Source organism: Nicotiana sylvestris, chromosome 2 (assembly GCF_000393655.2).
Source record: "Nicotiana sylvestris chromosome 2, ASM39365v2, whole genome shotgun sequence".
Classification (NCBI taxonomy): Eukaryota; Viridiplantae; Streptophyta; class Magnoliopsida; order Solanales; family Solanaceae; genus Nicotiana; species Nicotiana sylvestris.
Window position 1 is genome coordinate 29,672,153 of NC_091058.1, and position 72,089 is coordinate 29,744,241.

At 38.5% G+C, this 72,089-nt stretch overlaps 2 protein-coding genes and 1 long non-coding RNA gene across 10 annotated transcripts; 2 read left to right on the plus strand and 1 right to left on the minus strand.

Annotated features, from left to right (window-relative positions):
• Positions 1 to 588: 588 nt before the first annotated feature.
• Positions 589 to 4,298, minus strand: LOC104215635 (uncharacterized). 8 transcript variants are annotated; one of them, XR_708248.2, is made up of 5 exons: positions 4,235 to 4,275; positions 3,708 to 3,775; positions 2,724 to 2,965; positions 1,579 to 1,633; positions 589 to 895 (listed from the first exon to the last, which is right to left on the minus strand). It is a non-coding gene; the product is annotated as an uncharacterized lncRNA (long non-coding RNA). The 8 variants fall into 8 exon arrangements; XR_708249.2 differs by lacking the exon at positions 4,235 to 4,275 and adding an exon at positions 4,060 to 4,228; XR_708251.2 differs by lacking the exon at positions 3,708 to 3,775 and having other exon boundaries at positions 4,235 to 4,298.
• A 1,102-nt stretch (positions 4,299 to 5,400) lies between these two features.
• On the plus strand, positions 5,401 to 10,805 carry LOC104215639 (uncharacterized protein At4g04980-like). Its single transcript, XM_009765484.2, has 9 exons — positions 5,401 to 6,013; positions 6,936 to 7,160; positions 7,399 to 7,494; positions 7,592 to 7,712; positions 7,802 to 9,320; positions 9,412 to 9,577; positions 9,657 to 9,821; positions 9,903 to 10,055; positions 10,163 to 10,805. The coding sequence occupies exons 1-9, from the start codon at positions 5,732 to 5,734 to the stop codon at positions 10,367 to 10,369; spliced, it is 2,934 nt and encodes a 977-aa protein (XP_009763786.1). The 5' UTR covers positions 5,401 to 5,731; the 3' UTR covers positions 10,370 to 10,805.
• Positions 10,806 to 20,476: 9,671 nt separating this feature from the next.
• On the plus strand, positions 20,477 to 30,916 carry LOC138884107 (uncharacterized). The gene is made up of 5 exons (XM_070164898.1): positions 20,477 to 21,641; positions 21,986 to 23,024; positions 25,152 to 25,299; positions 25,643 to 25,710; positions 30,839 to 30,916. Exons 2-5 carry the CDS (start codon positions 23,010 to 23,012, stop codon positions 30,914 to 30,916), a joined length of 309 nt encoding a protein of 102 aa, XP_070020999.1. The 5' UTR covers positions 20,477 to 21,641; positions 21,986 to 23,009.
• Positions 30,917 to 72,089: the final 41,173 nt, after the last annotated feature.

Here is a 72,089-nt window from a genome sequence, read left to right on the forward strand (position 1 = left end):
AAGCTCTGTCGAAAAAAAGAGCCGAGAAGCATAGTCAAAATTAATTACTGAATTGTACTCAAGTTTTTGTAAGGTCGTACTTGAGCTATTATGTTCTGAACCCTGAAGCGACACTATAATGGAGCTGTGGAGGTACAATAACAAATTCAGTTGTAGTTTGAATCTCAGTGACGTTCTAACCGGTGTCGGGTCACACTATTTTATTACATTTTCATACAAAACTTCGATTCATAACACTTATTTATATAGTCAAGATAAAAGACAAATGCGTTTAAATTAGTTAAGCAAATTGAATCCTCAAACAATATGTGGAAACCCTCTCCCCCCACTCTCACCCTCGAAAACAAAGAGAGCAAAAGAAACACACCCAAGGCATTGTTTAGGCTTTAGAATTTAAGTTATACACGCTGAAAGTATAAAGAGTTTCAATATTATTACCAATACTAGATGCAGAGAACGACTTTTTTGGTGAAATAGTCTTATCTTATTCACATTCTAAAATGGTATTTGTATGTTTCATAGAGGCATAAATTTGACTATAAGTAATAGTAATGTAGAAACAGAACAAAAATGGGCTAATTAAGAAACTGGATAGAAATGCAGAATATATACTTAACGATATACAGTACATAAAAGAATGTTTGGCATGATCGTTTAACCTGTTTCTTACATTTATAACTTCAGCAGCTAAAAAGCTAATATATTAAAAAAGCATGACATGAGACATCACACCAAGTTCATCATCCACCAATATATAGCTAGCACCAGATTGTTGTTGCTTGCCAATTCTCTTCATCATCAACCTTACATTAGAGACACTACTTAGTCTTCTGCCATTTTTTACGGTTGTTATCAGCCTTAACACCAAACCAACTTCTTGCTCTCCTTCTGTATCCTGCATAGCCACACAGTTAATTCTATCATCACTGAAATCTAGAAAAGTTCTATCAAAGATGAGATAACAGAAAACTTTAATGAGGCAGTTTACTATATTGCTATATTGCCCAATATAAATTTTAAATGCCTCCAAGCAGGCATCACCGTAGCGCTTAATGTGCTAATGGATCGAGGGACTTGCACTACTTGTCCTTCTGGGTAAGCTAGGTATCAACCATATATTGTTCATTGCTTGGACAATCTAGCAATGCACCAAATTCACCATTATTGATGAAATTTTTATACCACTATTATTTGCTTAGGTTAATTAGTGTGACTAATCAATTCCCTATCTGGTTTTTGAAACCTTCCCATCTTCCAAACTTGTTTTACATGAATACATCTGTTAGTTTAGAGTTGTAGTACAAATATATAGTTACCTCTAGCTTTCACATCTTATTATAGTAATACTTTTCACAAGAAAGACAACCATTATCTTAGTGATATATAAGGAGGCCTTGAACTGATACTCATTGAGAAGTGACTCTACTTATCCTCAAAATAAAAAATTACTAGTCACACACAAATCTTCATAGATAAGAACACAAAGGCATCAACCCAGTACAGAAAGTTTATGGCAAAAAATTTAAAAGAAAGTGAATTGAAATCCAAACGAAGAAAAATAAACTTACATGATATTACCTGCAAATTCTAATAGTCAAATTTTAAACGTACTGAGCCCGGCAATTTGAAGTATCTGTTACAAATGTAAAGTAACTTTAGAGACAGAACAGGATAACAGAAAACAATAGGACACTCATCAAATTTTCTTCATACAGTCACTTCCTAGAAATCTTGCATATTACAACAACAAAAAAAGGAACATTCAGCTTCGAACCCGATGGCGCAGACTTACCTAGCATTCATTTAGCAGTATCAACATTTAAAGGGCTCAGTAGTTTCAGAACTTCACCACAATTTTTCAATACACACAGATCACTACATTTCCTCTTAAACAACTTTATATTTACTGACCTTACCATAAATGTTATGGTTAGAACTTAAATTTACATTTAGATAAAATAGAATTGGAACAAATGAAATTAAGAAATATATTCACAACTTAGTTCTCAACATCTATAAGTGAGACATTAGTTTGGTAACATAAATGTTTATATCACTTTTTCCTCTTGTAATGCTGAAATAGACAAACTTTCTTCTCCTTTTATTTACACAGCAAGGCTTTAGCAGCTTGTTTCTCAGGTCAATTAAAGCCCTCAACTGAAAGTAATACATATAAAAGAGGAGTAGCATTTCAACAATCGAAATGAGAGGTCAATTAAAATTTTCTTGAAGACAATTTGCAAATCACTTCTTGTGTGGGAAATTTTTGCACCATTTTTTGAAAACATTATATATCTTTAAAATTCAAAAGTCAAGAATAAACTTGTTTACATTATGCGGGATAACTATCTGACTGAACAATTTTTAACTATATACATCAATGACTTCTATGTATTTGTTTGCCTGCACTTTGCAAAGAGGAGCAGGGCACTACAATAATAAGTTGCATAAACAATCACCTCGTGTTGAGTTTCTATAGCCTGGAATTGTTTCCGCTCCTTCCCCCTCAAACATATCGATCTATTAGTTAAAATTCCATTTTGACCAGCCAAATAAATTTAAAGCAGTATAACTCTTAATCAACACATATTTATACATACTGCAAGGTACATATTAGCAAAAGGAACTATTAAGTAAGTTGTAAATATAAATCTGATATTTAGGAACAGCCAAAAGAAGGAAATATTTAACATCAGAATGACATAAAAAAACATAGTTGTTACCTGAGCATACAAAATAATAGCCACATAGTTGCTCCTGTAGGTGTTGCACTATGTAGCAAAAATAAGGCATGAGGGACTCAAGTCTAAGATCCACGCTTATGATATAAAAATACCACATAAATGCTAAAGTTTGATGCATTTGCAACTATCTGACTGACCAATATGCATATTTGCAAGACTGATCGACCTTCTTTCTTTCTTTCTTTCTTCTAAAATCCCCAATTAGCATCCCAAGATGTCGACTGAAAGGAAAAGCAGTTGGCTAATTACACTCTTTTTGTAAGAGATAATGCACAAATAGCCATTGGGATACATAACAATCACCAAGCAGAATAATGTTTTAAGCAAATAAGATGCCATCAATTACAAAGTAAAATAATCAAGTACAAAGTCATAATTTAGCAGATATGTGTCACTTAAAGATTAGAATTCTTAAACATATCAGGGAATGATTATATTCTCTATTTCTTATTCCCAATTTAGATAAAAGCTTCTCCCTAGTAACGACTTAATTTTCTTAATGTTTTCCTTCCAAAATTTACCTAAACCTACATAAAGTGGATAGAAGGCCCCACCACAGTAAATAATATAAAATGGTGTCTTTTGTGGTAAATTCTTATGGCTAGGATATAGGTAATGATCCCAGTAAGCAGGAGGTTTGCCATAATTGAGGATTTTTTTAAAATCGTGGGCATAATTGAGAAAATTATTGTTTGCAAATGCAAAGCTATAACATTATTTTGAGTAATAAGCATGAACCATGTTCTAACTTCATAAAGACATACAAAGAACCAAACTCAACGGAGTTGCTGTCATCCTTGGCGAAGGAGCAGTTTGAAGGTTATCTTCTCTTCTTCAGTAAATAAATTGCTATTATTTTTCTCTTCTGCGATCCTCTTAATAATAGGATAACAAATATATACCCAGTATATCTTCATTACTAAAAAAAGAGTGCAAAAATAAGAACGAAGAAACGAAACTCACCTGAAGTGAGAACTACAATTGAGGGTTACAGACAAATTGCCCTAAAGAGGAGAAATTTGAAATTACACCTAAAATCACACCAAACAAACATCGAAATCCCCAAATTACCATACTCGTCTTTCTCCAAGTCCCATTTTTTCTCAAACAAATATCAAAATTCGTAAACTACCAAAGAAGGCCAAAAAAACAAAAAAACTCAAAATTGGAAGTAATTTAGGATTTGCTAAGAGAAAACTGAAGAATCCAGATATATATATATATATATATATATATATATATATATATATATATATATATATATATATATATATATATATATATGAAAAAGAAAGAAAATCGAAAGATATAACACCGGCGATTATGTCGGAATCTGATCTCTTCTAGCGAAAAGGTTTCGGACTCAATCGTTGAACTTCCACACTCAATTGTTTGGTACATCTATGAAATCAGAATTCTTAGAATCCAATTTCAAAAATAAGGTTAAAATCCCAAAAGTATTAATGATAATTTAAAGTGAAAAAAGTTACCTACGTGCAACACTTCATGGATAATAACAAAAGGAGCAGCGAATATGTTGCACGTAGGTAACTTTTTTCACTTTAAATTATCATTAATAATTTAAAAGCGAATATGCAGGGTGCCACAAAACACCTAACCGCACATATTATTCCCGTTGAATAATAAATATTTTAAAAACTGGTCAAATATCGATAAGAATCATATTATCCATTTAGAAAATGGACAACAAACGAGTAATCAATGGATAACTAATGGGTCTGACTTATATATTTATAAAGGGGTTGCTCAAGTTAGAAAGCTAAGAATTCTCCAAAGTGATCCTATACAAGAAGTCATGGATCATATGAGTAATCCGTATTATCCGCCGATTAATTCGTTTTTTATCCGTATTAAATATGGATCGAATCGAATAATTAATTCATTTTTTTATTATCCATTTTTAACTCGAACTATATCCGACCCGACCCGCACATTTGCCACTCCTAATGCTGTGTTACAATACACCTTGAGGGATATTGAATGAACACGTGTTCATAAGTAAGCTACGCTAAAAACACGTAAGTAGTATTGGTTGAAAGTCTAAATTACCCTCAGTTTTTTCAGAAAAGACATTAAGCAGCCATGTCGAAAAACTTGTTATAGAAATATTATAGAAATAATAAACTAATTATATAAAATATTATATCAAATACTCCCTCCAGTCCACAATAAGTGACCAATTTATCTTGGACACACTCGTTAAGAAAATACTAAATTCTAGACAAATATAATTAGTGTGACTAAACTATCCTTAATTAAATATTGCAGCATAATTTAATATGAGAAGTAAAAGACTTTTTAGGGATACATACATAAGGGTAATTTTGGAAAAAACAAATTGAATTTTTTCTTGATTATATTAATGAACACTTATGTTGAGCCAAAATAAAAAGGCAAATTGGTCACTCATGGACCTGAGAAAGTATATCTTTACTCACTTTATAAGTGATCCATTATGTAAATATCTCCATATTGGCCTAAATTTTCTAAGGAAGAAAAGTATTTGAGTGGTAGACATGTTTTAATCACTACAAGGCTCCTGATTTTCAGGAGCTTGGATTAGTTGATTCTGCAAATATTCGTTATAAACTTTTATCTGAAAGTATTCATCAGAAACAGCTCAAAGACTTGAAAAGAAGATAAAAGAACACAATAACAAACCCAAAAAATCAGGATTCATACGCGTTTTTTCCTCAAAAAACCAAGAAATATAATTTCAGTAATTGACCTCCAATTTTTCTCTCTCTCTCACTCTCTCTATTTTGGAAACAAAAGAGAGAAGAAGTGTTTGTCTATGAGAGAAGTTGGATTAACCAATTTCCCCAGTTGACTCTTAAGAGCCTTCCTATCATCTCTCATTTGCTCTGCACGTTATACAAGTTTTCTTTATCGATTTTCCTACCTTTTAAAAAAATCAAAATAAACAAAATTTCATTTTAATATTAATCTTGATTCGGAAATCTTGAATGCTCTTGTTCTTCTTCCTCCTTCTGCAATATTTTAATCAAATCTATTATTATATTATTGTCATTCAACAATTTCTTGCGTCATCAAATATTAATTTTGGTTTTTCAATTGTCAAAACCAAGAAAGTTGACCTGGTACAATCATTATTTTATTTCTTATTGTTGTCTTTTTCTTCAATCTTGTATAAAACTTGTCATTACTCGACATTAGAAATGGCAATTGGGGCATGTTTTGGCGTGGCTCCTTTCTTTTCTCGCAGGAAGCATAGTACAATATTTGAGGTATTTTTTCTTTTTCTTTCTTTCTTTTCTTCTTCCATTTTCTCTTAAAACTTCTTCTTGTCTGGATTTATTCTGATAATGATGAAGAATGTAAATTCTCGTACTTGTACACAAGTATCTAATATCATAAAATCCAAATTTGACATTCTAAATTTTGGTAATATTACCATGCAAAACCTCAAAGGTGGCGGCGATGTTGGACTCCTTTTTTTTCTTTCCTGGAAATCTAAGTACTTAAATCAATTGTATCATATGATCGAACAAATTAAGCAAATAAAACTACGTATAGCCATAAGGTGACATAAAACATGTTTGATTTGAGAACTGAGCTTTATAGCCCCAAATATATAGTAATATCTGATAAATCCTTAAAACACAACGTACTCAAGATGGCTCATCACAACTGAGTCTCTTCTTTTTTCTTTTTCTTTTTTTCGCTGAAGACTTTCGTCTTTTTTCCTTATAATATCTGATGTTCTCCGAACATGTTATAACCATATTGAAAAATAAACATGTTCTGTATTAATTTGTGCATGAAAATCCTATCTCAGAATGCTAAATCCTACATTTTCATGCAAAACCTGAAAGGTGGCCATGTTGAAATTGGAAGACGATTTATGAATTGTGTCATATGAGGAAACAGATTAAGGAGAGAAACCGACAACCATTATATAATTTTTGTTAAAGGAACACGAAAGCCCAAGGATAATGATATCCGAGGAAAACTCGAGAAGACAAGCCACCTAAAAGTTTTTCATCAATGGAAAAGAAAAAAGAAAAATGATCCTTCACCTTGATTTGGACATATTTACCATGTTTATGTCATAGAAGTGAATAATGATATGAGGGCAAAGAAACATGGAAAATTGTATTTTGGATATTAATTAGTATATCATTAACAGTAGCTAACAAACATTTGCAGGAAGAAGACATGAAAGAGACAAAGAAAAGACCTGTTCTTGAAAAAAATAAAACACCTGCTATCGCAATATCAAAAAGTTTTAAATCAAGCAAAGGTTCGACGGTGCGCAATTCATGTAGAGTAGCAGGAAACTTCATAATAATGACTGAGCTTAGGAACAAGATCCTCACCTTGAGAGACTTGCTTGACTTGTCTCCTTGCATTGGCTCTGCATCAGTAAATGAGGTATTCTTCTGTTACTTATCTTCAGAACTCAATCATAATAACATTCTTTGAAAGGTTTCAAACTTATATACACCGATAGAATTATGAACTTTTACATCATCACTATACTTTAACTGGTTATAGCATGTTAATGTGATGATGTAAAATTTTTACATTGTCAGTGTATAGAAGTTAAAACTCTGAAAGAAAAAGAGCAAAGCAGAATTTGGTAACTTCTGTCGTGAATTTTTTTCCGCAGCTGCTGATTTTGACGCTGAAAGATCTGCAACAATTGTATCCTTCAATCAATCCATCTATTTCTTTGTCAAAAATTGATGAAGCATCGATGCATCAGGTTATTATTTACTCAACTGTAATGAGCATTACAAATTCAACGTTTGCTATAGCGCATTCACAGTTCACTGTGCTGACCTAATTCATACATTTCTCAGGCACTGCAATGCTTTTTTGATACTATCATATCAATTGGGGAAATGTGGACAGGCAATGATGAGTGGATGGTAAAATGCAAGGAGGATTCAGTCAGTAAACTAGACAATTTAGAATACTATGGTATGTCATATGTTTATTGCAACACCAAATATCTATTTGGCACTCTTGAAAAAGACCCTAATATTTTCTCTCAATTACAACCAATTCAGGAGTTTTATTGCTCGAAGATATGATTAAGCTAGCGAGTGAAAGGATGTTCGATATGATGGATGAGGATGATGAGGATGACGATGACCAGATAAGAGATGAACGTCCATCATTCAACACATTTGGAAGGGTTCTTTCTGAATCTTACTCGAGCGCCAAATCCTCCCTCTCGAGCACTCCAGTCACCCCAACTTCAGTTCTCCCTGGGTTAATGAGCAATGCTTCAAAGAAGAATACAAAGGCATCATACTCTCCACCTCTTCTTCTGCCACTCAGGGTTCAAGCAGTTGGCAAGCTGAATCCTATTGATGTAAAGCGCCTCTCTTTCCACATGTTCCCTCATGTAGCAGCTCAAGATTCAAATTTTGTGGTTCAGCTAACAAGCGCAGAAGCAAAGAAAGATTCTGAAGTGAAAGCCAAAGATGATCGTGAATTTGGGCAAGATAGTGAAATGACAGACATGCCGGATATTCTACTGACTAGTATGGATGATGAATCAGAAAATAAAGGAACATATAAAACTGGTGCTAAAAATACTCCAGTGTCAGGACATGTTACCTTGGATGTGCTTTTACCTCCTTCTTCGCTTCCTGAAACGCGAAGAGAACAAGGAGCAGAGCAACAATCACCGCTCACTTTATCGTTGAAGGTCATAGACTCAGAAAAAACAGCATCTCCTCTGCAGATTTCTTTGCACTCATCAGATGGGGATATATCAAGACCATCATCACCAATGGCCCAGTCACAACCCCCACCATTATCAACGAATCAGCCATCTACTTTTGCACCAGCAGCGCCACAACCACCACCTCCACCTCCACCGCCACCAGTACCCACTTCATCAGGGAATGCAGAAGGGTCACAGCCTGCACCACTGTTAAGACAGCTAAGTGGTGCTCCACTGCCTCCTCCTCCTCCTACCATGACATCAGCTAATGTAGCAATGCCACAACCGCCTATCAAAACGTTATCTGCAACCCCACCACCACCACCACCACCACCTCCCATGACAAGAAAAGAAATAACACATCCACCACCACCACCACCACCTACATTAGGAAATGGAGCGGCACCTCCCCCGCCCCCACCACCTCCCATGAAATTAGGAAATGTAGTATCAATTCCACCTCCACCCCCACCTCCCATAGGATCAAAGGTTATAGCACCTCCACCACCCCCACCTCCCATGGGATCAAAGGTCACGGCACCTGCACCCCCACCTCCACCAATGACTTCAAATGGAAGAATGCCAGCACCACCTCCACCCATGCCAATGGGAAAAGGAGCTGCACCTCCACCACCACCAGGGTTTGCAGGTGCCAGGAACCTAGGACCTAGGAAAGCAGCCACTAAATTGAAGAGATCATCCCAAATGGGAAATCTTTATCGGCTTCTCAAGGGTAAAGTTGAAGGATCTAGTTTAGATGGTAAAGCAAAGGGGAGAAAGGGAAAAGTTGGTGGTGCTGCACCCGCCGGAGGCAAACAGGGAATGGCTGATGCATTAGCAGAGATGACAAAGAGGTAATTAATCCCCCAACCGATCATTTTGGTAGAGGTGATACTTTCATAGATGTTAGATTTATGTATAAAAATTATATCATATATGTCTCAGGTCAGCATACCACCAACAAATTGAAGAGGATGTTAGAGTACATGCAAAAACAATCAAGGAGATGAAAACAGCCATTGCCTCTTTCCAAACATCAGATATGTCTGAGCTTATTAAGTTCCACAAAACTGTAGAATCCCACCTAGAGAAACTAACGGATGAATCTCAGGTTTCACATATAACTGTTGTATACATAATTCTCCATGATTCCCGCTTCAGGGTGTTGGCTTAAAGTAATCTTGATACAGGTGCTAGCAAGGTTTGAAGATTTTCCTACCAAGAAGTTGGAAGCATTAAGGATGGCAGCAGCACTTCATACCAAGTTAGATTCAATAGCCAAAACTCTACAGAATTGGCCAATAGTCCCACCTGTTGGTCAACTTCTTGAAAAAGCTGAGAGTTACTTCAACAAGGTAGAAACTAAGTTCGCAGTTGATAACTTGTCGATTTTTATATTTCCATTAGTAGCTCTAACAAATGGTTCTATCATCTAGATCAAAGGAGAAATGGACACACTGGAACGAACAAAAGATGAAGAATCCAAGAAATTTATAAGCCATAAAATCCACTTTGATTTTGGCATCCTTGTGCGTATCAAAGAATTGATGGTGGATGTTTCCTCAAACTGTATGGAACTGACTTTGAAGGTTAGCACAATGTAAAGCATGTAGCAAATGTAGTATAATTCTCATGAAATCACTCACTTTAGTATTTTAGTGAACATCTTTTGAAGTAACACTTAATGTTGAATCAGGAGAGAAGAGAAATAAAGCAAAAGGAAAATGAAGGAGCCGGACCGAAAATTGATGGTCATAAAAAAGGATCAGCTAAACTTCTTTGGAAGGCCTTCCAATTTGCATTCAGAGTCTATACTTTTGCTGGTGGCCAAGATGATCGTGCTGACATGTTGACAAGGGAATTGGCTCAAGAAATCGAGACAGATCCTAATCCAGAGGCATAAAGTATTAGCTCATTTCTTCAAAACAAAAAAAAAACCCAAAAAAAAAAGATCACTATAGGTGAAAATATAAAATGCATTGGTGCTCATATATAGACACTTTTGAGAGGTTTGAGCATTTAGCATAATGAAGCTTTCCCTGGCAGGTGTTTTGTAGATGCTTCTTGATCTGTGACTACATGCATATTCTAGGAGAGAATTGCTAGACATTATATCCTTCTTCGTTTAGAAGACGGAGAGAAGTGAGCTAAAATCTAGCTTTGCTCTACTACCTGCAATACATACAATATCTATTACACCTTTGTGACTGGTTTTGTAGCTTGTACATAACCCCGGATTTTCTTTACTTTCAGAATTAAAAGAGTATACATGTGAATGATTTCCTTGTTTATGCATTTTGTATGTTATTTTGTGTAGTCACACAGTTTGCCTTGTTTTTGCTTTTTGTATGTTTTTTGTACAGCCACACTATTTTCCAGGAGTTTTGTCATTTTGAGTCTTAGTATTTCTTTTCTTTTGGTCAAATAAAGTTAATTAACCACTGTTATCATACCATATAATCTGACTTGATCGCTAGGAAGAATTAGATAATGCATGGTAATAAGAAGCTTGCTTCATACTAACGTGTTTTTCATCTAACACACAATTTTCTGAAACACTGAAACAACGATGAGATCTTAAAATATTGCATTGCTTACTTTTAACATCCATATATACTGATATACATGGCGATATTACAATAAACAGTTGAATTAATTTTTGAAACAATACTATTTTGTAACAGTAGGTGTAGAGTAACTACCCTAAATCCCCCTCGTCCGTATATAGTACATACACAAGCAGATCAGTTGACTATTTTGCTAACATCAAATATATGAGATTAAAATAAGTTAGTATGTATGCTAATTAGAAATCGGAATTCAAGAATAACTACAGGAAAAAAAATCAAATAAGCTCTTTAAAGCAGAAAAACAAACACCTGGTGGGCTTCATTTTGAAAATCACTCTCTTACGGCCACAGTAAAAATAGCAAGGACCTCCTATTTAACCTATACCCATATTTTTAAAATTATTTAATTTATAACTTAATTTTGATAACTTCAGACGCCTCCTCTTATTCCTGTAACCTATGCGCTCCTTTCCTCCTCTTCTTTTATGATGTTTTCAAAGAGGTTGTGCTTTTGAGATAAATAGCCCAAAAGATTTTGAGCCGACCGTTTTCGCTTGCATTCTATTTTTGTTGCTTCCATTGCCTAGTTTTTCTAGCCGTGCAAGGGGAGTTATCTAGAAATTCCCTTCAAATTTCCAGGTTATGTTATATATTGCTGGGCAAAAAGTTAAAATCTCAAAATATCATTGATGTGGAAATTTGTACTAAAAATTATCTGAAGTTTTGTACTATCTATCTGAAGTTCAAATATAACAAGCTGATTTTATCCTGAAGTTTGCACTACAAATTGAAGAACTTCATATTAATTTGTCTGAAATTTGCACTAAGAAGTGAAGTTTTCTCGATTATCTTTGTAAGTTAGGCCAAACTTTCGGTGAAAATATTTTGAAGTTTTGTTTTAATAAGGCCACACTCCACGAAAAAAATTCTCAAGTTCAAACTTCAAGCATACACAATTGAATTGAAGTTAGCCCTTGCTATAAACTGAAGTTTGTCTGATTACCTTTGCAAGTCAGGCCAAACTTAAGGCAAAAAAGTTTGAAATTCAAACTTTAGACATACATAATTGAGCTGAAATTTGCCAATGCATTATGAACTGAAGTTTGCGTGATTGCCTTTGCAAGTCAGGCTAAACTTCATGCAAAAATATCTGAAGTTTTGCTTTGATAAGGCTACATTTTAGGCAAAAAATTATGAAGTTCAAACTTGCATAAGTTTTTGCTACTTCAGACGTAAAATTTTGCTATTTCATGCCTGTATGTCTGAAGTTACCCGAAAAGTGAGTGCGCTTGCAATTTTTTTATGCAAAGTAGATATAAGTTAAATGGTGATCCAAAAACTGGGTAGAGATAGAAAATGCCCCACAGCTACCTCCTTATTCCAGTTAACCAACTTTAGTCCATTGGACAAAATATGAAGGCTTAACCCAGCGTGATTCTCAAAGACTCAAGGCCCACGGCCTTCATTGTATTCATTTGTCGAGAGAAGTGCACAAATAGCCGTTTTTAGGATCCTTATTTAAATAATAGTAGTCAAAATTTATAAAGTTTTACAAGTTTAGCAGTCCCGGAATCAACTCTCGACATATGGGTCTAAAGTTGAAATCGTGGATCTGAAGTTTCCAAATTAGACCTCTGGTTCTAAAGTTGGACTCGGTCAAATCCTAACTGCATTCTCACGCATGAAGTCTAAGTGGACGTTTGGACATAAAAATTTAAAATTTTTTAAAAAGGTAAAAAGGAAATTTCAAGCGAAAATAGTATTTGAAAATTAGAGTTATATTTAGACATGAATATAATTTTGGGTTGTTTTTGAATTTTTGTGAGTTATCTGAGTGAAAATTTTGAAAAATTCCAAAATTCATATTCAAGTAAAAATTGAAAATTTTATGGCCAAACACTGATTTAGAACAAAAGTGATTTTTTTTTTGAAAAAAGTAAAAAACTTCTTATGTCCAAACGGGCTCTAAATGAAGTTCAAGTTCAGACTTGAGGCTTGAAGTTAGGTTTAGTAGAGTTGTAACAAATTGGATATTACACCCGAACCAACTGATTATATTAACTCACTAAATAGAATTACAATAACCAAATATCGATAGAATAGTAGAAAACAACACTAAAGAAAATAGAGAGAAGATGAGAAGAGAATTGCAACCTAAAGCTAAGAGAAAGGGGATGAGAGACAGATTCAACAAAGGAGATGAGAAGAACAGACTGAGCCGAAGCTTCAAAATAATTCGGATAATCCTTCTTTCTAACCTCGTAATACTTTTTATCTACTTGCTAACTAGGCCTGAATTCTAAATAATATAATCTCCAACGGTTTACGCGGCCCAATAATCTCAATTGACCTAGTCTCATTTATCTCTTCTAGTCTATAGGCTCTTATGGAGTCAACTTGGTTCACAACAATACTATTACCCTCAAAAAGAACCATGTCCTCAATGTTCAAGCAGTAAAATCTTGTTGGGCAATCTAGAGTATCATAAACACAGGGGCTACGATAGGCAAAAACGTTTAGGAACAATATCATAATTGGGTTGGTAACTTGGAGTTTAGACTTGGGTTCATCTTTATCGCTTAGCTTCATAAGAACAATAAATGTATTCCAGATAAAATGGCAAAGAAGTGTAATAATTTGAGATGTGTCCAAAAGAGCAAAGCACCTAATGGTGTCATCCAATGTAACAACTTGGCCGGTCATTTTGAATATTATAGCCCTCTTTTCCCATTTACTGCTTATTTTGTGTTCGATTATGATTATGTAACTTGTCGGAGAGGTCTTAGAATAAATTGGAACACTTAGTTCCAAGATTTAAAGCTTAATTTGAAATAATTGACCGGATGATGAAATGTATGAAACGACCTCGGAATAAAATTTTGATGGTTCCAATAGCTCCGTATGGTAATTTTGGACTTAGAAGTGTGATCAAAAAATTATTTGGAAGTCCGTAGTTAAATTAGGCTCTAAATGGCAAAAGTAAGAAATGGAAAGCTGGAAGTTTGACCGGGGAGTTGACCTTTTGATATATGGGCCGAAATTCGATGCTGGAAATTTGAATAGGTCCTTTATGTCATTTATGACTTGTGTGAAAAATTTGAGGTTAATCGGACTTGATTTGATAGGTTTCGGCATCGAATGTAGAGGTTGGAATTCGTTAGTTTTCGTTAAGCTTGAATTGGGATATGATTTGTGTTTTTAGCATTGTTTGATATGATTTGAAGTTTCGACTAAGTTCGTATGATATTTTGGGACTCGTTGGTATGTTTAGTTGAGGTCCCGAGGGCCTCGGGTCGATTTCGAGGGTTTCCGGATTTTCCTCATTTTGGACATTTTGAGCTCGAGTTTTGGCGATTCTTGAGAAGTGTTTTGATGATAGGCTATAATAACGTATTTTAGTTTCTTATTACCTTCTAATTTACTGCACTTTAATTGAGTTTGAACTTTAATCGCTAGTGTCTTGCACTAATTGTGTGTTTTATGCTTTGTAGGAGTGATTCCAAGCTATGTAGATGTTATGGAATAAATTCAAGTGATTTAGAGCTTTGAAGTCTGATTAAAAGCTCAAGGAATTAAGCCAGGATCGTGTTCGGGGGTCAATGGATGATAGTTAGAACAATCGAAGAATCGAGTAGGCATATTGCGCACTATCTAGCAAAATACACATAACTTTTTTCTCAGAATTCCATTTAGTCTCCACAATATATGGTTGGAAATATAACTCAAAGGGCTACAACTTTTATGTTTTACATTTTACCAAATTCCAAACAAAACAGGGTGAAAAGTGCACGTCAAGAGTGCAGCCGCGCTTGTCATGCAGAATCAAAGTGGATATGCGCGGTCTGAGCGCGGCCGCGCACGTCCTGTCTGGAAAATGTGTCCTTTTTCGCATAAGAAAAGGTGTAATTATTTGGGCCCAATCCTACTTGGTATATATATATGGAAAAACGGTAGTTTGAGCAGGTTGGACAGATTTGAGACACAGATTCGACCTAAGGAGACATACACAATAGGAGTAAGGCGAGGAATTCTTCTACGAGTTTTTCCTTCCTCTTCCTATTTTTCATTGTTGGTTATGACTTTTAGTATTGTAATTTTACATACTATTATGAATAGCTAATTTGTTATCTAGGGTTTTGATGGAACCTTTTGTAGGATAAATTCTTGTTATGTTTTTATATAATTGAGTCGTAGTATTTTCTCTATTTGTTCAACTATATTATTCTTGTGGTTGATTGAAGAGCCCTGAATTAGCTGTGCCTGTTTAGTATGTATTACTCGGGAGAGAGTACATATTTAGGTAGTTGTTGAACGACATCATTTCCGACGTATGTGAGGAATCAATAACCAAGGGTTTAAAGGTGGGATTAGGAATAGCGAAACCTTGGGTGCGATCTAAGTGTGCTGTAATTAAAGCCAGCTAGCGTAACTCGGGAGAGTATGTCTAGTAAATTGTCGTAATTACTCGGGAGAGAATTATAATACGCAGAGCGCTCATGATTGGTAGAGAATACTTAGGCAAAATTATAGAAGACTTAGCGGGAAAGATTCCGACAATTGGGGAAATTATAACTCTAGACCTCCTTAATCTTTTCTCCAACCCGTAGTATCTTTAGTTGTTAATTTACTATTTTAATTTGTTAGTTAATTAGTTAAACACAAGAATCTTAATATCTATAAGTTAGGAATTGTTCAAGCTTGTCTTCTTAGCGATATTGAACAACTATAATTAAGCCTTAGTTCTCTGTGGGATTCGACTCCGGACTTGTAAACCGGATTATATTTGCAACGACCGCTTAGTCCTTTTTATAAGGCATAGTTGGGTGTGATCACCTTTCGAAGGGATTATTGAGATAAGTCACTTGTAATCATTGTTAGTCAATAATATTGAATTATCATCTAATATTCCGACTAAATTACGTGTTTTTGAGGTGCAAATTGGGAATTTAGGCATAGGGATTTGAAACTAAGATTTGAGGATTTGGAGGCCGAGTTGATTTTGGATTTTGGTAACATTTATATGGTTGGACCCGTGGTTGAATGAGCGTTCATATTTTGTAACTTTTGTCAGGTTTCGAGACGTGGGGCCTGCTGACGATTTTTGAGTTGAATTTTGGATTTTTGTTGGAAAATTTAGTATTTTCATATAGAATTAATTCCTATAATTTTGTTGACTGTATCGAATTAATTATGACTAGATTCGAGGTGCTCGGAGGCCGATTCACGAGGCAAGGGCATTTTAGAATAAATAATTACACGGTTTGAGGTAAGTAACACTTCTAAACTTGGTTTTGAGGGTATAGATCCCTGAATTACGTGTTATCTGAATTGCATGGAGGTGACACACATGCTAAGTGACGGGCATGTAAGCGTGCACCATAGAAATTGTGACTTAAATAAATTCTATGGAGTTGTATAATTAAAGAATTATGTCATTATCCGCATACCCTCGACATGTTAGAGGAAATTGAACTGAGACTCATGTTAGTGATCATGTTTAGGCTACGTGCTGATATTTTGGGATCCACAGGGTCGTGTTGCTATTGAATTATTTGTTTGAATTGTAATTTTGTACTCAATCACATTCATCATTTGCATATCATATCTCAGTCTTCGTTGTCATTTATTGGTACATCATATTATCATGTTGGATTGATTTTCATGTCGTTAAGAGCTCAAGAGACAGGAGATTTTGAGTGATATTTATGGGATCGGGCTGCACGCCGCATCATGTTTTATTTATTTATGCCTAGATCTGGCTATTATAGCACTTGGGTTGAAGGATTCCCTCCGGAGTCTGCACCCCTCACAGTGAGCTCAGTTTCATTATATTGAGGGATGGATCTTCCCTGGACATGGATCATGTCCGAATCATTTATACCTGGGGATGGATCTTCCCCGTGGGATGGATTGTCCCTATACAATAATGGGTGATTGACTGTCAGTTGATGTATATATTTCTGGGATGGATCTTCCTTGGGCCAGATTGGCCATATACAATACTGATACCAGATCTTTCCCTGGCTAAATTGCCCCTATACAGTACTGATTGACTGATTGCCAGTTGATGTGTATATATACGGGATGGATCTTCCTTGGGTTGGATTGGCCATATATATTACTAAGTGATTGAGTATTTTGAGATTGTGAGTGCAGGAGGTTTATTAGAGAGGTGCATCACATCAGCATGTACATTGGCATGTAGATATAGAGATGTCATATACCTCATATCATCCATAATTTATCTATTTTATTGGTACTGGGTTAACTGTTGAACTTGAAAGCATGCCTACATTTCTATATTGTTATTTCAATATTGGACTGTACCTGTGGATCTCGTCACTATTTTCAGCCCAAAGGTTAGTCTTGTTACTTATTAAGTACATGGGGTGGGTTGTACTCATACTATACTCTGCACTTCGTGTGCAGATCCAGGTATTTCCGGACACGGCGGTTGCTAGTTTTTAGAAGATAATATGTTGGAGACTATTGAGGTAGCTGCTTGACGTCCGCATACCTTGACTCTTTTTCCTTTTAGTTATTTGTACCGTTCTACATTTTCAGACAATGTTTGTACTAGTCAGACTATGTTATCATTTAGATACTCATGTACTCAGTGGCACCAGTTTTAAGAGTGTATTTTATATCAGTATGTGTGGTTTTTTTAATTAAATTTATATATTATGTTTTCAAACTTAAAAGAAATTGTGGCTTATTAGGGTTTTCGGCTTGCATAGTATTGAGATAGGCACTATCATGACATGCGAGTTTTGGGTCGTGAAAAGTTGGTATCAGAGTCTAGGTTACATAGGTCTAACGAGTCATGAGAAGGTTTAGTAGAGTCTTGTGGATCGGTATAGAGACGTCTGCACTTATCTTCGAGAGACTGCAGATCCCTAAGGAAAATTGCACTTTCTTATATTCTGTTCGTGCGAACTTATTGATTCCGGAAACTAAATTTTTGTTATTCTATTCTCTCACAGATGGTAAGGACATGTATTACCAGATCGGACGGTCAACCACCAGTTCCACCAGTGAGGGCCACGAGAGTCCGAGGCCGTGGTAGAGTCCGAGGTGCAGCTAGTACCACATCTAGAGCAGTACCTATAGACCTGCCAGTTGCTCCAACAAAGGAGTAGTTTCCAAATATAGTTGAGACGGTGGGACCAACTCAGGCACCATCTATGCCTATTGTGATTCCAGGCCTTCAAGAGGCGTTGGCTCAGATATTGATAGTTTGCACTGGCCTTGATCAGGTGGTTTTGGCTCAGGACGCACCAGCCACTTCTCAAGCTGGGGGAGGTACTCATACCCCTGTCACCTGTACTCTAGAGCAGGTAGTGCAGGGATTTTAGATACCGGGGCCACTACTAGTCTAATCGGTTGTAGCTGCTCAAGCCCAGGTGGGTCCTATTATGAATGACGAGGAACAAAAGAAATTAGAAAGATTTGGGAGAATCCACCCTCCATCACTCAGTGGAATTAAGTTAGAAGATGCTCAAGATTTTTTGGACAGATGCCAGCGGATTCTTCGTACAACGGGTATTCTGGAGACTAGTGGGGTCTCATTTACTACCTTTCAGCTGACCGTGGCAGCCTTTAAATGGTGAGAGGCTTATGAGAGGAGCCGACCAATTGGTGCAGCGCCACTTTAATGGCAGGAGTTCTCCATATTATTCCTGTAGAAGTTTGTGCTACAGACCTATAGAGAGGAATGCATGAAATTCGAGTATTTACGTCAGGAGGACTTGTTCGTGACTCAGTATGAGATGAGGCTTTTAGAAGGAATCTGACCCGATATCAGAAAGTCCACTCCCGGTCAAACTTCTCAAAAACCTTCAAATTTATAACTTTCGCCAAATGACCCCGAAATGACCTACGAATCTCTAAATTCACTTCTGGACGCACTCCCAATACCAGAATCACCATATAGAGCTATTTCCAAACTCGGAATCCCAAACGGACATCGATAACATTGAAATACACCTCAACCCAAATTTATGAAATTTTCCAAAATGCCAACTTCCACAATAGGCGCTGAAACGCTCCCGAGTCATCCAAAACCCGATCCGGACATACGCCCAAGTCCAAAATCATCATACGGACCTGCTGGAACCTTCAAATCCCGATTCCGAGGCCGTTTACTCAAAATCACACTTTAGTCAATTCTTCCAACTTAAAGCTTCCGAAATGAGAATTTTCTTTTCGAATCAACTCCGAACTTCTCGAAATTCAATTTCGACCACGCATGCAAGTCATAATACCTGAACTGAAGCTACTCAGGGCCTCAACCCGCTGAACGATGCACTAGAGCTCAAAACGACCGGTCGGATCGTTACATATATGGTATTTGGCCAAAAGCGAAAAATATTTTTGAATAGTAAAAGCAATTTGTTGGTTATTAAGGAATTATACATTTATGTTTATTCATAGATGCAGAAGTAAAAAATAAATTTTCTAACATAAAATTATCCATATCAAAATTTATTTTTGTCAAACTATCTCTCATTAATTTAATTTATGTCTTTTAATGAAAAAATAACCTTTTTTGGCAAATTATACTACTAGGCATGTCTAGTAGTTATTTTATTAATAATAAGCGAAAAAGGAAACCACAACGGAAAAGTACAAATAAGGGAGCTAGCTACGGTAGTGTTGCCTCTATGCCTTGGCTATATAATCACTCCTCGGCGCCTCCATTGCCTTAAGATGGCAGCCTCATGTAGAGAATCATGGTGTAGCTTTCTCTTCTTCTTCTTCTTCTTTTTTTGTTTTTGTTTTTGTTTTGTTTCTACCATCTTCTTCTTCTTTTCCTTAAGAGGATTTTTAATCTGTATTGCATTATATATTTTAGGTATATTTAAATCACCATGTAAGAAAAGTAAGCGTATCAGATATCCAATACTATCGTTTACTGATGTTTAGCTATAATTATATATTTTTAGTGCATTATTTACCTTATATTTCGGGACTTTAATGCTAAACTATATTAAATTTGTGCTTAATTGAGTTTATTTTATGTGTAGGTATATTGGAGATAAATTTTGAACAAAATGATAAATTTGGAGTACGTGGTAAATTAATCTTAAATAGTGTCTTTATGATGGAGGACCAAAATTATTTCAATATGGAAAAGGAACAGTGCAAAGGAGTTGGTTTGGGACAGAAGAAAAACGTGACTTTCAAAGTTAGGCAACAAAGCAAATTCTTGCGGTTTACCTCGTGGCGCCTGGTGTACTGCGAGGTGAGGCACGCGTTTTGCCTCGCGTCACGAGGCCTGTAGCGAGCATGTCTCGGATTTTGAGAGCCTATTTTGTCTTCTGTTTGATTTTGGACTTGGTTATTTTGTCTAGATCTCATTTTTACATATATAAATACTAGTTATTAAACACCATTTAAATCGGGAATTCGACCTAAGGAGGCAAAAACACACTAGAAGAAAGACGGAGATTTCTTCTACGAGTTTTTCACTTACTTCTTTCTATTCCTTCTTCCTTCTTTTATTGTTACATCACGCAGTTGCAATAGTGAAGCACTAGGTGTATGTTTCTATTGAACCTTGAAGATGTAATGACCCGACTTGTCGTTATTAATGCTTCATTTAGCAACTTAAGGTCTCGAGCAGCTTCATAATATGTATTATGACCTGCGTGTGTGGTCGAGTTTGATTTTCGGAAGATTCAGAATCTAATTTGAAAGAACAATTCTCATTTTGAAGCTTAAATAGAAAAAGTTCACCAGTGAGTTGAAGTTTGAGCAACGACCCCGAAATGGAATTTTGATGACGTCAATAGCTTTGTATGGTGATTTCGGACTTAGGCGTGTGTCCGAATTTGGATTGGGAAGTCCGTAGGGCAATTCGACGCATTTTCGCGAAAGTTGGAAATAGATTTTTTTTGGAAAATTTGACCGAACGTTGAATTTTTGATAACGAGGTCAGATTTCGATTCCGGAAATTGGAACAGTTCCATTACATCATTTATGACTCGTGTGCAAAATTTGAAGTTTTTTCGGATTGATTTGATACGTTTTGGCACAAAATATAGAAGTTGAAGGATTTGAAAACTCATAATTCGATTCGATGCGCAATTCGTAATTTCGACGTTGTTTGACGTGGTTTGAACCTCGAATAGGTTTGTATTGTAATTTAAGACTGTGTTGGTATATATGGTTAAGGACCCGAGGGCCTCGAGTGAATTCCGGATGACTAATGGATCGATTTTGGAATTTTTGAAGCTGCTAAAATTCTGCTGTTTCTGGGCAGCAACTGATACCTTCGCTTCTGCGGCAATTTCATCGCAGAAGCGACCTCGCAATCGCAGGTGCAATATCTTGGAGACGCAGAAGCGGATTGAGGCATTAGATTTTTCTGAATCAAGACTTGAAGTCAATGACGTGAAGGTCTTTTCTGATTTTAACATTCTTATAAATGGTTTGATCATAGATAGTTTTAACAGAAGACCTGCGATGTCTTGAAGACGCAGAAGCGAACTGGACGGAAACATTTAAGGACCAAAAATATAAGTCATTTCGCCATTTTCGATTGGGATTTTGGAGCTCCATTTTGGGGCAATTTTGGAGGATTTCTTTACAACTTTGACTTGGGTAAGTGTGCTATATCCAAAAGTGATTATATTTCATAAATCCACAGTTATATTCATCATTTATTTCAGATTTAAATGAAATAAATTAAGGTTTTTGCAAAACTTTTTCAAGAACGAAAATTTGAGATTTGGAGGTCGAGTTGTTATCGGAATTTGATACAATTGGTATGGTTGAATTTGTATCGGAATGAGTGTCCTGATTTCATGAAAAATTATGTGGGTTCCGAGAGGCGGGCCCCGCGTTGACTTTTGTTGACTTTTTAATGTGAAATTTTAAGTCGACGTTTTATTATCCAGAATTGTTCCCGATGAATTTTAATGAAGTTATATAATTATATTGGATAGGTCCGAGCTGTCCGGAGATAAATTCGAGCAAGAAGGCTATTTTGGAATATCAGCCTAACTCCGTAAAGGTAAGTATCTTGCCTAACCTTGAGTGAGGAAATTACCCTTTAGGCATTGAGTTGTATGTACCATTTGTGTAATGTGAAAGCTGTGTACGCGAGGTGACGAGTACGTACTTGTTTTATATGTATATCGGTTAAAATTCGTAGACACCCTTAAGTATTAAACTGAAAATTGTTGGTACTTATTAAATCCTTTATTGTCATGCCTCATTCTTTGTTTGCCTAGTTTGTAATTTATATGGTAATTTGGTGTGATTGCCACTTGGATTCTTATGTGAATTTCGTGTATTTGTTGATTTGTTATTTCTTGGAAATAATCACATTATGGATTTTCCATCTGCAAATAATTAAGTAAATAAGTTTAAATTGAGGCTTCAATATATTTATTCTCCCGTCTTTGCTTCTGCATTTTTACATTGGGACTACGACGCGTTTACTCGGGAGATCCCATATTTACTTTGGGACTACGAGACGGTACTTCGGGAGATCCCTCTGTACTGCATATTTATTTTAGGACTACGAGGCGGTATCTCGGGAGATCCCCCTGTCTTGTATATTTACTTTGGGACTATGAGGCGGTACCTCGGGAGATGCCCCTATTGAGCATTTACATTGGGTTTACGAGGCAATACCTCGGGAGCGCCCCAATTGTTTACCTCTATTTGTTGTGCTGTTACTTATATGTGAAGTACCCGTTGTTCACTCCTCAATCATTTCATTAAATTATTATGTCTTCTGTCTTGTGAATTGCGCATACGGTTGGCGGGCACATCATGAGAGTTGTCCCAGACTTGGGAGAGGCGAATTTCATCAAGACACTCAGGATACATGCTTTATTCCAGTTAATACTCCACGTGCACAACCAGTTAGGGGTGGAGGACATGTGGGTAGAGGGCGCCTAAGAGGGGGAGGCCCGACCCGTTGATATACTTGCTATAAATTGGCTGAGGTCAATACACTAGATGGTGTCGTTACAGGTATGATTTAATTTATAATAGAGGAACACTATTCTTATTTTAATTCGATTCCGATTATCCAGGTGAAAACTCCTTTCATGCTACCTATATGGTGAGTTGTCAATTTGTACTCCACTCCCGTATTTATCCCTGTTTGGATATTTGATGGTGTTAGCCTGCAGCTATCATTTCATTTTGTACATTATTGTGGGCTATGAGTCGAAAAGTGATTTTTTATTACTCAGTACGGTGGATTTTCATGTAATTTCGGGATAATTGATTACAGTTTTATGAATTATATGCCCTACATGTATGGTCATTTTGTGTTGTGAAACTTTTTCACGGAATTTATTAAAAAAAAATGAAGAAAGAAGGGAATGGAAAATTTCAGTTAGAATAATGTGCAAAATACTTGTGATTTGGAGTTGAGGACGAGATCCTCGCATTTTTATATGATGTGAAATGTTTAAACTGGGCTATAAGCCGCAGTAGAAGTTATATAAGGACGAGGTCCTTGTGGTGGATTTTTTTTATGAGTTTAAATTCTCCCTTTGTAAACTTTAAATTGTACTATAGTATTAATAGGGAGTCATGCCTATTAAGCTTCTTTGATAATTCTTTTATGTGTTTCTGTGCATATTTAGCCATATTCGTGCTATAAATATTGAGTTTTAGCCTACGAGGTGAGTGCCTAGGTGGCATTAAATGCGACTCGTTAATCCGAATAAATAATTATGAGGTCTTCATGCCTTGCGTGTTGCTGTTAGTGTTGTAAAATTTTAAAACGAGATTTTGGTTAATATGAGATTAATTGAGGATGCTGGAATTAATTATGAACGACTATTATGATCAGAGATATGGTTATGGGAATACGTATAATGTGTGTGCGGGCACGAAATTGCTACAGTCGCTTGAGACTAACACACTGTGTTAATATGAAAAATCAGGCATTTGAAATTGATTGGAGTGTAAGGAATTGGCTTTAAAGCTTATAAGTGTGGATAAAAAAAAATGATCTCCACTGAGATGGTGTTGTCGTACCCCTGTTAAATTTACGATGACGTAGAATCACCCGTGAGTATGTGTGAAATAATGCACTCAGTAATTTAATGTCATCAGAATAATTCTTGGCACGTTAGAAGATGAACGTATGTTTAAAAGGGGGAGAATGTAACGACATGACTTGTCGTTTTAAGAATTAATGCTCCGTTCAACTATTTAAGGTCTCGAGCACCTTCATAATATGTATTATGACCCGCGTGTGTGGTCGAATTTGATTTTTGGAAGATTCAGATTCTAATTTGAAAGAACAATTCTCATTTTGAAGCTTAAATGGAAAAAGTTAACCAGAGAGTTGAATTTTGAGCAAACGACCGTGGAATAGAATTTTGATGACGTCAATAGCTTCGTATAGTGATTTCGGTCTTAGGCGTGTGTCCGAATTTGGATTGGGAAGTCCGCAGGGCAATTCGACGCATTTTGGCAAAAGTTGGAAATACAAGATTTTTTTGGAAAATTCGACCGAAGGTTGAATTTTTGATAACGAGGTCGGATTTCGATTCCGGAAATTGGAACAGCTCCATTACATCATTTATGACTCGCGTGCAAAATTTGAAGTTATTCTGGATTGATTTGATACGTTTCGGCGCAAAATATAAAAGTTGAAGGATTTGAAAACTAATAATTCGATTCGATGCACAACTCGTAGATTCGGCGTTGTTTAACGTGGTTTGAAGCCTCGAATAGGTTCGTATGATAGTTTAAGACGTGTTGGAATATTTGGTTAAGGACCCGAGGGCCTCGGGTGGATTCCGGATGGCTAACAAATCCATTTTGGAATTTTTGAAGCTGCTGAAATTCTGCTGTTTCTGGGCAGCAACTGATACCTTCGCTTCTGCGGCAATTTCATTGCAGAAGCGACCTTGCAGAAGCGAGGATTTCGTCGCAGAAGCGACCTGGGCAGAGCTGGGGTCGCAGATGCGGACAGTCTTGCGCACCAACGCAAAAGCAGGTGCGATATCTTTGAAGACGCAGAAGCGGATTGAGGCATTAGATTTTTCTGCATCTAAGACTTGAAGTCAATGACGTGAAGGTCTTTTCTGATTTTAACATTCTTATAAATGGTTTGATCATATATGGTTTTAACAGAAGGCCTGCGATGTCTTGAAGACGCAGAAGCGAACTGGACAGAAACATTTAAGGACCAAAAATATAAGTCATTTCGCCATTTTCGATTGGGATTTTGGAGCTCCGTTTTGGGGCAATTTTGGAGGATTTCTTCACAACTTTGACTTGGGTAAGTGTGCTATATCCAAAAGTGATTATATTTCATAAATCCACGGTTATATTCATCATTTATTTCAGATTTAAATGGAAGAAATTAAGGTTTTTGCAAAACTTTTTCAAGAACGAAAATTTAAGATTTGGAGGTCGAGTTGTTATCGGAATTTGATACAATTGGTATGGTTGAATTTGTATCGGAATGGGTGTCCGGATTTCATGAAAATTATGTGGGTTCCGAGAGGCGGGCCCCACATTGACTTTTGTTGACTTTTTAATGTAAAATTCTAAGTCGACGTTTTATTATCCGGAATTGTTCCCGATGAATTTTAATGAAGTTATATATTTAAATTAAATAGGTTTGAGATGTCCGGAGATGAATTCGAGCAAGAAGGTTATTTTGGAATATCAGCCTAACTCCGTAAAGGTAAGTATTTCTCCTAACCTTGAGTGAGAAAATTACCCCTTAGGGATTGAGTTGTATGTGCCATTTGTGTAATGTGAAAGCCGTGTACGCGAGGTGACGAGTACGTACTTGGTTTATATGTATAAATTATGTCGGTTAAAATTCTCAGACACCCTTAAGTATTAAACAGGAAATTGTTGGTACTTATTAAATCCTTTATTGTCATGCCTTATTCGTTGTTTGTCTAGTTTGTAATTTATATGGTAATTTGGTGTGATTGTCACTTGGATTTTTATGTGAATTTCGTGTGTTTGTTGATTTGATATTTCTTGGAAATAATCACATTATGGATTTTTCATCTACAAATAATTAAGTAAATAAGTTTAAATTGAGGCTTCAATATATTTATGAAGATTTGGAATTAAGAAGAGGTTGTTCTTGCTAAGTTATTCTCCCGTCTTTGCTTCTGCATATTTACTTTAGGACTACGAGGCGTTTACTCGGGAGATCCCCCTGTACTGCATATTTACTTTGGGATTACGAGATGGTACCTCGAGATATCGCTATGTACTGCATATTTACTTTGGGACTACGAGACGGTACCTCGGGAGATCCCCCTGTTGAGCATTTACATTTGGGCTTACGAGGCGATACCTCGTGAGGGCCCCAGTTGTTTACCTCTATTTGTTGTGCTGTTACTTATCTGTGAAGTACCCGTCGTTCACTCCTCCATCATTTCAATAAATTATTATGTCTTCTGTCTTGTGAATTGCGCTTACGATCGGGATAGAAATATGGGTACGAGGTACCGTGAGATATGAAAGTGGGCTGAGTCCCGGGATTTTTGGGATTAGAAAGTGAGGTGTCAATCGATAATTTTACTTGAAAGAATTATATTTGAAAGGTTTTATTTGAAAGAATTATATTTGAAAGATTTTATTTAAAATAATTATATTCGAAAGGTTTTTATTTGAAAGAATCATATTCGAAAGGAAAGATTTTTATTTAAAAGAATTATATTCGAAAGACTTTTATTTGAAGGAATTTTATTCGAAAGGAAAGGTTTTACACGAAAAAATTATATTCAAAAGGTTTTATTTTAAAGAATTATATTCGAAAGGTTTTTATTTGAAAGAATTATATTCGAAAGGAAAGGTTTTTATTTGAAAGAATTATATCCGAAAGGTTTTATTTAAAAGAATTATATACGAAAGATATTTATTTGAAAGAGTCATATTAGGAGATATATATTTGAAAGATTTAAATTCGTAAGATATTTATTTGGAGGAAGTATACTCGAGATATATTTAATTGTTAGGATTACATTCTAAAGATTTTTATTTGGAAAAACTTATAGAGAAAGGATGTATATTTTGAAGGACTTGATTATTTGGTTGTACTTGTCTTTATTATTCGTGTGAGCAATATTTACGGTGTTCTTGATGCCTTCTATTTATGTCACTAGTTGATTATTGTTACTATCACTGCTATTTGTTTCTATTATATTTTGTATGATATGTTGCACAGGTTATTAGACTAGTGAGTGTCTTGATTGAAACTTATTACTACTCCACTGAGGTTAGTTTTGATACTTACTGGATACTGACTGTGGTGTGCTCATACTACACTTCTGCACATTTTATATAGAGCCAAGAATTGGAGATTTCGGACTCGGACAGAGTTAGAGTGTGATCGCAAGGACTGAAGGTAGAGATGCTTGGTTGTCGCAGTCCCTTGGAGTCTTTTCATTTTTATTGTACTGTTAATTTCTTATTCGAACGGTATTATATATTCGGTCCTCGAGATCATTCCATGTATTCAATTAGAGTTCGTGACTCGGAATTACTAGTCTTGGGAGGTTGTTATATTTGTTTCCACTTTTGGTTTCGACACTTGTATTATAATTATATGTCAAAAAAGAAGAAGCTTGATTTGTTATTACAATGGGCTTACATAATCTTAGAGACTAAGTGTCATTATAATGTTTGTGGTGGGATTTTGGGTCGTGATCGAAGATTAGACGAGACGAAGGGAAACCAAAACCTCCTCAAAAAATAAAAGCACTTACAATCTAAAACGAATCTTTAAACTTCTTAAAATTCTTAACCAGAACACACACACATCGTAATTTTAGAGAATCTCTGCCCATCACTCTCCCGTACCCGAGCTTCCTTTTCAGTCGCCCTCTACATCATTATTTTTTCATAGATATCTAATTTATCTTGCTATTTATTATTTTTTGATCTTTATTGATTTATATACTTATCATCACCCCGTCGCTAGCTCCTACCAATGTTTACTTACAACCAAGCAAAAAAAAGGGTTCTAAATAAGAAGCCCTTTGATTAAACGAGACTTTCCCGATAGAAAGATTTGCATGAACAGAGATACCAATTCCGTATATCCGGTTAAACAAGCCCTGCCCGCCAGCTTCCATCCATACAAAAAAAGTATATATATATATATATAAAATTTAACTGAATCATTATATTTTTTTGGCTAAAAGAAAATATATTAAAAATATTAATCAAATATGTTTTTTTGCTAATAATCAAACATGTGTTTAGGAACGAGTGCAGTGAGTTTTGAGTAATTATATGATGACCCAAAAGGTCATCACTTGTTTTAAAAGTAAATTCTGCATTTCGAGGCCTCAAAAACCTCTTTCAGCATCACCTCGATTTGCGTGCGCAGTCTGAGCGCATTAGCCGGAAAGCTATTATGTGAAAATATGTGAAAAATGATGAATTTTGACTTTAAAATGGATTTAAGTTGACTTCGGTCAATATTTTGGGTAAACGAACCCGGACCCGTGATTTGACGGTCCCGGAGGGTCCGTAGAAAAATATGGAACTTGGGCGTATGCCCGAAATCGAATTCCGAGGTCCCAAGCCCGAGAAATAAATTTTTAAGGAAAATTATTTTCTAGAATTATTTATGAGTTTCGAAAATGAAATGTGTTTAAAACTTGATTATATAGGGCCCGTATTTTGGTTCCGGCGCCAGGTACAGGTCTTATATGTGATTTAAGATAAGTCTATGAATTTTGGTAATAAACGGACTTGAAATGATGTGAATCGGATCGTTTTTGAGAAAATTGGAAAATTTGAAGTTCTTAAGAAATTTCATGATTTTGATGCTAAATTCATAGTTATTGATGTTATTTTAGTGATTTGAATACACGATGAGTCCGTATGATGTTTTTAGGTTGGTGTACATATTTGGTTTGGAGTCCCGAAGGTTCGGGTGAGTTTTGCATAGGTCACAGGGTGGATTTTAGACTTGAGGAATTGCAGATTTCAGCTGGTGCATTGCAGGCCTGGTTCGCAAATGCGAGTTCGCAAATGCGAACAATAGCCCAGGCCAGCTTACCTCGCAAATGCGAGGAATTGATCGCAAATGCGATCCCCCAGTTTTAGCCGTACGTCGCAAATGCGACACATTGTTCGCAATTCCAACTTCGCAAATGCGAAAACTGCTTCAGAAATGCGAACTTAGCAGAAGTTTGGGTTCGCAATTGCGACATCTGCAAACTGCAATTTTATAACTTAGCCGAAAATCTTTTATTTTTCACATTCTTTCAAAACCAAAACACTCTTGGGCGATTTTTCAAAGGCAACTCTTCTTCCAAATCGATTCTAAGTTAATTTTAACTCATTTCCTTCAATCATTAACATCTTTTCACATGATTTCAACATAAAATTAATGATTGTTATGGGGAAAATTAGGTGTTTTGGGTAGAACCTAGGTTTTTTAAAAATTGGGGATTTGGACCTCAATTTGAGGTCCGATTTTAAAACAAATTATATATTTGAGTTTGTGGGAGAATGAGTAATTGGGTTTTGGTTCGAACCTCGGGTTTTGACCATGTGGGTCCGGGGGCGATTTTTGACTTTTGGGCAAAACTTTAGAAAACTCATTTTCATGCATTAGAATTGATTCATTTAGCATTTATTGATGTAATTAAGTAACTTGTGGCTAGATACGAGCGAATTGGTGGTGGAATCAAGAGCTAAAGCGATAGTAGAGACTTGAATTGTATTCGTGGCATCGAGATAAGTGTTTGGTCTAACCTTAGCTTGAGGGATTATGAGTCGAGTCCTATTTGCTATGTGGTATTTGTCGAGTACGATGTATAGGCATGGTGACGAGTATCTATACGTTGGTGTCAAGCATGCCCGTGAGTCTTATATTGTGATTATTATGACTTCGTTGTATTATTCATGCTTTGATGATGATTTCTATTGTTGGGCAAATTTTGTGGAAGTAATTGAGACATTTGAACATTGACGAGCGTTGGATCAAGTTGTACAATGAAATGTGAAAGTATAAGTGGTAATTGAACCTTTTGGAGCATTGGCTCAAGTTGTGAAGTGAGTTGTGAAGTAAAAGTGAGAAAAAAAAGAGAATTATTACGTGGCCTCCCTTGCCGGGATATTGTTGCTTTTGATGTTATCTCCCTTGCCAGGATATTGATGTTCTTTTGATGTTGTTCCCTTGTCGGGACTTGATTATTGAGCTATTGTTCTCTTGCCGCGATTCTTATTGTAATTTCATTTATTCCCTTGTCCTATTGTTTGTGATTGTTGTTTGGGTGAGGAAGAGTGTTAAAATACGAAGGGTGATGTCGTGTATTGTTTTGGTGAGAGATTGTTAAAGCACGAAGGGTGATGCCGTGTATGATTTGTGAGGAAATAGTGTAAAGCACGAAGGGTGATGCCGTGCCGCACGATGTACCATTCCGTGCCGATTATATTGATTATATGGTGAGGAAGAGAGTAAAAGCATGAAGGGTGATGCCATGCACATTTTCATTACTTGATTGCTTTGGTGAGGACGAGCGTAAAAGCACGAAGGGTGGTGCAGTGCACTTATTGATTTCTGAATCTTTGTTGATATCTGAGATATGTTGTTTCTTTCAATTACCTGTTGTCTTTCTATTCTAAATTGATAGTTCCCCCGCAACATGTTACCCCTCTCATACTTGACTGTATATTACTGTTCTTCTTTTCCATTGTATATAGTTGAATTGCACAGGTTTATTTGATAGTATGGTCCTTGCCTCGTCACTACTTCGCCAAGGTTAGGCTAGGCACTTACCTGCACATGGGGTCGATTGTGCTGATACTACACTCTGCAATGTGTGCAGATCCCAGAGCTGCGGCTTTTGGACCGTAGATTGGGTGGCTTCCTTCAGCCTACACGGAGATCCAAGGTAGTCCTGTAGGCATCCGCAGGCCTTGGCGTCTTCCTCTATCCCTTTACTCCTGTTTCATTTACTTAGTTCAGAAACAATGTATCTTTTATCTTTCAGACTTTGTATATAGTATTCTTATATTGTCTGTGAAGCTGTGACTCCAGTTCTGGGTAGTCTTGTTTAAATAGTTGTATTGGTTATACTCAGTAATTTTATTATTTTTCTTCCGCTTGATATAAATTTCGTTGTCTTTAAGTTATTGCTCATAATTTCTTGTAAAGGATTAAAATGGGAAAAAGGTAATTTGTTCAAACAGTCGGCTTGCCTAGCTCACACTAGTAGGCGCCATCACGACTCCCTAGGGTGGAAAATCCGGGTCATGACAGATTGGTATCAGAGGTCTAGGTTACATGTGTCTCACAGTTCACAAACAAGCTTAGTAGAGTTTGAGGGATCGGTACAGAGTCTGTATTTATCCCCAGAGGCTACAAAGTTAGGAAAAACTTCACATTTATTCTTTCCTGTCGTGCGGTTTGGTTTCTCAATGCTAATTGAATTTCTACTCTGTTCTTTCATAGATGGCAAGAACATGCGCTTCCTCATCCACTGACCAGAAGCCCGAGCCCCCGATAGCAGCTCCCACGAGGGGCAGAGGGCGAGGCCGAGGCCGTGCTAGAGGCCGAGGTAGGGGCAAAGCTCAGCCCAGAGCAACAGCACTAGCGGCGGAGCCTCAGGTTGACTTTGAGAATGAGGTTCCGGCCTAGACAGTTCCGGTGGGCCCAACTCAGGTCCAGAGGAGTTTATTGCTACCCCAGTACTCCAGGATGCTCTGGTCCGTCTAGTGGGCCTTATGGAGAGTGTCACCCGGGCAGGCTTGCTTCCTGTAGCCCCAACCGTCTCTCAGGCTGGAGGAGGAGCTCAGACTCCTGCTACTCGCACTCTGGAGCAGGTAGCTCCCCAGTTCCAGACTCCAGCAGTTCAGCTAGTTAGAGTAGTTCAGCCGGGTGTGGTAGCTCAGACCGGTGATGAAGCAATTATGTCTGCCGATGCTTTGTGGAGGTTGGACATGTTCACCAAGCTCTTCACTACTACTGTCAGCGGTGCATCTTTTGAGGATCCCCAGGATTATCTCAACAACTATCATGAGGTTCTCAGGAACATAGGGATAGTGGAGACCAATGGAGTCGATTTTGCTACTTTTCGCTTGTCTGGATCCACCAAGACTTGGTGGAGAGATTATTGCTTGGCTAGACTAGCCGGATCACCAGCTTTGACTTGGGAGCAGTTTACTCAGCTATTTCTGGAGAAGTTTCTCCCCATCACTCATAGAGAGATTACCGGAGGCAGTTTGAGCATGTCCAGCAGGGTTCTATGACTGTTACTCAGTATGAAACTAGATTCATCGACTTGGCTCGTCATGCTCTTATCATACTTCAAACCGAGAGAGAGAGAGAGGGTGAGGAGGTTCATTGAGGGACTTATTCAGCCGATTCAACTTCAGATGACCAAGGAGATAGGGAGTGAGATTTTATTCCAGGAGGCGGCCAATGTGGCCCGGAGAGTTGAGATGGATCTATCGCAGGGAGGGGGTCAGGGGTCTGACAAGAGGCCTCGTCATTCAGGCCGATTCAGTGGTACCTCATCTGGAGGTAGAGATTCGTATGGTAGAGGCCATCCTCCTAGGCCTTTTCAGTCAGCACTTTAGGTTTTCTCACGGTGCTTCAGGTGGTCGTGGTCAACATATGCAGTATTTTGATCAACAGTCCTATAGTGCACCGCCAGCTCCTGTCAGTGCACCGCCGCTTCAGAGTTTTCAGGGTGGTCATTCAGGTCGTCAGGGTCAGCAGTCTTAGCAGCCGAGGGCTTGTTACACTTGTGGTGATATGGGTCACATTGCTAGGTTTTACCCTCGAGCATCAAATAACTCTCAGTATCAGGGTTCCTGTGCAATAGTTCAGGCACCGAGTGTTCCATAGCCCGCCCAGCCAGTTAGAGGTGGGGGTAGAGGTGCTAGAGGTGGAGGTAGAGGTATTAGAGGTGGAGCCCAGGCAAATAGAGGTGGAGGCCAGCCAGCCGCAGGCCATCCTAGAGAGGTAGATTAGGGTGGTGGGGCCCAACCATGATGTTATGCTCTTCCAGCCAGGCCCGAGGCTGAGGCTTTCAATGCAGTTATCACAGGCACTGTTCTGGTTTATAGCAGAGATGCTTCAGTTTTATTTGATCCGGGATCTACATACTCCTATGTGTCATCTTATTTTGCACCGTATCTGGTCATGCCTAGTAATTCCTTGAGGGCTCCTATTTATGTGTCTACACCGGTGGGTGATTCTATTATGGTAGATCGAGTCCATCGTTCATGTGTAGTTGTGATTGGGGGTCTTGAGACTAGTGTAGATTTGCTTCTTCTGGACATGGTTGATTTCGATATCATATTGGGTATGGACTGGTTATCACCTTATCATGCTATCTTGGACTGTCATGCCAAGACTGTGACTTTAGCCTTGCCGGGGTTGCCTCGTTTAGAGTGGAGAGGGACTCTTGGTCATTCCAAGTGTTATCTCTTATGTAAAGGCTCGACGTATGGTCGAGAAGGGGAATTTGGCCTATTTGGCCTATGTTCGTGATTTTAGTGCTGAAGTTCCTTCTATTGATTTTGTGCCCATTGTTCGTGAGTTTCCTAAGGTATTCCCTTCAGACCTGACGGGTATGCCACCCGATAGGGATATCGACTTTTGCATTGATTTGGCTCAGAGCACTCAGCCCATTTCTATCCCACCATATCGTATGGCCCCGCCTGAGTTGAAAGAGTTGATGGAGCAGTTGCAAGACTTGCTTGAGAAAGGTTTCATTAGACCGAGTGTTTCGCCTTGGGGTGCGCTGGTATTGTTTGTTAAGAAGAAGGACGGATCGATGAGAATGTGTATTGATTATCGACAGTTGAACAAGGTTACGATCAAGAATAAGTATCCATTGTCGAGGATTGATGTTGATCAGCTTCAAGGTGCCAAGGTATTTTCGAATATTGACTTGAGATCTAGCTACCATTAGTTGTGGATTAGGGCATCCGATGTCCCTAAGATATCTTTCCGCACTCGGTACGGGCATTATGAGTTCTTGGTGATGTCATTTGGGTTGACAAATACCCAACAACTTTTATGGATTTGATGAACTGAGTATTCAGGCCTTACTTGGATTCGTTCGTGATAGTCTTCATTGATGATATTTTGATCTACTCCCGCTGCCGGGAGGAGCATGAGCAACATCTTAGAGTGATTCTTCAGACTTTGAGGGATAGTCAGTTGTATGCCAAGTTTTCAAAGTGTGAGTTCTGGTTGAGTTCAGTTGCATTCCTGGGTCATGTTGTATCAGCAGAGGGTATTCAGGTTGATCCGAAGAAGATTGAGGCAGTCAAGAACTGTCCTAGACCAGCATCAGCTACAGAGATCCAGAGTTTCTTAGGATTGGCAGGCTACTATCATCGGTTTGTGGAGGGGTTTTCATCTATCGCAGCCTCGATGACCAGGTTGACCCCAAAGGGTGCCCAGTTCAGATGGTTAGATGAGTGTGAGACGAGCTTTCAGAATCTCAAGACAGCTCTAACTATGGCACCGGTGTTGGTTTTGCCCATAGGTTCAGGGCCTTATACAGTTTATTGTGATGTATCTCGTATTGGACTTGGAGCGGTGTTGATGCAGGATGGCAAGGTCGTTGCCTATGCTTCATGACAGTTAAAGATTCATGAGAAGAACTATCCGGTTCATGATTTGGAGTTAGCATCCATTGTTCACGCGTTGAAGATTTGGAGGCATTATCTGTATGGCGTGGCATGTGAGGTGTTCACGGATCACAAGAGTCTGCAGTATTTGTTCAAGCAGAAAGAGCTAAATTTGAGGCAGAGAAGGTGGTTAGAGCTATTAAAGGACTATGATATCACTATCTTATATCATCCGGGAAAGGATAATGTGGTGGCCGATGCTTTGAGTAGGACGTCAGCCAGTATGGGCAGTCTTGCTTATATTCGAGTCGGTGAGAGACCGCTTGCCTTGGATGTTCAGGCTTTGGCCAATCAGTTCGTGAGGTTGGATGTTTCTGAGCCCAGCCGTGTGTTAGCTTGCACAGTCGCTCGTTCTTTCTTATTGGAGCGCATCCGTGATCGGTAGTATGATGATCCCCATTTGTCTGTCCTTAGAGACACGATGCAACACGGAGGTGCCAAACGGGTTACTTTAGGTGACGATGGAGTTTTGAGATTGCAGGGTCGAATTTGTGTGCCTAATGTGGATGGGCTTTGAGAGTTGATTTTAGAGGAGGCCCATAGTTCCCGGTACTCTATTCATCCGGACGCCGCTAAGATGTATCAGGATTTACAACAACATTATTGGTGTAGAAGAATAAAGAAGGACATCGTTGCATATGTGACTCGGTGTTTGAGTTGTCAGCAGGTTAAGAACGAGCATCAGAGACATGGTGGTTTGTTCCAGAAGATTGAGATTCCTGAGTAGATGTGGGAGCGTATCACTATGGACTTCATTGCTGGATTCCTACGGACTCAGAGGAAGTTCGATGCAGTGTGGGTTATTGTTGATAGGCTGACCAAGTCAGCATATTTCATTCCTGTGGCAGTCTCCTACTCTTCCGAGAGGTTAGTTGAGATCTATATTCAGGAGATTGTTCGTCTTTATGGTGTGCCCGAGTCTATCATTTCGGATCGAGGTACGCAGTTTACCTCCTATTTCTGGAGAGCAGTTCAGCGAGAGTTGGGCACACGAGTTGAGTTGTGTTATTGATTTTGGAGGATATGCTCCGACCTTGTGTCATTAACTTTAGAGGCTCGTGGGATCAGTTTTTGCCTTTATCAGAGTTTGCCTACAAAACAACTACCAGTCGAGTATCCATATGGCTCCGTATGAGGCTTTTTATGGTAGGCGGTGTCGATCTTCGGTTGGATGGTTTGAGCTGGGGGAGACTCGGTTGTTGGGTACAGATCTGGTTCAGGATGCCTTGGACAAGGTTAGGATTATTCAGGATAGGCTTCGTACAGCTCAGTCCAGACAAAAGAGTTATGCAGACCGTAAGATTCATGATTTGGCATTCATGGTCGGTGAATGGGTATTGCTTCGAGTGTCGCCTATGAAGGGCGTGATGATATTTGGGAAGAAGGGCAAGCTTAGCCCTAGGTTCATTGGCCCGTTTGAGATTCTTGATCGAGTGGGAGAGGTGGATTACAGACTTGCATTGCCTCCGAGCTTATCAGCCATACATCCAGTGTTTCATGTGCCCATGATTCAGAAATATCACGATGATCCATCCCACGTGTTAGATTTCAGCACTGTCCAGTTGGACAAGGACATGTCTTATGAGGAGGAGCCGGTAGCTATTCTAGACCGGCAAGTTTGTCAGTTGAGATAGAAGAGTTTTCCTTCTGTTCGTGTTCAGTGGAGAGGTCAGCACGCTGAGGCATCAACCTGAGAGTCCGAGTCCGATATGCGGAGCCGTTATCCCCATCTTTTCCCTAACTCAGGTACTTCCTTCTTCTGTCCATTTGAGGACGAACAGTTGTTTTAGAGGTGGAGGATGTGATGACCCAAAAGGTCATCACTTGTTTTAAAAGTAAATTCTGCGTTCCGAGGCCTCAAAAACCTCTTTCGGCATTACCTCAATTTGCGCGCACAGTCCGGTCACGTAGCCGAAAAGCTATTATTTGAAAATCTCTAAAAATGATAAATTTTGACTTTAAAATGGATTTAAGTTGACTTCAGTCAATATTTTGGGTAAACGGACCCGGACCCGTGATTGACAGTCCCGCAGGGTCCGTAGGAAATTATGGGACTTGGGCGTATGCCCAGAATTGAATTTCGAGGTCCCAAGACTGATAAATGAATTTTTAAGGAAAATTATTTTCTGGAATTATTTATGAGTTTTGGAAATGAAATGTGTTTAAAACATGATGGTATCGAGCCCTATTTTGGTTCCGGTGCCTGGTACATGTCTTATATGTGATTTAAGATAAGTCTGTGAATTTTGGTAAGAAACGGACTTGAAATGACGTGAATCGGATTGTTTTTGAGAAAATTGGAAAATTTGAAGTTCTTAAGAAATTTCATGATTTTGATGCTAAATTCATAGTTGTTGATGTTATTTTAGTGATTTAAATGCACGAACGAGTCCGTATGATTTTTTAGGTTGGTGTACATATTTGATTTGGAGCCCCGAGGGCTCGGGTGAGTTTTGGATAGGTCACGGGGTGGATTTTGGACTTGAGAAATTGCAAATTTCAGCTATTGCATTGCAGGCCTGCATGCTCGCAAATGCGAGTTCGCAAATGCGAATAATAGCCCAGGCCAGCTTACCTCGCAAATGCGAGGGATTGATCGAACATGCGATCCCCCAGTTTTAGCCAGACGTCGCAAATGCGACACATTGTTCACAATTCCCACTTTGCAAATGCGAAAACTGCTTCGCAAATGCGAACTTAGCAGAAGTTTGGGTTCGCAATTGCGACATCTACAACCTGCAATTTTATAACTTAGCCGAAGACTTTCATTTTTCATACTCTTTCAAAACCAAAACACTCTTGGGCGATATTTCAAAGACAACTCTTCTTCCAGATTGATTGTAAGTCAATTTTAACTCTTTTTTCCTTCAATCATTAACAACGTTTCACATGATTTCAACTCAAAGTCATTGATTTTTATAGGGGAAATTGGGTGTTTTAGGTAGAACCTAGGTTTTTCAAAAATTGGGGATTTGGACCTCAATTTGAGGTCCTATTTCAAAACAAATTATATATTTGAGTTTGTGGGGGAATGGGTAATCAGATTTTGGTTCGAACCTCGGGTTTTGACCACGTGGGCACGAGGACGATTTTTGACTTTTTGGGCAAAACTTTAGAAAACTCATTTTCATGCATTAGAATTGATTCATTTAGCATTTATTGATGTAATTAAGTAACTTGTGGCTAGATACGAGTGAATTGGTGGTGGAATCAAGAGGTAAAGTGATAGTAGAGACTTGAATTGTGTTCGTGGCATCGAGGTAAGTGTTTGGTCTAACCTTAGCTTGAGGGATTAGGAGTCGAGTCCTATTACTATGTGGTATTTGTCGAGTACGACGTATAGGCATGGTGACGAGTATCTATACGTTGGTATCAAGCATGCCCGCGAGTCTTATATTGTGATTATTATGACTTCATTATATTATTCATGCTTTGGTAATGATTTCTATTGTTGGGCAAAGTTTGTAGAAGTAATTGAGACATTTGAACATTGAAAAGTGTTGCCTCAAGTTGTACTATGAAATGTGAAAGTATAAGTGGTAATTGAATCTTTTGGATCATTGGCTCAAGTTGTGAAGTGAGTTGTGAAGTAAAAATGAGAAAAGAAGAGAATTATTACGTGGCCTCCCTTGCCAGGATATTGTTGCTTTTGATGTTATCTCCCTTGCCGGGATGTTGATGTTCTTTTGATATTGTTCCCTTGTCGGGACTTGATTGTTGAACTATTGTTCCCTTGCTGGGATTCTTATTGTAATTTTATTTATTCCCTTGCCCTATTGTTTCTGATTGTTGTTTAGGTGAGGAAGAGCGTTAAAGTACGAAGGGTGATGCCGTGTATTGTTCTGGTGAGAGAGTGTTAAAGCACGAAGGGTGATGCCGTATATGATTTGTGAGGAAAGAGTCTAAAGTAGGAAGGATGATGCGGTGCCACACGATGTACCATTCCGTGCCGATTATATTGATTTTATGGTGAGGATGAGAGTAAAAGCATAAAGGGTGATGCCGTGCACATTTTCATTACTTGATTGCTTTGGTGAGGACGAGAGTAAAAGCACAAAGGGTGGTGCCGTGCACTCATTGATTTCTGAATCTTTGTTGATATCTCAGATATGTTGTTTCTTTCAATTACCTATTGTCGTTCTATTCTAAATTGATAGTTCCCTGCAACATGTTACCCCTCCCATACTTGACTGTATATTACTGTTCTTCTTTTCCGTTGTATATAGTTAAATTGCACAGGTTTATTTGGTAGTCTGGTCCTAGCCTCGTCACTACTTCGCCGAGGTTAGGCTAGGCACTTACCATCATATGGGATCAGTTGTGCTGATACTACACTCTGCAATGTGTGCAGATCCCAGAGCTGCGGCTTTTGGACCGTAGATTGGGTGGCTGCCTTTAGTCCACACGGAGATCCAAGGTAGTCCTGCAGGCGTCCGCAGGCCCTGGCATCTTCCTCTATCCCTTTACTCATGTTTCATTTACTTAGTTCAGAAACAATTTATCTTTTATCTTTCAGACTTTGTATGTAGTATTCTTAGATCGTCTGTGAAGCTGTGACTCCAGTTCTGGGTAGTCTTGTTTAAACAGTGTATTGGTTATACTCAGTAATTTTATTATTTTTCTTCCGCTTGATATAAATTCCGCTGTCTTTAAGTTATTGCTCATAATTTCTTGTAAAGGATTAAAATGAGAAAAAAGGTAATTTGTTCAAACAGCCGGCTTGCCTAGCTTACACTAGTAGGCGCCATCACGACCCCCGAGGGTGGAAAACCTGGGTCGTGACAAATTAAAGTTATTATTTTTGTTTAATCAAAATATACACATATAATTAGAATATATATTAAAGTTTTTAATCAATATAAATATAGTAAAGTAAACAATTAAAGCTACCAAGTAAGGAACTGTATTTTTGATATAATATATGTGTAATATCATTTTCAGTAATAATTATATTAGTAATTGCTTCTTGAGTAGATAATATATTAGTAACTAGCTAGCCTCCCTAATAATCACATGGCCTAATAATCCTTGTTGAAGTGCTTGTAGTTCTGCTGCAGCTGTATTACTTATGCTTTTAATGCCTTTTGTGAAACCTATACGATCATTATCTCTAATAATACATCCAATAATTAGAATATATATTAAATTTTTTAATCAATATAAATATAATATAGTAAAGTAAATGATGTTTGGCTATAATTATATATTTTAAGTGCATTATTTACCTAATATTTCAAGACTTTAATGCTAAACTATATTATATTTGTGCTTAATTGAATTTATTTTATGTGTATTAAAGATGAATTTTGAACAAAATGAGAATTTGGAATACATGATGAATTAATCTTAAATAGTGTCAATATGGAAAAGGAACAGTTGGTTTGGGACACAACAAAAACGTGACTTTCAAAGTTAGGCAACAAAGCAAATCAAGAATGAAGAAGTGCAATTGAAACAAAGCAGAAAAGCAGCCATTAAGTAGGTCTCTTTTCGTCTAGGTCTTTTTTCTATACGTATAAGTAGTTATTAAAAACCATTTAGAGTGGGGATTCGATCTAAGAAGGCAAAAACATACTTTTATGAGTTTTTCACTTCCTTCTTCCTATTTCCATTATTAGTTATGAATTTTAGTATTGTAGTTATACATACTATTATAAATAACTAATTTGTTATCTAAAGTTTTTGGTAGAACCTTTTGCAGGATAAATTCTTGTTATGCTTTTATATAATTGAGCCGTTGGATTTCTTTACTTGTTCAACTACGTTTATATTGTGGTTGGTTGAAGAGCTCTCAATCGACTATGCCTATTTAGTGTGTATTACTTGGAAGAGAGTACATATTTAGGTAGTTGTTGAACAACATCACTCCTAACGTATATGAGAGATCAATACGAAGGGTTTAAAGGTGAGATTAGGAATAACGAAACCTTGGTGCGATCCAAATGAGCCGTAACTTAGTGTCAGCTAGCGTATTTCGGAAGAATATGTCTAGTAAATTGTGGTAGTTACTCGGAAGAGAATTACGATACTCAGAGAGCTCATAATCGGTAGAGTAAACTTAGGCAAATTTATAGAAAACGTAGCGGAAAGGATTCCAACAATAGAGGAAATCATAACTCTAGACCTCTTTAATCTTGTCTCCAATATAATTGATAGTTTTACTTCTTTCTAGTATTTGTTAGTTAATTAGATAAAAAAATAAATATTATAATCTTTATAATTAGGAAATTGTTTGAACTTATGTTCCTTAGCGATATTGGACAACTGTAGCTAAGCCTTAGTTCTATGTGGGATCGACTCCGAACTTGTAAACCAGATTATATTTACAACAACCGCTTAGTCCTTTTTATAAGGCATAATTGTGCGTGATCAAATTTTGAATACATGAACTTTAAGATTTTTAACCTCCTCAACACCAATCACGCTAGAGTCAACTAAATTTGTATCTTCAACGTCCCTGGTTGACTCTAGTATTACATTTTCAATCACATAGTTTTAGTAAAAATATGGCCAAACATCACTGGTTTTACTCTATAATCATACTCTTGGGGCGATACAAATTGTTGCGAGCCAAACATTAAATGATTCTTTTTGGCTTTCAACCGAGGAGTGTCATTTTGCCTAGACGGCCTTGAAAATTTCAGAATATAGGGCTCATCTACCTCTTCTTTTAACTCTTGCATTGGTTCATACAGATCAATTTCCATTTCACCATCTGAACATAATGTAGAGAAGCATTTGGAATGAGGTCCAACTAAATTTGGCTATAATTACATTCAAAATAAATGCTCGATTCATCGAGCCATGCTTTGTCTGAACAATTCTTTTCAAAGTTTTAATCAAATGCATTTTGCTCTTTATTATTCACTACTATCTTTACGCTTTTTCTTTCCACATCGTTATTATTACTTTTCCCGATGAACCAGTGACTGTGACATATAATGAGGCAACGCAACATGAGAATATTGACTCAGAGGAAGAAGATGAGATACCAAGGAAATTGTCAGGGAGGTTGAAAATTTTGAGAATAAGCCTAAGTCCAACTTGGACGAAATCGAAGCAGTAAATTTGGGAGACGTCGAGACCACCAAGGAGACCCGCATCAGCATTCACTTGTCACCAACATAAAAGGAAGAGTACATTCGCTTCCTAAAAGAATATGAGGACATTTTTGCATGGTCATATGATGACATGACCAGTTTGAGCACATCCATAGTGGCTCACAAGCTGCCTACCAATCCCATGTGTCTACCAGTAAAATAGAAACTCAAAAAGTTCCAGCCAGACATGAGCCTGAAAATCAAGGAGAAAGTTACCAAGCAGATCAAAGCCAGAGTTCTCAGGGTGGTTGAGTACCCAACCTGGTTAGCTAACATTGTGCCAGTTCCGAAGAAGGATGGGAAGGTTAGAGTATGCGTTGACTATCAGGATTTAAATAGAGCAAGTCCCAAAGACGATATTCCACTGCCAAATATACACATCCTGATTGATAACTGCGCCAAGCATGAACTCCAATCCTTTGTAGATTGCTTCGCGGGTTATCACCAGATTTGGATGGATGAAGAAGATGTAAAGAAGATGACTTTTATTACACCATGGGGTGTATGTTGTTGCAAGATGATGCCATTCGGTTTGAACAATGCTAGGGCCACTTACAGGAGAGCCATGACAACCATTTTCCATGATATGATACACAAGGAAATAGAGGTGTATGTGGACGACGTCATTATCAAATCCAAGAGGGCGGCAAATCACATAGCGGACCTGAGAAAGTTCTTTGACAGGATAAGGGGGTACAATTTGAAATTGAACCTTGAAAAGTGTGCATTCGGGGTGCCCGCAGGAAAGTTAATGGGATTCATCGTTAGTCGTCGAGGGATCGAGCTGGATCCATCAAAGTCAAGGCTATTCAGGAGTTACCACCACCTAAGAGCAAAAAGGACATAATGAGCTTCCTAGGATGGCTCAACTACATCAGTCGGTTCATAGCACAGTCCACAGTCATATGTAAACCCATCTTCAAGATGCTGTGGAAAGATGCTGAAACAAGCTGGACATAGGATTGTCAGAAAGCTTTTGATAAGATCAAGGAGAACCTGTCCACACCACTAGTTCTGGTCCTGCTAGAACCAGGACGACCTTTGCTGCTCTATCTATCTGTATTAGATGGAGCCTTCGGATGTGTTTTGGGACAACATGACGATACAGGAAAGAAGGAGCAGGCTATATACTACTTGAGCAAGAAGTTTACATAGTACAAAGCACGATACTCTCTACTTGAACGAACTTGCTGTGATTTGACCTGGACAACTCAAAAATTGAGGCACTACTTCTGCGCCTACACTACATACCTCATATCTAGGATGAATCCTCTGAAGTATATATTTCAGAAACCCATGCCTACTGGGAAGTTGGCTAAATGGCAGATATTACTAAGTGAGTTCGATATCATCTATGTAACTCAAAAGGCGGTCAAGGGACAAACATTGACAGATCACCTTGCTGAAAATCCAGTGGGAGGAGAATACAAACACTTGAAACGTATTTTCTTGATGAAGAAGTATCATTCGTAGGAGAAGACATTACCGAAGCATATGATGGTTGGAGGATGTTCTTTGACGGAGCCCCAAATTTCAAAGGAGTGGGCATTGGAGCAGTTTTGGTATTAGAAATGGGTCAGCATTATCCGGTATCTGCTAAACTCAGATTTCCCTGCACCAACAATATGACAGAATATAAAGCCTGCATACTAGGGCTCAACATGACAGTTGACATGAACGTTAAAGAGTTGCTGGTGATCGGTGATTCAGATTTGCTTGTGCACCAGGTCCAAGGAGAGTGGGCCACCAAGAATTCCAAGATATTGCCATATCTACACCATGTGCAGAAATTGAGAAAGAGGTTTACAAAGATAGAATTCTGACATGTGCCCAGAATTCAGAATGAGTTTGCCGATGCATTGGCCACCTTGCCATGTATGATACAACATTCAGATAAGAACGACATTGATCCCATTCCGGTGAGAATCCATAATCAGCCGGCATATTGTGCTCATGTTGAAGAAGAAGCAGATAGAAAGCCTTGGTTTCATGACATCAAAGAATACTTATCAAAAGGAGAATACCCGAAGCACGCAAATCACTCTAAAAAACGCACGCTCCGGAGATTGTCAAATCACTTCTTCCACATCGGAGGGAACTTGTATAGAAGAACTCCTAATTTGGGTTTACTAAATGTGTTGACACAAAGAAAGCTTCTAAGCTACTTGATGATGTGCACGCTGGGACCTGTGGTCCACACATGAATGGTTTCATCTTGGCTAAGAAGATACTCAGGGCAGGTTACTTTTGGACGACCATGGAGACGGATTACATTCAGTATGTCCGCAAATGCTTTTAATGTCAAGTGCATGCCGACATGATAAAAGTGACGCCAAATAAGCTCAATGCAACAAGCTCACCTTGGCCATTTGCCGCCTGGGGAATGGATGTTATTGGTTCGATTGAGCCCACTGCTTCAAACGGACATAGGTTTATTGTGGTAGCCATTGATTACTTCACAAAATGGGTAGAAGCTGCATCTTACAAAGTTGTAACCAAGAAAGTCATCGCGGATTTTGTCAAGGATCATATTGTCTGCCGATTCAGAGTTCCCGAGTCCATTATTACCGACAATGTCTCCAATCTCAATAGTGATCTAATAAAATATATGTGTGATAATTTCAAAATCAAGCACAAGAATTCCACAGCCTACAAACCTTAGATGAATGGAGCCGTAGAAGCTGCCAACAAAAACATTAAGAAGATACTAAGGAAAATGGTAGAGAACCACAAACAATGGCATGAGAAGTTACTATTTTCTCTATTAGGGTACCGTACCACAGTTCACACATAAACCGGGGCAACCCCCTACATTTTGGTTTATGGTAACGAGGCTGTCATCCCAGCTGAGGTGGAGATTCCTTCTTTAAGAGTCATACAAGAAGCTAAACCCACTGATGCAGAGTGGATAAAGAGTCGCTATGAACAATTGACCCTTATCGATGGAAGGATGAATGTAGTATGTCACGACCAACTTTACTAGAACAGAATGCATGGAGCTTTCAACAAAAGAGTCAAACCAAGACAGTTTGCACCAGGGCAGCTGGTATTGAAGAAAATCTTCCCACATCAAGATGAAGCCAAAGGGAAATTCTCTCCCAACTAGAAAGGTCCGTACATGGTTCATAGAGTAATAATAGGAGGAGCACTCATACTTGCAGAAATGGACGGAGAAGTCTGGCCAAAACCGATCAATTCAGACATAGTCAAGAGATACTATGCTTAGATACTTTACATTTCCTCATTTGATGTAATTGAAGTACGCTTGACCTGATTCCCGTTTAAGAGGGGATACGTAGGTAGCCTTATGGGTTCGGTCATATAATAATAAAATTTTCATTTCCCCCAAGATCAGAAACTGGAGCAGAATTTTGAGGAGGGTCCTCAAAATTCCGGAGCAAGTCCAGCCAACGCCATCACATGCCAGAAAGTCAATAGTCATTTAAGAAACTGGGGCAGAATTTTGAGAAGGATTCTCAAAATTCTAAAAGATCCAGCAAGATCCATTATCCACAAACAGTTAAAGATCATCTACCAAACTGGGGCAGAATTTTGAGGAGGACCCTCAAAATTCCATAAGAGAGCTGCAACGTCTTTGAAATGTGTCACAGTCACTAGTTCATCAAAATTACTTGATATATCAATACGTTTCTAAAACAACTCTATTTTTTCAAATATTGCATATTTTCGAAAACTCTACTTCCATAACAGTCAGGTGTCACCTAGGGGAACTCGAAAGGCTTTTAGAACGAAGTAAAGCAAGGCCAGCGGACAGAAGCACGAACCAACCTCCCCCCACAAAACTTACAACTTTTCTTTGAACGCAGGTACATTTGACGTAACGATTGCACTCGCAAACATATATACACAAAGCAATTTCACTATCCAACCATCCATCAAACACCGAATAAATCTCCATCTAAGACATATACTACTCTTATTTGCCGCTTGCTCTTTGCATGGGACTAATCCCTGTCCCCCATATTTGCATGAGTCTAATCTTTGCCTCCCCATTTGCATGAGGATAATCCCTGCCTCCCTACTTGCATAAGTCTAATCCTTGACTCCATCTTGCATGAGGTTAATCCCTGCCTCCCATTTGCATGAGTCTAATACTTGACTCCATTCTGTATGAGGCTAATCCTTGCCTCCCTACTTGCATGAGGCTAATCCCTGCCTCACATTTGCATGAGTCTAATCCTTGACTCTATCCTGCATGAGGCTAATCCTTGCCTCCCCCATTTGCATGAGTCTAATCCTTGACTCCATCTTGTATGAGGCTAATCCTTGCCTCCCTACTTGTATGAGTCTAATCCTTGACTCCCTGTTTGCATGAGTCTAATACTTGACTCCATCCTGCATGAGGCTAATCCCTGCCTCCCCATTTGCATGAGTCTAATCCTTGACTCCCTATTTGCATGAGTCTAATCCTTGACTCCATCCTGCATAAGGCTAATCCCTACCTCCCCATTTGCATGAGTCTAATCCTTGACTCTATCTTGCATGAGGCTAATGCATGCCACCCTACTAGCATGAGGCTAATCCCTGCCATGAGTCTAATCCTTGACTCCCTATTTGCATGAGGCTAATCCCTGCCTCCCTACTTGCATGAGTCTAATCCTTGACTCCATACTTGCATGAGGCTAATCCCTGCCTCCCTACTTGCATGAGGCTAATCCTTGCCTCCATACCTGCATGAGGCTAATCCTTGCCTCCACATTCGCATGGGACTAAGTACTATCCCATTTTGCACAAAAATTGCTCTATTTTACTATCTATTTGTTTTAATCAGGCTAAGCCCTACCCGCCAATTCACAAGATTAATCATTGTGTTGATAACATCATGACTATTGCATATCATAGGCTGAAATATCGCCAATCTATCCGAAAGCGTCATAGTCGAAAGGCATCATCCTCATAGCCGGAAGACACCATGTCATAGCCTGAGGATCTCTCAAATTTGTATATCATTATTCAAAGGCGTCATTGTTCGGAGGCACCATTGTCATGGCCCGAGAACATCATTTCATGGCCTGCAAATCCCTCACTAAACAATTCATGTCCCATGACATCATGGTCCAAGGACGTCATCTTTAACTGTCCAAAGACAACCTTCATGGTCCAAAGAGAGTCTGCATCATGTTTAAATTTTTGCAAATACGTTTGCAGTATCTTTTATCTGCAGGTAACTAGTAAGCAACTGCTATCCTAGAAGGAGCAATCTTGCTCCAATTCCTTCAACTATCCCGAGATTTAACCGCTCACCATAGTCGTTTTGACATCGCGTGTCCGTTCTTGCAATAATTTCATCGGCATATTCCGCATATGAACCCAGGACTACACATGGCCTGATTCCTGTAAAATCAAGGATATGTAGGCAGCTCAAAGACCAGAGTCCGGCCTCTGTCTTTCAAAACATCCCATCCGGTCAAAATTGGCCATCATTTCTTTACCCGAAAACTCTTTCATCCTTCCCGGGTAAGGAGGGAAAGCTGTTGATACCCAATTTTTTCCTATATTTTTTATATGAATAAATACCTTAAAAATAGCATATATATGCATATATAAGCATGCATAAGGTTTTTATAATTTTCCTATAATTTTAAAGATTTTTAATTGATTTATTTCCTCTCCTTTTACTCATAAATTCCCCAATAATTATCCATCAAATTATTTTTGGAGATATTTAGTCATTTAAATTCTATATTTATTCCAAAATATTGTTAAAATATTTTTAGGGCATTTTTATAATTGCATTTTGTATTTTTAAAGCTAAATTGCATATAATTGCAATATTAGCCTTATTGATGTATAATTACGTTTATATGCATAAAATTGATCTTCTATATTTTTAAAATGTTAAATATATATTTTAAATCATTTTATTACACAAAAGTATTTTTCAAAAATTATCTATTATTTATTATAAATTATATAGGGATAAATTAGCTATTTAAAACATAGCGAGATTTGTATTTCAATTTTAGCCCAATTTTAACCCAACCCCAACCCAATTTCTTATTAAACCAGCCGACCCAAACCCTAAACCCGCCTACCTAACCCAGAATCAATTGAATCATGGCCGTTGATCTGAGAGATTAACGACCCGTATTAACCCTTTCCTTTTTTATTCCAAACGACCCCCAACCCTAAATCATTTTCCAAATCCACCGCCTCTGTATTCACTCATATCCTCTCCTCTCTCAGTAACTCAACCTAACCCTAGCCCCTTTAATCCCCGACTTCTCTTCGCCGGTCTTCTCCGGTGATCTCCCATCAACTCCTAAGCCTCCAATGGCTCCTCTATTGCCATGCTTGCCTTCTCTAAGGCCTTTAAGGGCCCAGGGACACGCCGACTTGTACCTAAGGTTCATCACCTATCTGTTCTTGGCTACTCTAGTATGATTTTGAGTAAAATCACGTCGTATATGTTACGATCCTTGGGATTCTAGACTGGTTCTTTCATTTCTATTTGGGTTTCTTCTAAAACCCTAATTTTTGCCTACATCTCCTAGATCTGTACAAATTTAACACGATTTGAGTTTGTTTCTTTGATGTTTTACAATATCCTGGGAACTCGTTACAAGAACCATGTGATTTCAAGTGTTTTCGTCTTCTTCTAAAATTAGGGTTTTCGGAACTTCTTCTAAAACTTTGTTTAAACTGATTCTTTATGTTTAAACTTCTATCTATTGCATATTTCGAATGATTCTGGTTTTACTACCTTTTCAACTCTCCAATGTTGAAAGCCCTAATTTTCTAGATTTCTTCGTTTGGTTCTGTGTATTAGCATGACTGCTCGTTTCTTGTTTGAGTTTCTGTGACTATCTTGCTTCAAATATGTTCTTACTGTGTTTTTTATCACCTCTAAGCGTTTGTGTTCATCTTGACTGTAAGCATGTGATTTTTGCCCTATATGAGAATTACTCCCAAAAAATTCAAAATCAAATGATTTTCCTTGGTGTGCAATTTGAGTATTTTGTGATATTTTTGGATAATTATTTGTATTTGTCTGTGTTTGCTTATTTGTTAAAAATACAAAAATATGTCGCATTTTGCATGTAGGATTTAATTCTACAATTATTAGTAATTAAATTTGTTTTACAAAAAATAAAAATTACAAAAATAGGCATCGTTTGCATTTTTAGCATTTAATGTCCAAATATACAATTTTATGCTTAATTATTGCTTAATTGTGCGTTAATTGTTATTGGGAGTTAATTTGCGCTTTTATAACTTAATTTACTTCTTAATAATAAGTTAAGTATTTTTATAATTTAGTTTTAGAGAAATAAAAGAAGAAAAGAGAGCAAAAAATAAAGAAAGTCGGAATTGGGCCTCTTCTTCGATTTCAAGCCACAGGCCCAAAAAATGGACCAATCTTCCCAAACGACCCAGTCCATTTCGAACCGGGTCGACCCAGTCCATAACCCAACATCCTATTATCTTACATTTTACAAAAACAAAACAATAAAAAGAAGAAGAAGAAAACAAGACAAAAAACCCCAAAAAACTATCCGCCACCCCCACTGTTGCTTTTTCTTCTCCAAACTCTAAAACACACATCCATGGCTGCCATGGCTAAGCTCCAGCAGCTTCGTCTCCTTCGACACAAGCGACACAACCATCCAATGATAGCCATGAACGAACAACCCTATCGATGACCCACCCCGCTGCCTTCGGCTTCACCATCACCAAGGTCGCAGCTGTTTAGTCTTCGACCATAAGCAGCCCAGGCAACCACGCGACTGTTTCTGCTTCATCTTCGTCGTCCGGCGTCAAGCTCGAACTTGAGCTCGACGTCCATGGCTGCCTTCCTTCTCCCCGTCGCCGCAGCTGCTGCTTCATCGTCAACCTCCCCATCGCTGCTTCTGCCGATGTTTCTTCTTCTCCCCGTTGTCCTCCTCGACGAACAACTACTGCCATGGTCGCCGCAGCTGCTGCCGCGATGTTGCTGCTGCTCGTCGCAGCAGTTCCCTACTGCTTCATGCCGCTCCATCATCTTCGTCTTCGTCGTTATTTTTGAATCGGTTAGTTGGTTTATGTTTCAAATTTTGTCCATATTTTTTGTTTGATATTTGTCGGACCCAAAATCGTTAAATGATTCGATTCTTGTTTTGTTTGTTCGTCGCTGAAATAATTTCCTAGTTTGTTCATATGTTTTGGTGATTAAATTTTCAGATTCAAATGGAACTTTGATTAATTCATTTTTCAGTTTGTTTCATGTTTGTTTTATCGTTCTTGTTTATTGTTTAGTTAAAAGGTTGTTAGTTTAATGTTGGTTAAATACAAATTGAAGTTTAATTAATTTGTTTCATGTGTCCTATGTATTTTTAGAAATTGTTAATATTGTTAAGTTCAAGCTTAAGTTCATAATTGTTTCTTCGTCAATCTTGTTATTTGTCTAAAAGAATTTAGTTGTGTTAAGGGAAATATATTGATTTAATCGTTTGAATCCATCATGTTTGTTGTTTAAAATAGATTTCATTCATGTTCATACTTTGTTTGTTTGATCTTGAATCCGAAATTTGTATAGCTTGATTTCTTGTTTATCATTTATGATTATTTCTTGAAATTGTCTCATAATCTTGTTTAAAGTTTAATATAAGAATTATTTGTTGTAATGTTGTTAGAGTAGTTGATTTTAAGTTCAATATTATTGAATTTAGAAATCTAAATATACTTGTTTGTTGTTGTTGTTGAATCCGAAAATAGGATTGTTTGTTGCTAAAATATTGTTCAATCAAATTTTAGTTGTTCTTTGTTGTTCAATTTGTGTTCATGTGATTTGTTGTTGAAATGTTGTTGAAATCATGTTCATGTGATTTGTTGTTGAAATGTTGAAGAAATCATGTTCATGAAATTTGTTGTTTGAACATTGTTAGAAATTGATCATATTGTATATATTTTGGATTAAGTTTGATTAATTGTTTGTTATAGCTGATGGGGTAGTTTGGTAATTTGTAGTACGTTCGGGGGTAAAATAGTAATTTGTAATAAGGTCGGAGGGGTAGTTTAGGAATTGCACATTTTGTAATTGTTTATATGAAGCATGGGGGACAAAATGAAATGGGGTGAGTTGTGATATAATTGTTTAATATAAAGGGGAGACAAGACAAAATTTAGTGGAGGAATCTTGTATTTATTTATGTTAGACATGGGGGACAAAATATAATGGGGTGGTGTGATATGTTTATTTAATGTAATGGGGATTAGTGGGAAGATAATGGGTTTGGAAGAGAAAATAGGTTGATTTTAATTGATTAAAAGATTTATGAGATGTGTTATATATAGGAAGTCTTAAAACAAGATTATAGACAGACAATATATACAGACAGAACAGAAAAAACACACACAGATACGAGAGAAAAAACACAGATAAGAAAAACGAATCTGGGAAGAAAAATAGAAGAGAGAAAAAAAGGGCTAAACATTTAAGAGAAAGAAAAATTCCGAAAAATATTTAAGCTTTCAAAATAAAAATAAAAACTAAAAAATCTTCTGCTTTCTTTCTTTGTTTGAAATTAGTATTAATGGTTGTTGTTTCATTCAAAGCTTGAAGCTTTTGTTTTTGGGATTACTGTTCTACTGGTTTGCAAACTCTGTTCCTGGGTTGTTACTGCTGCTGGACTGTTGTTGCTGTATTGTTATTACTGTCGCTGATTCTCATCATCATTTTCTTTTGTTTCCAATATCAGGTACATATCTGTAAATTCATGTCATGAAAAGCTTCAACATGGCAAGTAAATGAAGTTTGGAATTATAAGGATGTCTTCTACTCATTTAAATTTTATTAGTTTAAGTTTCAGTCTTGTTTTAGTTGATTAATATAGTAGTATAATTGACATGATAAACTGTTAATTAATTAACCTTCTGGAGTATTAAATTCCACGATAATCTTATATGTTTTGAGGACTAATGATGACATTTACTGTTTGAATTGTTGAGATAGGGAACATGACAGAAAATTGGCCATTAATCAAATCTTGTGATATTGTTAGCTAAGTAAAGAATAGTACAGAAATACCCAGAAACTACATTACTAGCTTATTTTGTCAAATATCCAATTTTGTTTAAGGCTAGATGATGTCAGTCGTACTTTGTTCGTATATGGCGTAATAACGGTTATGTGTATAACCTATAGTGGAAAGGTGAATTAATATAATCCATTACTATTACAATGTTGGAATATTGCGAACAGGTCATGATGTATGTTTACGTTATATGTGATGTCGTCTTATTAAATCAATTGGTAGATTAATTCTCTTTCTAAATAACAAATGGTATAGTTATTTTAGGAACGCGATCAACTCATTTCTTTTAATGTATGAAATAATGTCGATGATTTTTTTTACAAAATATAGAGTTAGTGTTTGCAAATATTCGCATAGGCAGAGAATAAAAATTGGTTTATTTATCTCAAACTCAATCTTCGTAAGCAAAATTAACTAAATAATTATAACCTCGGACTAAAAACAAGTGGTGTAAAAGAAGGATGAGATTTATAAATTGTAACATTTTAAGTAAAAAATGTGTAAATAGCGTTTGCTACAAATAGAATAATGAAAATTCTTCGAAAACATCACTTCCTTTTGTGAATCATTTTTTTTGTTTTATACGTCATTCACTTTTTGGGTATACACATATTGTATTTATGAGAAAAATGGTAATATTAATCACACGTTGTTTATTTTTACTCTTTAAATTTGAATGGCTTGGAGGAATATAATTCATACGCGTAAAATAAGACTTGCGGTCAACACATAATAACTTTTGAATTCTTTTCAAGAAAATATAGAGACGTCTAAATCAATGTTTCTCTATGGCTTTCATATAAAAATAAGTGGATGCAATAAACAATTTGTAGAGAATTTTATCAAGAATATTTTGTGAAATTAGGGATACGTTCGCGTGACCTATATTACATTTTTAAAGGCAGTTCAGATTATGCGTTTGCGCAACTTTGAGCCAAAATTTTAATTCGTCGGAGGATATTAAATTAATTTTATAAAACCCGAGATGTGCGGTTCACTATTTAAGAAAGGCGAAAGCTCTTAATTTTATTTTAAGCACAATTTCGAACATAAGTCTGTTTTTTTATAATAAAAATAAACAAAAAATAACATTATCAATCTTATTGTGTACACGTATGCGTGACACAATTCTTTACGTTTATAAAAAATATATAATACGAATATACGTACGCGTGATTCGTTTCAAGAAAATCTTTAGTTTTTCTGCCGAAATACTGTCAAAACTCTGCCGAAATTTTGAAAAAAAAAAGTGTCTTATTAGTTTGTTTTATTAAAAGCAAAGAAAAAATAGAAGAAAAAAGAGTTGTTGTTCTGTCTTGTTTTTTTTTAAAAAAAAAAAACAAATTAAAAAAAATAGTTTGTCTTGCCATGAAAATGAAAAAGAGTCTTGTTTTTAAAATGGGTTTTTTATTTATTTGTTTAGATGCCAGAATAAAAATAAAAATAATAAAATAAAAAGAGTCGGGCGTTGAAAGTGGTTTTATTATTTGTTGCAAATATATATATATATATATATATATATATATATAAATCCAAAAAGTTTTTCTTTATTTCCAAAAAATGTATATATATCTTTATTTGTTGCAAAAATATTTTTCCTGCCAAAAAATCTAGAAAAGTTTTTTTTAGACTCCCAATTTTCAAAACAAAAAACCCAAAAATATTTTCCATTATTGACTTCTTTAGAAAGTCTTTTTAATTATTAAAAAAAATATATATAATAAAATAATACAAATCCGAAAATATTTTCCTTCTTCTTTAAAAATTGAAAAGAAAATTCAAAAAAAAAAAAAAATTTAGAAAGCATTTCTTTTGTTAGAGGTAAAATTCCAAAAAATATTTTCTTTCTTCTTTAGAATAAGAGAAAACAAATAAAAATTCAAACAAAAAAAATTATCTTCCTTTTACTTTTGAAATTCTCAAAGTTCAAATCAAAAGAAAAGGAATTCTTAGAAGTCTTTCTTTCAAAAAGAAAATCAATCAAAAATCCAAACAAAAAATATTTCCTTTCTTCTTTTAAAGCAGTTCGTTTACAAATTCAAAAAAAATAATAATAATTTAAAGTTAGATCATTTACTTATTCTTGATCAGCCCGAACTACGCGGGTTTGATTCTCATCGGATGTGAGATACGTAGGCAACCCTCATCGGGTCCAACCCCATTTTTGGTAAAATAGCCAAAAACCAATAAATAAATAAAAAACGTGTCAAAATTTTAATTTTGTCATAAATAAGTCGGGTGGTGTCCAACCTTCCCTTTTTGCTAAAAATAGCCAAAAAATGTGTGTCAAATTTTAATTTAAATTTTTTCATAAAGAAGTCGGGTGACGCTGTTTTGACAAGACATAACCGAATGTTCCCGAAAGGGACGCCGGAAGGCTAACTTTGCATAAACAGCCACCTTTTGGGTCATGTTTAGGATTTTTGGTCCAATTGACCCACACAGCCTTAAAAAATCTTCGTCCCCGAGGTGCTGAAGGGCCGTGTTTGCAACACCAGGTTTTTATTGTAATTTGAAAAAAAAAACAAAGAGTCAACGGTCAGGTAAATACCGTTTGGATATTTGGTCAAAATAAGCCGAGCCAGCTTCGGCCGCGTCTTAAACCGTTCTTGCCGAAATAGCCTTAGAGTATCTTTCAGTTGTCGAAAGGCTATTTTTGTAAAAGAACGGATAAGTTTGTAAAGTGTCAAAATAATCCTCCCCGGCCTCAAAATTCATGTGAGATTTGGAAGGGGCCACATTTGCAAAAATAGCCGTTTGGTTGCAGTTGTCAAATGGTGAAAGGAACTGGCCGTTTGTTTTTGAGTTTGTAATTCTTTGATTAGAGTATGCGAGTTATTTGATTTTCGAGGCCGTTTGTTGTCTTTTGTCAAAGTCTGTTAGTATGGTCAGTTTTTAAACTTTTGTAATCAAGTTTGTTTTAATTTAAAAATTGAAAACTCCAGAAAAAAGAAGAAGATGTTTTATTATTATTTATCTTTGTTGGTCCGAACTACGCGAGGTCTGATTCATGCGGGGTCATGATACGTAGACAATCTTCATAAGATTCGACCACAACAAAATAAAAAGGGTGGAATGGAGGGTTTCCGAAACACTTGAAAAGGCACGAGTAAAAAACCAGCCGGGAGGATGCACGCGGTAGAAAAAAAACATGTTAGAAATGGTTAACTGCCTAAGAATATTACGTTCCCCAATATGCAATTGCAATATCTGTTAAAACTCTAACGCTAACAAGTTTGTTATTTGTCCAATTCCAAACAGTTAGTTGTTAAAGCATATTGGCACCATACCATTATCAAACAAGATCAAAAGGGATTATACCAGAAAGCATGACTGGCTCAGAAAATAGTGTTGAGTCGGAAAGGACGGCACATCAGATGCTGAAGGAGGCGATGGCCAATATAGAAAAAATGAGATTGGAAATGCATGAAATGCAGCTAGCCATGGCTAAGGCGCAAAAGGGGCCCGAACCATTCGTCACTCCTACTTCCCCACCGGGACACACACCGGAATACCCTTCACCCGGTCCTTCAACGAGCTTCCCCGTTGCCCAATACTACCAAGGGGAAACTTCCTATAATCCCCAAGCTCCACCACCCACACAAAACCCCCCTCCGCCAATCGTCCCCGTCTTCGGGGCACCTCCGCCAGCCACGTTGCGAAGATCCTCCAGCAAGCCGGTGTTTCAGGCTCACGGTACGCAATACTATCCCCCTGAGCCCACATTCCATGCACCAGAACCCCACACCTACAACCCGCACTTAGAGGTACCGGCAGAGATCGAAAAGCCGGTTAAAGTCCTAGAACAAGATGAGGTGATGAGGAAGTTCAAAAGCCTAGAGCAGTCCTTCAGGAACCTGCACGGATTAGGCAACAAGGTCAGCGTGGCTTATAAGGATCTATGCCCTTTCCTGGACGTCCAACTCCCGGTTGGGTTCAAGATGCCCAAGTTTGATTTATATAAAGGACACGGTGATCCCATGGCGCATTTGCGGGGCTTTTGTAGCAAAATGAGAGGGGCAGACGGCAAAGATGAGATACTGATAGCTTATTTCGGTCAAAGCTTAACTGGATCGGCACTGGAATGGTATACCCGGCAAGATTCCAGCAAATGGTACACTTGGGATGATCTGGCGCAAGCTTTCGCGGGTCATTTTCAATACAATCTCGAGATAGTCCCTGACCGTCTCACATTGCTGAGGACCGGGAAGAAGCCCGGGGAAAGTTTTCGCGAGTTCGGGTTCCGCTGGAGAGAGCAAGTGGCCAGAGTTGATCCTCCCATGAGAGAGGGAGAAATGGTGGACTACTTCTTGCAAACACTGGATCCAACTTACTTTGGTCACTTGGTGATGACGGTTGGGAAATCCTTCAATGAAGTAGTAAAGATAGGGGTCATGATTGAGGAGGGTCTGAGGTCTGACAAAATCTTGAATTACTCGGCACTCAAGGCAATGACCCAGGCTATTCAGAGCGACACGGGAGGTGCGCTGGGAAGAAAGAAGAAAGAAGAAATTGCCACGATTGAGGCAAGCAGTTGGTCCAGGTCTGGTAAACCATACTACAACCAACCCAGACCCCACAGACCAAACTACTCATACAGCCCACCACAACACTACTATCCACCTCAAGAACCACACTTCTCCGTGCACCAAGCCCAAACATACACTCAGCCTCCGGTTCGCTCGCAATGGCGCGCGCCAGCTCCCGAGAACACACATACACCACCGCAAAACACCTATCCACCACCAAGAGCCTACAAGAACCCTCCAGGGGCAGGTTTCCGGGGAAATCAGGCTTTCAGAAATGAAAGAATACAAAGAACATTCACTGAGTTGGGGGAAACCTATACTGCCGTGTTCCACAAATTAAGGCAGTTAGGCTTGTTGAGTCCTGTTGAGCCCAGATTGCCAAATCCCCTTCCCAAAAATATGGACCACTCGGTAAGCTGTGAGTATTGTTCGGGGGCTCCCGGACATGATACCGAGAAATGTTGGAAGTTGAAACATGCAGTACAGAATCTTATTGACACCAACAAGATTGAGGTTCAGACACCAGAGACACCCAACATCAATCAGAACCCGTTGCCGGCACACCTTGAAACCCACATGATTGAGCTACTGCACGAAGGAGGGAAGCTAAAGAAACCCTCACAAACAGTGATGATGATCCGTGTCGGTTCAAAAGAAATGTTAACCAGTGGAAAAGCGGTGGTATAGTTGGAAAAGGTGGATGCCAAGACAGTTATGGTGTTGGGAAAAGGGTCCCACGAGGCAGATGTGCAGTTTGTGGGGTTGAAAGCAAAAATCAACAATTGAATGGCTACTCCTCTTCCTATACGAATGGAGTCTTGGTAGTGGGCTCTGATTTTCTTTTTTGTTGTCTGGATTATTCCAGGGTTGTAATCCAGATCTTTCTTGTGCTCGCCAAAGTGTGAAACCTTGCTATCCCGTATTTTAATGTTTTTTTCCTCATTCCTTATTTTGTTTTAATTTTTCTTCTTATTTTTCTCTTCTGAACAGTTCTCTTTCTACTGGTTCTAATGACATGGCATGCACGACGGATCTTCAACCTAGTCTAAGAAAAAATCAATCTGATTTCGAACTTATAGTACAAGATTGTGATGATAAGTCGGAATACGATAAGGATGAAGCCTTCGAAGAAATTAACAGAGAGTTGAGCCAATTTGAAAAAAAGATCCCAACTCAAATGACACGAAAGCCGTCAATCTAGGGGATGCGGATGACATCAAGGAAGCTAAGATAAGCGTCCACATGGAACCAAACATCAGGGAAGAACTAATCAAAGCACTTACTGAATTCAAAACATTTTGCATGGTCATACGACGACATGCCGGGCTTAAGCACCAATCTAGTGGTTCAAAAATTGCCCACTGACCCGGCATTACCCCCCGTCCAGCAAAATTGAGGAAGTTCAAAACCAACGTGAGTGTGAAGATTAAGGAAGAAGTGACAAAACAGCTGAATACTAAGGTTATTCGGGCCGCTCGATATCCTGATTGGTAGGCTAATGTGGTGCCAGTGTAAAAAAAAAAAAAGAAGAAGACGGAAAATCCGAGGTGTGTGTTGATTATCGCAATCTAAACAGAGCAAGCCCGATGACGCTTTATGATCAACATATATCGAAGGGAAATGCGTTGACATGGCTATCAATTCTGACGCAGTTAAGAGATATTATGATTTCTTGTAATTGTAATTGTTGTTTGTTTGTACTTAGCATTTATCAGAGAATGAAATGACAGAGGCAATTATTTCTTCTATCCAAACACATTGACCTTTGCTTCCCCTTTTGAGCCTTATTTACTCTTTCATACCCCTCTTTTGGAATCAGTAATGAAAATGAAAAAAAAGTAATGATAATAAGAACAAAAGAAAAGTCAAAAAAAAAAACAAAGGAATTGGGAGTTACGTTTGACCTGATTCCTCAAAGAAGGATACGTAGGCGCCTCACGGCTTGGTCATAGTGTAACATAGTGTGCATAGTGTAACATAGTGTGACAAAATAAAAATCCCCGAGCAAGAAAAAACTGGGGCAGAAGTTGGCGCTTGTAATTTTGGCAAAAAAAAGTTTGATTCCAAGAGTTGTACTATTTTACCCCTGAAAATTATTTTTTGGATACCCCCTTCTCCTTTCAGCCATACACAAAACCCCTATTGATGTCCAAAAAAGACCTCCCGATCAGTATCTGAGAAGTGCTAAGTCAATGCAAATGGAAGTCGGGAATAACACTCTGATCCCCAGCAAAGAAGAAGATCATAAGCTGGAAATGAATTGATAGCCGAAAGAATCCCCAACAGAGAGAGTCATATCGGCAGCACTCCAATCCCCAGCTGAAAAATAAAATAAAATGAGAGAGTCTTATCAGTGAAAACCTTCACAGGAACCATAAGGCGACGGGAGTTGAGAGAAATGAGAGAGTCTTATTAGTGAAAACCCCTCGAAGGGCACTATAAGGCGACAAGACAAGTTTGGCGGGAAGGATCCGCATTTGGCAAAGAGTTGAGTACCTGTTTATCCCCAGCAACATGAGGCCGTCTGGAAGGTTGATTGATACAAATAGACTGGGTTGATTAATACGGAATGCGCGAAATGATCGTTGGAATCGGTTATATCATTCAGATAAGTTCTTTTCTTTCCTTTTCCCCAGCATTTGTTCAGAAAGACTTCTTCTTTTTCTATTTTTTGAAATCATCACTTTTTCATTTCTTGGTTTAAAAGACTTTACCTTCCCAGCAGTTTGTTTTTGATAAGTATTTTCAGAGCTTACTACCAGTTGCCAAAATGATGCAAAGCAAAATGCAAATAGGACATGCCAAAGATAAGGCGATAAAGAGAAAAGAAGTTGGTCGCAAGACCAAATGATGAAAGGGGCCTAGATCCCAATAGGACCAAATTTCCAAGGGAAGTTGGAGAAAAATAGGAAAACAACAGTTGAGAAAATTGTGGACCTAATTCCAAGAGGGCCCCCGGCAGATCATCGAGATGTAGGAGCATCCCCGACAGATTTTCGACCAAGTTCCAAGAGGGTCGGACAACACAGAGTGGGGAAGGGAGAAAGGGAAAAACCATCCCAGTAGGAGTATCATAACCAACCACCGGGTTTTTAAACTAACAAATTTTGTTTGGTTTGAAACAGGTAAAGGGAATGGCAGTGAAGACCATAAGGGAAAATGCAAACTGGGGCAGAAAATTTTCTTTTCAGTTAGAAAAATTTCTGGAAATCAGGTACCCATTTGGGGAAGAATAAAGATAGCACCAAGGAAGTGGTCTTTGAACCAGGGTTGCCCCCAATATAATAAGTTTCCAATGAAAGAAGTTGATCCCCAGCAGACAGAACAAAGGGATGACATTTGTGCTAAAAAAAAAAACCCATTATCATCCCCAGTAGCTTCCAGGAGAATGAAGCATTGATTTGAAGGGATAAAATTCCCCAGCAGCGTTATCCTCAACAACGTTATCCCAAGAAAATAACACTTTTATCTCAGCAGTGTTGAAAAAAAAAATATATATTTTGAATTTGAAGGAGGGGATGAAAGGAGACTCCCCCAGTGGTATTATCCCCAGCAGTCAGGCGTCCACCTGGAAAACAAGGATGAGTAATGGAAGTATTAGCAATCAGGCGTCCACCTGGAGAACAAGGAAGAGCAATGAAAGAAATAGCAGTCAGGCGTCCACCTGGAGAACAAGGAAGAGAAATGGAAGTATTAGCAGTCAGGCGTCCACCTGGAGAACAAGGAAGAACAGTTGAATTATCAGGCATCCACCCGGAGAACAAGAAAGAACAGTTGAAATATCAGAAGTCAGGCGTCCACATGGAGAACAAGGAAAAGCACCAAAACTGGGGCAGAAGATTTTCTGCCATTGTCGAAAGTTTTCTCGGAGAAACGAGGAAATCAATTCAAGTTTAAAGAGATAGCAAGACAACACGATTCGAAGAAAAACAGTCGGAGGTAAGACAATTCCAAGATTTTGAAAATGGGATCATCCGCCCTCGAATAGGATATTTTGGGTTCATCTGCCCTCGAATAGGATATTTTGGGTTCATCCGCCCTCGAATAGGATATTTTGGGTTCATCCTCCCTCGAACAGGATATTTTGGGTTCATCCGCCCTCGAACAGGATATTTTGGGTTCATCCGCCCTCGAACAGGATATTTTGGTTCATCCGCCCTCGAATAGGATATTTCGGGTTCATCCGCCCTCGAATAGGATATTTCGGGTTCATCCGCCCTCGAATAGGATATTTCGGGTTCATCCGCCCTCGAATAGGATATTATGGGATCTGTCACACCTCCTTTTTCCGCACCCGCGAGGGCGCAAGGGAGTTTTTTCCAATTAAAGGACAATCGAAACGGGATTGGTTTAATTATTTCAGAGTCGCCACTTGGGAGATTTAGGGTGTCCCAAGTCACCAATTTTAATCCCGAATCGAGGAAAAGAATGACTCCATATTACAGTCTGCGTACCAGAAATCCGGATAAGGAATTCTGTTAACCCGGGAGAAGGTGTTAGGCATTCCCGAGTTCCGTGGTTCTAGCACGGTCGCTCAACTGTTATATTCGGCTTGATTATCTGATTTCATACAAGTGTGAACTTATGTGCAAAATTTAACTTTTAACCGCTTTTATCATTTACTGTTTTTATCAAGAATTGCAACGTTGTGAAAATGTATCTCGAACCGCGTTACAATCAATGTACCCGTGGTCGTCGACACACTTTGACTCCGTTGAGATTTGGATTTGGGTCACATCAATGTGCACCCGAGTTTAAGGAAATTAAATTATTAAAGGCGCGCCTAAAGCGACTAGCGTATTTATTTTGGGTAGGACCGTGGAATTTTACTAAACGGTCCATCCCGAAGTCTAAACAATTTTTAAAGCAAATATTTACTGAGGGCCCCGCAATTTGTATTTTATTTGGCGAGGCTCATCTCATTCTTTTTTTTTTAAAAAATGAATTTGCAACGTCATGGACACGCATCTCGAACCACGTCACAATTAATGTACCCGCGATTAGAAACACATTTCGAATCCGTCGAGATTTGGATTTGGGTCACATAAATGTGCACCCGAGTTTAAGAAGGTAAGGTTTATTAAAGCGTATCCTAAAGAGACTAACGTGTTGTTATTTTAGGAGGATTGTGAGATTTGCTAAGCAACCCGTCCTGGAAACTAAATGCTTCAATAATATACATTTAACAAGGGCCCCGCATATGCACGTTTTGTTTATTTTCATCGAGGCTCATCTCGTTCTTATTTTAAAAGGATATCCTATAGCAACTACGTTTCTTATCGCGTTTGTCCTTATCAATTGAAAACAGTAGATAGTCCTAATTAATTACATGCTTGCAAGTTGTTTGTAACAACATTCAGAAATGCCTAAAATCAGAAACGAGGCTGTACACAGTTAGCCGAGCAAATATTAAGGGCCCAAACCCAACCCACGCAGTAGCGGTTGGGCCTGGGCCACTGTTTTTCGATGAGAGCCTGCTTGGCTCGCTCGACTTGGGCTCAACCTTCATGAGGTTGAGATTGTAAGCTCTATGTTTTTTTTTTGTCTTAAAGCATGGTTTACCAGTTATATGAGGCAATTTATCAGAAGGTAAAGAACTTAACTAGTAGTGTACAGTTTTCATGCTTGGCATACATTAAAGAATTATACTACACCATTAAACTAAATCTAAGATACAACCTACTGCATTGGGTATACTTTTATCTACCAGCCTGCATATACAATTGGATGTCAAATTACCCTACATTTACAGTTGCTATGTGTTAAAGCTAACCCAGTATCCGAACAAAATACAAGCTATCATACATCCCGGATCATTCAGTGTACAGACTATACATAAAATAAATGATCTCCAACTCTTCTCTTTGTATTCATACTCAACTTCAGATTACATTGACAGTATTAGTTGTGTACCTGGTATAGAGGAACAAAAGAGGAAGGAAAATGTTCAGCTGAGTAGTACACAGCAAGCACAGCAGCAGCAGATAATACAGCACAACACAGCAACAACCAAATAGCCACAAAGATGAAATTCACACGTTGGTCGAGCAACAGACAAATAATCCCAGGAAAGCAGGATGGGAAACCAAACCAGTCGAGAAAGGAACCAGAATATTTTGTGCTATAGCCAACAGCAATTCAATAACCACCCAAGCTCAGCAAATAACCAGCACAGTTTCGACAATCAGGGAGACTAAAACTCAATCCACAGCACACAAAAACTCAATGTAGTAACAATCACAGCGGAAGATACACAGACTTCTCTTAATGGAACAATAACAGCCCCAGTTAGGATAACCAACTTGGTTTCTTTGTGCAATTTTTGGACAATGTTCAGTTACAGTATTTTCTGGAAAATTTCTTTCTGTTTTTTTTTTTTTCACTTTTCTTCAACTCACAAGACCCCTCCCAAGACTAAAATTTCCAGCCTTTTGTTTTTTCCTCTCTGAAAACTAAAAGTCCAGCCTAAGACTCTTAAAACTTCAGCCCCTGTTTTAGTTATCAAATGGCCTATTTATAGGCCAAATGCACCATTACAGCTGAGCTGCCCTGCCTGCCAATTGGCAGAAGGCCCATACCCTTTTAGCCCATGCTAAGCATGCTTGGTGTCAGCTCCCTTTATTCCCCACGCCTGGTTTTTGTTTAATCCAGAATTATGGGCTCATTTGTTTATTCATTTTGAGCCCCCATACCCTTGTGTCTTGTTCCCCATTGGTATTAGTTTAATCCTAAGTTAGTACCCTACTTGTCAGCTCACTTAAACTAATTACTTCTGTTCTTTTTAACACCCCAGATTACCCCTGTTAACCTTGATTATTACTGCCCCTGCCTATTGCAGCATTAGGGCATTTTTGCACTGATGAGAGCTCGAACTCAGGACTGCCTAGTCTGAACCTTTTCAGTCAGTTTTATAGTGCAAACAAACCATTTCAAACAATGCTGGGGCATACAGTCAGTGACAAAACTCAATTAGTCATGAGACCTTATTAGCTCATTCGATTTATTAGTTATAGAAAGCTAATCGACGATATTTATCGAGTCGACTATACTAATTATAACAGATAATAATCAATCGCTCACATAAACAATACGTTTAGGGATCTAAAGGGCATCAGACAATTCCGTGTTCAATAACTGGGAACCTATATAAGTTTATTCATTTGACGACCAATCTAATCGAACAGGTTCATCACAGAGTACATTCAGAATACAAATAGAAGACAAACGACCAAATAAAAGGTCTTTAACAGAGATGAAAGAAATCTGGATGAAAAATAACAAAAAAAATAACAAACAAACACAAAGAGATATGCTGACAACTTATTTGGAAATAAAACAAAAGAACGGAAAACTTACCAAAACGTTTAAACCAAACAGACCCAAATCAAACTTGACTTCGAACTTTTGAGGCCGAACAAACTTTAATCAGGGTGTTCTCACATGAGAACACCTTGGTTAAGGTCTATTAGACCTCAAACCTATGTCAAAACTGGCCGGGTTCCCCAGGTGCATGTGTTTCAAAAGTCTGGATTTCCAGATCTGGATTTTTGGGAGTTGTGGGTAGATTCGGACCAAACCAAGTTTGGTTTGGTCACGAGGAAGGTTAGGAGAGTGTCTGGTATGAAGATGGGGTGGTTTGGTGTAGATCGAGTTTTGTCTCGAATCTTCAAATCCAGATTCGAGACGATAGGAGATGATTCGAGGTTCGTGGTTAGTGGATTCGTGTTCAGGGGAGTGAGGGGGTCTTAGGGTGTTCAGGGGGTGGCCACCGGCGTTCGTGCCGCCGGCTTTAATGGCGAGGGATACTGGGGCGGCTGCTAGGGTTCGAGGATGAGAAGGGGTTGGGGAAGGAGATGACTGAAGGGGGGGTTCGGATAGGGGGTGCGGGGTAAAGGGCTGAGTTTATATATGGGGGGGTTGATTGGATCTGAGCCGTTGGATCATACGATCTCAACGGCTTGGATCTGAGGGTGAGAAACAAGACGGGGTCGTTCAGTAGTTAAACGGGGTCGTTTGGTTTAAGTGAGGGGTCGGATCGGATTGGTTATTGGGTCGGGTTTGAACACGGGTTGTTGAAGATGATCCTGAGCCGTTGGATTGGCCTGGACGGACGGCTTAGATCGAACGCCCTATACGGCGTCGTTTTGGGGCGTGCCTTGGCAGGCCTGGTTTGGACTGGGTCTTGCCTTGGCTTTGGGCCTCATTTTGGGGCCCAATCCGATTTTCTTCTCTTTTGTTTTTCTAATTTCATTTTTTCTTTTAAAACAAAAAATAAAAATAATAAATAATAAAAATAACGAAATTAAAACTAAACAACAATGCAACATTTTAACACAATTATCACAAAAATTATTTAAGTAAGTTAACTAAAAGCCTAGAACGAACGATGCACACATATATATATATATATATTTTGAATTTTCTTTTACTGACCGAATTATGGTTTAATCATCCTAACATGCATATTTTGTATTTTTGTTTGTTAATGATTAAATGCAAAAATGGACAGATCCACAAATGACTAACAACACATGTCACGAAAACTCGAACAATTTGTACAGCGAAACCATTTGTTACTATTTTCATTTTCTTTTGGAGCGATTGCTCGTAAAGCAAAAATCACGTGCTTACAGCTGCCCCTCTTTGCACGAAGACACGAAGGGTTTTCGCGCAAAGATAAAGCGAGCGATTTTTGCCCGTCTGAATACTCCGTGTGAAGCATTTTTTGAAAAAGATTTGACCGAACCTTTGCTTCAGAGGTTTCCTACATATCCTGGGCTGAACAGGAATCAGGTCAATGTAGTTCGGGAAATTTTGGTAGCTGGGACTACCATGTGACTGTATTGCTTGCTGTTGTTGTGCGCTGTTGTATGCTGCTGTAGGATGCTACTGCTCAACCGATCTCCCTATTACATTGCTCTAAAAGGAAAACAAGAAGCTAAGTTAAACTGAGGATCCTGAAATTTCATCCATCTTCAACTTGTTCTTGTTGCCTTGCTTTCTTGTCGGCTAATGCTTTCCTCCGACGCCTTTATTTTGTGAACTTGGAGATGATGCTGATCCTTCGCTGACGTTTGAATGCCAGTTTTCGTCACTTTGCTTGACCCGCTGGGGATACGACTTTCTTCTTTAAATCTTTCAATGGTTTCCTCAGTGGTATGGCTTTTCATCAGAATTGTTATGTTGGGCATGCCATAGCGTTCCCAAACTGCTCTTTTGAGACGCGTTCCTTCTTCCCTTTGAATGTGCGCTTGCTTTTGCAGTTGTCTGCTTCTTGGTGCTGAGGATTTTATTGTTTCCCGTTTGGGGATCTCTGTTGTAACCTTCCGTCTTCAGGTGGGGTGACTGATTCCAAAATCTAGAGCTGAATGTATTCCCGCATTATACTGGTGGGCGACCTAGAACTTAAATGTATTCCCGCATTATACTGGTGGGCGACCTAGAACTTAAAAAGTATTCCCGCATTATACTGGTGGGCGACCTAGAACTTAAAATGTATTCCCGCATTATACTGGTGGGCGACCTAGAACTTAAAAATATTCCCGCATTATACTGGTGGGCGACCTAGAACTTAAGAAGTATTCCCGCATTATACTGGTGGGCGACCTAGAACTTAAAAATATTCCCGCATTATACTGGTGGGCGACCTAGAACTTAAAAGTATTCCCGCATTATACTGGTGGGCGACCTAGAACTTAAATGTATTCCCGCATTATACTGGTGGGCGACCTAGAACTTAAAAGTATTCCCGCATTATACTGGTGGGCGACCTAGAACTTAAAAGTATTCCCGCATTATACTGGTGGGCGACCTAGAACTTAAAAGTATTCCCGCATTATACTGGTGGGCGACCTAGAACTTAAAAGTATTCCCGCGTTATACTGGTGGGCGACCTAGAACTTAAATGTATTCCCGCATTATACTGGTGGGCGACCTAGAACTTAAATGTATTCCCGCATTATACTGGTGGGCGACCTAGAACTTAAAAGTATTCCCGCATTATACTGGTGGGCGACCTAGAACTTAAAAGTATTCCCGCATTATACTGGTGGGCGACCTAGAACTTAAAAATATTCCCGCATTATACTGGTGGGCGACCTAGAACTTAAATGTATTCCCGCATTATACTGGTGGGCGACCTAGAACTTAAATGTATTCCCGCATTATACTGGTGGGCGACCTAGAACTTAAAAGTATTCCCGCATTATACTGGTGGGCGACCTAGAACTTAAAAATATTCCCGCATTATACTGGTGGGCGACCTAGAACTTAAAAGTATTCCCGCATTATACTGGTGGGCGACCTAGAACTTAAATGTATTCCCGCATTATACTGGTGGGCGACCTAGAACTTAAATGTATTCCCGCATTATACTGGTGGGCGACCTAGAACTTAAAAGTATTGAAATTGTTTCCCCGTTCTTCCGAGAAAATTTTCGACAATCGGCAGAAAATTTTCTGCCCCGGTTTTTGGTAACTTCCATGGCATTGCATCTTGTTGCCGTCATCAATTCTTTGCTCTCCTGCAAAAGACAAAAGGTTTTAGTCAGTTTTAATCGTGGTGGTAGAGGGTGCCTTTCTGGCGAGCCATTTTTCTCTCTTCCCCTTTTCTTGCTCTTTGTCCCCATAATTGGTTGGCAGGCAAAGTTGCCTGTTGGGGGTCTCTAGCCTGCTGGGGATACGGTTTTCAATTTATCCCCTTTTCTGCTTTCTCTTTAAGCATATTCTGTGGGAGTCCACTTCTACCTCCCGAAACCACTCCCTTTTGGAGCTTACTTCTTTCAAAATTTCCGAGCACATGTCCCTGCATTGCCTGGGGCCGGCTTTTAGGACTGTTTGTATTCTCCTGAATTGGATGAATTCCCCTTCGATTTCCGGTAGTAAGCTTTGAAAAATCCTTTAAAGACACATTTTTAGGAAAAGAAAAACAAAGATATGGAAAAGAGAAAAACTTTGTGAACCAATATTTTGTGGGAGGAGCTAATCAAAAGAACTTATCTGGATGACACAACTGGTCCCCGTGATCATGACATGCACCATAGATTCCCGACCCAGTCTATTTGTATCAATCGATTTGTCCGACGGTCTGACTTGCTGGGGATGATAAATGGATGTTCATCTTGTTGCGAATGTGGTAGGTTTCGCTGCTCTATCTTGTCGCCTCATAGTGCCCTTCGAGGGGTTTTCACTAATGAGACTCTCTCTTTTCTCTCATCTCCCGGCGCCTTATGGTGCCTGTGAAGGTTTTCACCAATAAGACTCTCTCATTTCATATCCCTCATCTTACATCGCCTCTCGGTGCCTGTGAAGGTTTTCACCGATGAGACTCTCTCATTTTATTTCTTTTCGAGGAATCGGGGTGTTGTAGATATGATCCTCTCTTCTGGAGATTCTTTTGACTATCAACTCATTCCCAGTCTTACGATCCTTTTCTTTGCTGGGGATCGGTGTATCATTCTCGGCCTTATTTGCCGGATTTGGCATCTCTCGAACATTGATCGGGAGGTCTTTTGGATGTCGATGTTGGTTTTGGTGTGGGATTGAAGGAAGGCTAAAAAAAATGAAAACAACTTGGAGGGTGATGTGCTACAACTTTTGGAATCAAACCTTTGTTGGAACTTAAAACATAACTTCTGCCCCAGTTTTCTTGCTTGGGGAATTTATTTATTTTTTTACTTTTATGTTGTGCTACGTGCATTACGCACGCTGTGTCTATTATGCACACTATGTACATTATGCATCCTATATTTATTATGATGCATACTATGACCGAGCCGTGAGGCGCCTACGTATCCTCTTTGAGGAATCAGGTCAAACGTAGTTCCCACGGTTTTGTATTTCTTTATGATTTCATCTTCTTTTTCTTCTTCTTTTTCTTTTTTTTTTTTTTTTTTTTTTTCATGTCCTTTCCATTAGTGATTCCAAAAGAGGGGTATGAAAGAATTACTTAAGGCTCAAAGGGGGAAGCAAGGGTTAAACAGTGTTTGGATAGAAGAAAGAATTGCCTCCGTCATCTCATTATCCATCAAATGCCAAATACAAACAAATAAACCAAAAATTGCCATAATTAAAGAAATTACGCATAATATCTCTTGACTGCATCTGAATTGATAGCCATGTCGACACATCTACCTTCGATATCTGTCAAACACAGAGCGCCGTTGGACAATACTCTGGTCACGATATAAGGCCCTTGCCAATTTGGGGCGAATTTGCCTTTTGCTTCGACCTGATGTGGGAGGATCTTCTTTAACACCTGCTGCCCTACCTCAAACTTCCTGGGGCGCACCTTCTTGTTATATGCTCTTGCCATTCTCTTCTGATACAGTTGACCATGGCACACTGCTGCCAATCTTTTCTCATCTATTAGGCTCAACTGTTCCAATCGAGCTTTTACCCATTCATCATCATCAATCCCGGCTTCAGCGACAATTCGGAGGGATGGAATTTCGACCTCCGCTGGTATCACGGCCTCAGTTCCATACACCAACAAATAAGGAGTTGTGCCTATGGAGGTCCGGACGGTAGTGCGGTACCCTAACAAAGCAAAGGGTAATTTCTCGTGCCATTGTCTGGACCCTTCCACCATTTTTCGTAGTATCTTCTTGATATTCTTATTGGCTGCTTCGACTGCTCCATTCGCCTTGGGACGATATGGGGTGGAATTGCGGTGTGTAATCTTGAATTGTTGGCACACCTCTCTCATCAGGCTGCTATTAAGATTCGCACCGTTATCCGTAATGATCACTTTTGGGATCCCAAATCTGCAGATGATATGGGAGTGAACAAAGTCCACCACCGCCTTCTTGGTTACCGATTTGAAGGTTTTAGCCTCAACCCATTTGGTGAAGTAATCAATGGTCACTAGAATGAACCTATGACCGTTGGACGCTGCTGGCTCGATGGGCCCAATGACATCCATGCCCCATGCTACAAACGGCCAGGGTGCTGACATCGTATGTAACTCTGTTGGCGGAGAATGAATCAAATCTCCATGTATCTGGCACTGATGGCATTTCCTTACGAAAGTGATACAGTCGTGTTCCATGGTTAGCCAATAACACCCTGTTCGAAGGATCTTTCTTGCCAATATATATCCGCTCATGTGTGGCCCACAAACTCCGGCATGTACTTCCGCCATAACCGTCGTTGCCTGCCCGGCATCTATGCATCTCAACAATCCTAAATCCGGGGTTCTCTTGTACAATACTCCTCCACTGAGGAAGAAACCATTCGACAAACGCCGAAGGGTTCTTTTTTGGTCTCCAGAGGCATGTTCTGGATATATCCCCATTCTGAGATATTCCTTGATATCATGAAACCAGGGTTCGCCATCTGCTTCTTCTTCTATGGTATTGCAGTAGGCGTGCTGATCACGGATTTGGATATGCAGAGGATCAACATACATTTTGTCAGGGTGGTGCAGCATTGATGCTAAGGTGGCTAAGGCATCTGCAACCTCATTGTGAACTCTCGGGATGTGTTTGAACTTCACCGATCGAAATTGCTTGCTCAGATCATGCAAGCATTGTCGGTATGGTATGAGCTTTAGATCTCGTGTTTCCCATTCACCCTGAATTTGATGTACCAAGAGGTCCGAGTCTCCCAAGACCAAGACGTCTTGGACATCCATGTCAGCAGCCAAGCGCAGACCCAGAATGCAAGCCTCATATTCGGCCATATTGTTAGTGCAATAGAAGCGCAGTTGGGCCGTAACAGGATAATGCCGTCCTGTTTCAGAGATGAGTACTGCCCCTATTCCAACTCCTTTTGCGTTTGCCGCTCCATCAAAGAAAAGCTTCCAACCCGGTTCCTCGGGTAATTCCAACTCATTTGTATGCATCACCTCTTCGTCAGGAAAATACGTTCTTAAAGGCTCGTATTTTTCGTCAACGGGATTCTCTGCCAAATGGTCTGCCAGTGCCTGGGCTTTCATGGCCGTCCTCGTTACGTAGATGATATCAAACTCTGTGAGCAGAATTTGCCACTTTGCCAACCTTCCCGTGGGCATAGGTTTCTGAAAGATATACTTCAATGGGTCCAAGCGGGATATGAGATAAGTAGTATATGAAGACAGGTAGTGCTTCAACTTCTGAGCTACCCAAGTCAGGGCGCAGCATGTTTTCTCGAGTTGAGTGTACTTGACCTCATGCACTGTGAATTTCTTGCTAAGATAGTAGATGGCCTGCTCCTTCCTTCCTGTGTCATCATGTTGCCCCAGTACACAACCAAATGAATTTTCCAAGACTGTCAGGTAAAGGATTAGGGGTTTCCCGGGCTTAGGTGGGACCAACACGGGTGGATTAGACAGATACCCTTTGATTTGGTCGAAAGCCTCTTGACACTCTGTCGTCCAACCTTCTGCAGCATCCTTTCTCAGTAGCCGAAATATGGGCTCACAAGTTGCTGTGAGTTGAGCGATGAACCTGCTGATGTAATTGAGTCTACCCAGCAAACTCATTACCTCTGTTTTGTTCCTTGGCGGTGGCAAGTCTCGGATGGATTCAATTTTGGATGGGTCTAACTCAATCCCCCGTCGACTGACGATGAATCCTAGCAACTTTCCTGATGGAACCCCGAATGCGCATTTGGCCGGGTTAAGCTTGATATCATACCTCCGGAGTCTTTGGAAAAATCTCCTTAGGTCTGCCACATGGTCCTCCTGACGCCAAGATTTGATGATCACATCATCGACGTACACCTCTATTTCTTTGTGTATCATGTCATGAAACACAGCAGTCATTGCTCGCATGTACGTTGCCCCAGCGTTCTTTAAACCGAACGGCATTACCCGATAGCAGTAGGTTCCCCATGGCGTAATAAATGCTGTCTTCTCAGCATCCTCCTCATCCATTAGGATCTGATGATAACCCGCATAGCAATCCACAAAGGATCCGATCTCGCGCCCAGCGCAATTATCGATCAGGATATGAATGTTGGGTAACGGGAAATTGTCCTTGGGACTTGCTTTGTTGAGGTTGCGGTAGTCGACGCACACCCTGATTTTTCCATCCTTCTTTGGGACTGGTACCACATTGGCCAACCACTCGGGATACCGAGTGACCCGAATGACCTTCGATTGTAATTGCTTAATCACTTCTTCTTTGATCTTTACACTCATTTCTGTTTTAAATTTCCTTAGTTTTTGCTTGACCGGAGGGTATGCCGGGTCAGTGGGCAATTTGTGAACCACTAAATCGGTGCTCAATCCAGGCATATCATCATATGACCATGCAAAAACATCTTTGAATTCCCTGAGAGTTTCGATCAATTCTGCTTTGACATTTGGCTCAATGTGGATGCTAATTTTGGTCTCTTGGATGATATCAGCGTCTCCTAGGTTCACAGCCTCAGTGTCGTTTAGGTTAGGCTTGGGTTTCTCTTCAAATTGGCACAGTTCTCGGTTTATTTCTTCGAAGGCTTCCCCTTCGTCACATTCGGATTCATTATCACAAACGACCTCTTGCATCATTGAGTCAGATTCAGATTGATTTATTAGACTAGGTCGAAGATCCGCTGTGCATGCCATGTCATTAGGACCAGTAAAAAGAGAACTGTTCAGAAAGAAAAAGAACAAAACAAGAGATTAAAATGGGACAAAAGAAAAGAACTTTATTAAATTTGCAGGATAAAAAGGGTTCACACTTTTACAAAACGAAAGTAAAATTGGGATTACACCCTTGAATAATCCGATCAAACAAACAAACAAACAAAACATTAATCAAAGCCTACTACCAAGACTCCCCTCGGACAGGAAGAGGAGTAA

What these genes read in the sequence shown, in the direction of transcription:
- LOC104215639 (XM_009765484.2), top strand. Translation starts at nt 5,732, where the DNA reads ATGCTCTTGTTCTTCTTCCTCCTTCTGCAATATTTTAATCAAATCTAT. An exon ending in ATGAAGCATCGATGCATCAG is followed by an intron (nt 7,495 to 7,591) that starts GTTATTATTTAC and finishes TACATTTCTCAG; the next exon opens with GCACTGCAATGCTTTTTTGA. An exon ending in TTAGCAGAGATGACAAAGAG is followed by an intron (nt 9,321 to 9,411) that starts GTAATTAATCCC and finishes TATATGTCTCAG; the next exon opens with GTCAGCATACCACCAACAAA.
- LOC138884107 (XM_070164898.1), top strand. An exon ending in TCTTCACAACTTTGACTTGG is followed by an intron (nt 25,300 to 25,642) that starts GTAAGTGTGCTA and finishes TAAATTAAATAG; the next exon opens with GTTTGAGATGTCCGGAGATG. An exon ending in ATCAGCCTAACTCCGTAAAG is followed by an intron (nt 25,711 to 30,838) that starts GTAAGTATTTCT and finishes CAATGTGTGCAG; the next exon opens with ATCCCAGAGCTGCGGCTTTT.